Raw genomic sequence first — 72,089 nt, forward strand, 5'->3', positions numbered from 1 at the left:
AGTATGGACCCGTTTGTTGAGCTCCCTAAGGTCGGCGCAGAGTCTCCACTGGCCGTTTGGCTTCAATATTCCCAGCACCGTATTATTGAAGGTGCTGTAAACTGGACGGATTATCCCCCGGGACTCAAGGTTCTTAATTATTTCAGTAAGGGACTCCATGGATGAGAGAGGCAAGCAATATTGTTTCACAAACACTGGAGTCATATGAGGGTCCATGGGAATTGTTGTTGTATGGATGACGGTGAGACCACAGTCATATGAGTCTACCGCAAAGAGATCTTGAAAATCCAAGAAAACTTGTTTCAACTTTTGCTTCTGCTCCAGAGTCACACTCTAGGTTGACTCTCTCTTCCACCATCTGCCTGAAGCCTGGAAAGACTTCTGGTTTTGCTATCTCAGTGGCCTCCTCCAACTGGGTGGAGAAGTTCCTGGTCAGCGTGCTGATTTGGACTGGAGGCTTCAGGTGGGAAAGGCAGCCCTCATGGACCTGGAAAATCACCTCATCCCTTCTGAAGTAACATCTTCCTTACCATAAGGGCAGGAAGTGTACACAAGGAAGTTCCCCCCATGCAGGGTAAACATCCTGCCTGGTGTTGTATTGTCATCGCTATCACTGTCAAAACAGTCCTTGGGGATTGGTCCTAACAGTTCATTTCCTAAATCAATGGAAAAATGTCGGTCATTAACCGCCATTCCAATGATGGTGCCTGCGGCTAGAGTAATACTCTTTAAGTCGCTGTTATCCACCTCTATTGGAATGGTATCATGTTCTATGTTGACTAATGGTGTTCGGTTTACCCCCAACCCTTCCTGTTGGAGAGAAGCATTTAGATGAATGTGAGCATCAGGGTTTTTCAATTTTTGTCCTCTTTTAACTTTCACTTCCAGGGAGAATTGTCGGGCCTTTTCTGGGATGGTGACTTCCTCTTTAACCTGAATTTCAACTGCATAAGGTAGCAATTGAGCTGACCTAAATGCTTTTTCTGGATCATCAAAGCCCATGGGATTATCCGCTAATCGGGACCAAGCTTTGAAATGTATTAGGTCCAAAATAATAGCAAAGCGATTGAGAATGTCACTGCCTAAGTAAAAGGCGGCAGTGACGTCTCGCACGACCCAACAATTATGGACTATGCTCTTGTTGCCAATGGGGATTTTGAGCATACACCTGCTTGGCAGGAGATGTTTGGAATTGGGTGTTTCCAGATCAATTTCCCATTTGTCTATCAATTTGAATTTGGGAATGGCTGGATCTTTTGGGAGTTGGCGGAACATGGCTTCGCTGATGAAGCTCTTACCGTTGTTCACACACACTCGGACGAGAACAGAGTCCTTCCCATCATTTAACTGAACAGGGATGAGCAACTGCTCTCCAATTTGCTGAATATCAGCCAGGCTCTGAGCTGATTCCACATTTTTCTGGACTATTGGAGTGGGAATGTCTGATTGTGGATTAGTAAAGAATTTCAGAGTGTTTCCTTCCAGTGTGGAATAGCACCTTAAACTGGAAGGAAGTTTGATTTTCAGAAATAGAGAGGACCCCCCGTCACCAGTCTGTTGTCCTACTGCTATTACCTTCACGTCTGGAATTTGGTTGTTCTGGAAGTGAAATTCTACTTGGTCAGATTTTTGTTCAACCATGTGGCAGGTGCCGTTTAACCTAACATGGTTGACACTCTGTTTTAATTTTATTGGTTGGCTAGTCTGGGTCCAGAGGACCTTGTTTACGCAATCTATTAGGGGTGACAACTCAGGTGGTCATTCCCTAGGAAGCACGGGGTGCCCTCTGGAGTCACTACTATGACCGGGTGTTTCACCTTGTGTCGCCCAATCTGCAGTCCCCTCGATGGGAATTTCCTTCCCGTCAAAGTTCTGAAGTGGTCCAGGAAGAGAGGTGAGAGGAATATGGTAATTCTCCCCCCTTCCTGCATTTAGTTCATCAAAGGCCCTTTTGGACAGAAGGGTAGCTTGGGATCCAGTGTCCACCAGTGCCAAAATTGTGACCTGCCCCTGTACTTGTACTGGGGCATAGTATCTTCCCTCCTTCTCCTCAAGGGGGCACAGATAATGCACATTTTTGGACAACTGGTGGGCTAATTTTCTGGTTTTGGACATTGAGAGAGAAGAGATTTGGGCAGAGTTCAGCAGGGAGTTTTGGGAATCTGAAAGAAAAAGTTGGAAATTGGATATTGATGCGGTTTTGGGTTCCCCTGGTTCCAGTTCTGGGCCGCCCCTCCTTTTTGGAGGCAGTCACCAGGATGGGTTTGAACCAGGGGTTTTCGGTATTGTTGGTTCCGGGATAGAATGATGGGCAGCGACAGCTCAATACCCACATCTACCCAGTCTATCTTGGAATCCCTTGGGACCCATTTTTCCTTGGGAAGAGTTCCCCCATCTCTGAAGGAGAAGATCCTTTTCCCAGGATCCTCTGAGGATCCGTCTCCCTTAAATTGGAAGACCTGTACCTCCTCCAGAAAATGGGTCTGTTTGGGTCCTTTGTTTCTCCTACCTCCTCTCTGCTCCTTGGGTGGCAGACTTTCAGGGGTAGGAGGTTTTGTTTCCGGTTCCTGGGTTTCCAGGGGCTATTTACCAGTGGGGAAGGCAGCTTCCTCCAAGGCTTTACACCCCCCTTCCCCTTGTGCCTCTTCCCCGGGAACCGGTGGGTTATCAAGGTGCTGCACCCGTCATTGTTCTGGAGCACCAGGTCCAGAGTTTGGGGCATTTTGCGCTGGCATGCTCATCTGAGGGTTCTGTTGAGCATGTGACCCAGATCCTGTGCCATATTTTGGACCTGGCACTCTAACTGTGAAACCCGCTCAGGCTGATACGGGGTTCTATTTTCTCCCCTGGGCTGATCCCGGGAAGGGTAGCTATCCCTTCTCTGGTAGTAACCTGGGTTGGGAAGATTGGGTACCCCTCCACCCTTGGCCCCCCTCTCCCGGATTAGGTGGTCTTGGCTCAGGAAATTGGGGAAAGAAGGATGGATGATTTTGGGGCTGGAAATTGGGTGGATACCTGGGAAAAAAGTTCTGCCCTCCTGTGGGAAGTTAGGAGGGAAGTTCCCTGGGTTGGGTGCCTGGTTGGATCCCCCCCCTTGGGCTGGAGGAGTCCACACATACCCCAGGATGGGTCGGCTTCTCTTGCAGCGGGGACTTACATAGTCAGGGGAGCGAGGGACCCCATTTGTGCGACTACCTCCTTGATTCCCTGTATGTGACTGGCCCGAGGGCCTTCTGGGCTGAGAATTAGGGGTGCTGGTCGGTTTGGGACTTTTCTGGGCGTTGTTTTTATTTTCTATGGGCTTCTGCACCTCATAGATCCGGGTAGCCTGTAGTCTGTGCAAAGGCACGCTTCAATTCCTGCACAAATTCTTGTGGGGCCTGATCCCCCCCCACATTGCAAATTGTAGGCTGCCTTGCAAGCCTCTTGGGGATTTCTGTGAACCAAAAAATGTTTCAAGATGGCCGCCCTATATGTGGACCATCTTGAATGGTTTTGGTCCTCCAGCCCCGCAAAGAAACTGGAGTATTCTGGGGAGAATGTCCACTTGACATATTGAATGCAGCTTTATTCAAAAACACAGAGCACTCTTTTACAGCATGAGTCCTCTTTTTTTAGGGGCTTGTTGTAAAAGACTAAATACAGAGAAGAACAAAAGAGGTTACCAACAAACTACCTTTTCATCTCCTCACTGGAGGTTACACACCTGGGGCTCACACCAAAAACATGTATTCACAAGCCATCAATCTTTTAACAAATATAAAGAGATGGTAGGCTCAATTTTAACACAAATAGTTCATCAATATATTATATTTTCTGATAAAACAGACCATTTGGTCATATTTCCAAAACTCATTATACATAAAAACACAAATAAAAGAGACTTGTGTTGTGTTCACAAAATACTTGATAATCAACAGTAGTGGTGTTAGTAACACAATGGGTGACTTCAAAATAGCCTGATCTAGTTTTGCTAAAAAACGTCCCCACTATCTTTGTGTGGACGTGCACAATACGTTTCCAGCCTTAGTATTTTTTGATCCCACACCGACTTCTCCTTATTTTTTGTATTGGTTAGTCGTGTATGTAAGGCCTTCTTCAGGACACAATATTCACAAGTACAAGATGTTACACAATCAAATGTGCAATGTCTCGAAATATCTAAAAAAACACAGAACAATATACATTACTGTAAAGAAATCTAAAATAGCAAAAAAACAGCAAGAAAAGAGCCAAATTATTATTTTTGTACATGCATACATGGCAGAGAACCTATGTTTTACCTCTCTATCTCTTTTGGTGGGTATGATTACATCAGGGGCACACAAGAAGAGCCCTGTACTAACATTAGCTGCTTGGTGCCACACAATCTTATTATTTGGCTTGTAATATCACAACAAACTAATTTCATTTCTTCTAGCTCATATTACTAAGTGTATCATTTATTAAATATAAGGGAGAGCGAGAAACATACCTATTTTTACTTGCTTGTTTGTAACTTGTAACGCGGTTTTTCAAACATTTGACTAAAGACAGAAAAAAGGGAAAACCCTGGGGCGATCGTACTACAACACGTAATGATATTTACAACAAATAAATATCAGATACCAGAAGGACAAGTTCCAATTTAAGCAAAACATACCAGCACTGCTTCCAAAAGCCGGTTCTTTGCGTAGTCACAGCCATAGTAACTCATACGGACAATTGTTTCAGTTGCCACTTAAAAACACGGCTTCCAAAATGCTGTCAAAACTTTTGTCCTTTGAAAACAGAACCAGAACGAAATGGTCATTTACCTAAAGGAAAAGCTCAGGGAAATCTTAGCCCATACATATTAATACACAGACTATCAGGTAACTACACATCATATTGTGTCATCTAGCACTACAGTGATCGCACATACCAGTAGTGTTTGTAATGCCGGGCTCTGCGTTGCCGCAGTCTTGTTTCTCCCACACAGATACGGGCTGCAGATAATTGTTGTCGCCCGACCCTAATGTTCAGAGAAGTGGAGAAAAAAAATCGTGCGCGGACGCCCTTACTCATCGGTATCTAATCTGTCCTCAGATCTTAACTATCTGCTTTTATGTGATAGTTAGTTACCTTATGAATGCAAGTTGTATCTCGTTTCACTTCTACATCATTTTCCTTACGTCTCAACGGTTTCCACCGGCATCAGAGAAAAGCGTATTGTTACACTTTGTCGTCATCACGGCTTTAACGTGTTATTTGGCAAGTCACGTGACAATAATGGAACTGGAGGCTGAAACAGTCTGCTTTCATTTCGGACATGTTTGAAAGGGGCAATATAGACCAGGTTATGCTATAATATAATAAGTGGCAGATCTAATTTGCCAAGAAAGTACACCGCTGTATTTCCTCACTATAATTATTACAACAAACAATGGTCCTATTTTATAAGCATATCACTATGTGTCCACCCACACATTATTTGTGTTATTTTTGCAGAAAGAGACCCCATTCAATATATAAATTTAGACCGTGTTTGACCGAGTCCAAATTATATATCCATTTCTGTCCCAATTTATGCAGTTTCTTGTCACGATCCCCCCCACGTAGGTGATAGTCCATTTTTTGCAATACACACCAAAAGATGCCATTGCATGTGTGTTTCATTTTTTTCTAATGTCCTACCAATGGCTTATCCACTGTGTTGTTTTTAATGCAACCCCGGTGTTCTCCAATTCTTGTACGCACCGGACGTTTTGTTTTACAGATGTATATGAGTCCGCATGGGCATATAATACAATATATAACCCATTTGGTGGCACAATTACTAAAGGTATCTTATGTTTTTCAAATCAATTGTTTTGATGTTCTTTGTGAATTGGCACATATTACACTTCCCACACTTAAAATGTCCTATTACCGGAGGTAATTGCCACAGTGTAGATTGTGCATTTGGGCTAGATTTGGACACTGGGTAGGTGTGGACCAGTTTGTCTCTAATGTCGGTGAGGCGTTTGAATGCAAAACGAGGAGGAGGAATACTAAAATCATCTGTGTTGATCATTTTCCAATTAGCTAGAATGGTTTTCCTTAGATCATTGCTAATCGGTGTGAAAGAGGACACCCAGGTGATTTTGTCAAGAGTAGTCGTAGTTTGTTTTGATAGACAATCTGACCTTGATATATTTGCAGCCTTTTTATAGGCCCTTCTAATGATATGAGAAGGGTATCCTCTCTCTTTTAGGTTCTTTTTCAAAACCTGACTATGGTTTATGAAATCAACCTTATCAGAGCAATTCCGCCTGATCCGGAGGAACTGGCCAAACAGTAGGTTTTCCCTTAGTATGTATGTATGTATGTATTTTGGTTTTGTAAAGCGCCGGTAGCCCGCGGGCATCAGGGCGCTTTGAGACAAAAACACACAATGAACATAACACAAACGCAGCCTAGCCTATCCCATGTGTAAGATAAGCCCTTAGCATCCTTACACGCTGTAGTAGAGGAAGTCCGAGAATTCCTACTGGAAGATAAGTGTCTTAAGACGTTTCCTAAAAGCCAAGTGATTTTCCTCCATTCTCAAGGTCTCAGGAAGTCTGTTCCACATTTGAGGAGCCAGAACCACGAAGGCTCTGCCCAGCCCTGATTTTCGTCTGTGTTTGGGAATGACCAGCAGTCCTGTACCCATTGATCTCAGACTCCTTTGTGGCGCGTATGGAATTGTACAGTTCTTTAGATAACCCTGGTCCTTACCGTACATGCACTTATGAACGAGCGTAAGAGATTTAAAGCTTATCCTCTTGTGCATTTTTAGCCAATGCAGTGACCTTCTCTGGTCTGTAACATGGTCCCTTCTTTTCAAATTTTTGATCAGTCTGACCGCGTCATTCTGAATCACTTGGCATCTCGCCAGATCTTTCGCGGTAGCACCAATCATCAGAGCATTCCCGTAGTCCAGCCTGGACAGAATGATGGCTCTGGCTATGGTGGACAGGTTTGTTTTATTCAGGAATGGTTTAACTGCTCTTATTAACTTGAGGTAGTAGGCTGTGTTTTTTAAGAGGTAATTGGTCTGTGCTTCAGAATTAACCTCTGCATTGACCATCATTCCCAAAGTTTTGACCTGTGCCGAAACTTTTATAGTGGCGTCCTTTATCTTAAAAAAGCTTATATTCGCCTCCTAGATTGGATAGCTGGCGATTTGAGCCAAAAATCATCAATTCAGTTTTTGCGTTATTCAGGCACATCCAATTGGATTGCATCCATTCATCAATCATGCCATATATTTTCCCTATTGATGCACTATCTTCCTTATGGTTTCCACTCAACTCAACAATGAGCTGTGTGTCGTCTGCGTAGTTTATAAAAAACACCCTGGCTTTGACCAGAATGCTACACAGTGCCCGCATGTATATATTGAAGAGCATGGGGGACAAGCTTGCCCCCTGTGGAACCCCGAAGAGTATGGGGCTGGAGTCTGAGAACGTATTACCCCAGTGAATCCGCGCCTGGCAGTCTGAGAGAAAAGAAGTCAGCCACCTTATTGCTTCTTCTGAGCAACCAACGTTTTCTTTAAGGGCTTTGATGAGAAGCTGGTGATCCACTAGATCAAAAGCTGCGCTCAAGTCGAGCAGCATTAGCATCCCTATTTTGTTGCCGTCGACCAGACCCAGCATGTGGTTTTGGAGATCTAACATCGCCGTTTCGGTGCTGTGTGATGCTCTGAAACCCGATTGCTGTTGGTGAAGAGCATTTTGTTCTTCCACATACAATTGCAGTTGTTGTGTGGCTAATTTATCTAGAACTTTGAGTACAAAGTTTGAGTTAGTGATAGGGGGAAGATTGGCTGGATCTTTAGGGTCTAAGCCCACCTACTTTATTAATGGGGTGATTGTGACCTTTTTTAAATCCTTTGGAACAACGCCTTCACTGAAAGAGGCATTAACCAGTTCTAGTAGGATTGGGGCGAAGAGTTCTTTGTGTTGCAGGATAATACTAGAGGGCAGAATATTTTATGCACACGGGGTGGGATTCATTTGAGAGAGAGCTTCTAGCAATTTGGCTTCAGACACTTACTCAAAAGTGAAGAGAGCCCCACTCGGACTGGAGATATCCTCCATTGGCGTAGTTGGCCGTGGTCCCGCTTCTCTGGCTTTCATTATGTTGCACCTAGCTTTGTCAATTTTGTCTGCGAAAGCCTTTAGTACCTGGTTACAGTCCTCCTCAGTGGGTTGAAAAGGCGGTGTAAGGTTTTCTGGTTTTTCAATATTCTTCAGGATTTTAAAAAGTTTGTTTGTTTTGTTAGCGGCTTTTTCAATTTCTTCATTGAAGACATTTTTTTTGGCCATCCTTATCCTATATCTATTTATTTTATCCTTTTGTTTCCAGTTGTTTTTGTTTTCCTCACTTTTTTCCCCTTGGCACTTCCTTTCCAGGGTCCTTTTCTCTCTTTTCAGAGTTGCCAACTCAGCCGAGAACCATTTTTGGTTGTTATTATTTTTCCTCACAAGCCGAGTCTTCAGCAGAGCCTCGCGCTCTACCATATCTGCAATACACGTAGTGCATTTTTCTAGCAGTGTAGTGCAGTTATCTTGTTCCTGAAAGGATAGCCTGATTTTCTCAAGGCATCCCTGAATTTCTTCTTTACCCAAATTCTTAAAGTTCCTGCTGCTCAGTTGAACATGAGGATTCTGTTGTGGAGCTTGCGTGTGAAGTGTCACTGTTGATGACACCAAATGGTGGTCGCTCCAGACACACGGCGTGGTTTTACAATCCGTGGTCTGGGTATTAAAAGCACACAGCCAATCCAGCTGGTTCCCCCGTGGGGTGGTCGCCTCTTCATTGATGACTAGGAAATCAAGATTGTTGAGGTTTTTTTCTAGGGTAATGGCACCCTTATCATTTTTATTGCCCCGCCAGAAGTTGAAATCACTGACTACCATGGTCGATGCATTCTTTGTTCTCAGGGTGGCTAGCTGAGAGCATAGTTCACTCCCAAAGTCCGAGACCAAAGCAGGTGGTCTGTAGACTACCACTAGGTTGAAACAATAATTATGGGCAAATATTAGTTTCAGGTGAATGGATTCGCACCCACTACAACTGAAATTGGCTTTGAAAATGTTTTAATTGTCTTTGGCAATTACTGCAACCCCACCACCCCGTCCTTCCTGTCTGTTTTCATTATGAATTATGTATCCATCAGGGATTGCCTGCTCACAGGTAGGCCCAATAGGGTCTTTCATCCAGGTTTCAGTGATGCATAGAATATCGAAGTTGTTGTCCGTGATCAGGTCTCTAGTATTAGATGCATGTTTGGTCATATATCGGGAGTTCAGGAGACCCACTTTTAGGCTAATACCTTTGTCCTGAGGGCTTCCTTTCCGACTTATATTTATCTGGCTTGTTAGTGGGTGCGCCGGGTCTATTGGGCCCTCCATACCTTGTATCCCTAAAATAGTGCCAGTAAATGCAACTACATTGGAGGTTGTTGGCCTCTTACCTGTTGTCCCGAGATGCTCCTGACAGAGGGGTGGCCGAGCCGAGCCCCCCCGGAGCAAACCGGAGATAACCGGCCCCTACGCGCCGGCACTTACGCGCCTGCTGTGATATTAAATAGTTGCTAGGACTACAAAAATGCTAGGAAATGTAGTCCTTCCACACCCGGTCTCCACAGTGACAAAAAACAGCTGTCAAGCAGTTTGAACGTGTGCGTACAGCACGAAAGAGGAAGCAAACTTTAAAAATTTCGAATTTCGCCTAAGCTACAGGCAAAATCACGAAAATTAAGCCCTTAACTAACAAATTTCTTAAAATTGAAAACGGAAGATTTTCAAAGCTGACTGAAACGACAAGTCACTGAAATAACCTAAACAGCAACCTAAGTTGTTTAAAAGCAAAATAAAATACAATTTCAATTACAACACAGAGCTAAAATACAAAACTTTAACAACAAGGACACTGTTTGTTAAAGTTTTGTATTTTGTATCCACAGTGATTGTGGATGGTAACTGTTGAATTCTAGTAGGGTATTCTTTTGAGTAGGTTTCTTATACAGACTCGTGCCCACCTTATTATCAGCCATTCGCCGAATGGACAGATCTAGAAAAGGAATTTTGTCTTCATTTGAATCACATGTGAATTGTATAGATGCTTCTCTTGTGTTCAACCATATGGTGAACACCGCCAGTTCATCCTTAGTGCCTCCCCAAATCATAAAGATGTCGTCTATGTAACAATGCCAAGCCTTTATTTTCTCATAATATGGATTCTTCGTCACATAAATGTGTGTGATTTCAAAATTGTTCATGTACAAATAGGCCAAGTCAGGGGCGAAAGTCGCCCCCATACTTGTGCCGTGCATTTGTTGATAGAAAACTCCCTTACATATGAAAAAAATCCTAGTCAGTGCAAGATGAATGCACTCAGCAAGGAAAGCTGAAGGAGGACATTTGTCATCACGTTTTTCCAAAAAATTATTCATCACTTCTACGCATTTAATCTGGGGTATGTTGGTATATAGGGATGTCACACCTAGCGTGACCAATACATCTTGTGTTTCCATTTTTAACTCATCTAGAATTTTTATCATCGACGTGGAGTCCTGAACAAATGATTTCATTTTGTTCACAAAAGCCCTGAGGAAAATGTCAGCATAGACCGACAACGGTTCTAATAATGAACCAATGGCCGAGACTATTGGGCGACCAGGAGGAGAAGTTAAACATTTATGGACTTTGGGTAGGCAGTAGAATGCTGGAATAACTGATTGTTTGTTAATGAGGAACATCTTTTTGTCATCATTGATCCACCCTTGTAGTTGGGCATGTGTCATCAGGCTTATTATTTCCTCCAGAATCACAGGAGTTGGGTCACATGGTATCTTTTTATAAACTGATGTATCACCGAGTTGTTTTTCCACTTCTGAATTATATAGGTTACTGTCCCACAACACAAGTCTCTTTTATTTGTGTTTTTATGTATAATGAGTTTTGGAAATATGACCAAATGGTCTGTTTTATCAGAAAATATAATAAATTGATGAACTATTTGTGTTAAAATTGAGCCTACCATCTCTTTATATTTGTCAAAAGATTGATGGCTTGTGAATACATGTTTTTGGTGTGAGCCCCAGGTGTGTAACCTCCGGTGAGGATATGAAAAGGTAGTTTGTTGTTAACCTCTTTTGTTCTTCTCTGTATTTAGTCCTTTCCAACAAGCCCCTAAAAAAAGAGGACTCATGCTGTAAAAGCATGCTCAGTGTTTTTGTATAAATCTTTTTGGACAACCCTTTGGTTGGTTGAGCACTCTCCAAAAAAATGATTATGGAAAATGTGCATATATTATCGTTTACTAATAATATATATAAAAAATGCTTGGATCTGCCGCCGATTTTGGTGACCCCAGTCGCGGGCCCCACTCCTCCACAACCTGTGATCCCAAGTGACATTGATTTGTTGACACAAAAAACTAAGAAACTGATTTGAACTCAATCGCATGGCCAACTTATGATTGAATACTTGAAAGCAGGAGTGATCCCTGAAGGCCTTCAAGTAAAAAACATACCTAGAGTGTTTCTAGAGAATCCGAAATTCATGAAAGGATTTAGTGATGCTGGAAATAAATGTTCCCGCGACTGGGTGATCCTAATAATCGAGACAGCAGAAGAAGAAGGGAAGAAACAGAAAGAAGAACTAGATTCCCTTGAAGCGAAAATAAAAGAAGAATCAGTCATTCCTGATATCAAATCTAGTTTGGAAAAAACGAATGACAAAATGGCAAAATTTAAAACTCTAACGTTGGACAAAAAAGTGTGGAAACTAAAGAAAGACATCGCAAACTATAGAGAAGAAAACACATATCCGTATTTGGTCTTGGGATTTTTTCAACAGTACAATAATAGTCAAAACAATCGAAAAGGCCATAATAGATTCCAACGTAATAAAAAGTTAGTTACTTTTTCCAATTCGTCCAACAGCAGTGACTCTGATTTGACTCAGAGTGGCCAAAATACAAGTGGAGCACCCACACCACATAGGGGTCCACAGAACCAATTTTTTCAACAACGGGGGAACCGTGGAAGAAACAGACCATGGAACCACCATGCAATGCGAACCTGACAGTGGGTGCTACCTCCAACTTGGTAAATCCCATCTTCAACTTGAGCACACATATTCTTACATCTGCAGAACAATCTGTTTTAAGTAGGGGTCTATCTTTTGTTCCGGTCTGCAAGGCGAGCGCTTTTCAGACTGAAATTGAAATGAGGAATTTTTTCCGCATCATCAGGCTCAAATATTTTTTCCATGATAAAGTTTCTAACAGGGACACTGATGATAATCGTTCAGGCAAAAAGCCATCTTCTACTTTTATACCATTACAGTCCATGGTATCACCAGAAATTCTGGCGTTCGAAAATAAAATTCTCTGAGAAACAAAACTCCTTTGTTACCAAAAGAATCAGTATAAAGACAATTTATCAAAATCAGAACGGACTGCTCTCAAAAGTCTTGAAAATAGCCCTGCATTTGTCATAAAACCTGCAGACAAAGGGGGGGTATTGTCCTGTGGGACAGTAACCTATATAATTCAGAAGTGTAAAAACAACTCGGTGATACATCAGTTTATAAAAAGATACCATGTGATCCAACTTCTGTGATTCTGGAGGAAATAATAAGCCTGACACATGCCCAACTACAAGGGTGGATCAATGATGACGAAAAGATGTTCCTCATTAACAAACAATCAGTTATTCCTGCATTCTACTGCCTACCCAAAGTCCATAAACGTTTAACTTCTCCTCCTGGTCGCCCAATGGTCTTGGCGATTGGTTCATTATTAGAACCCTTGCCGGTCTATGCTGACGTTTTCCTCAGGCCTTTTGCGAACTAAATGAAATCATTTGTTCAGGACTCCACGTCGATGATACAAATTCTAGATGAGTTAAAAATGGAAACACGAGATTTATTGGTCACACTAGATGTGACGTCCCTATATACCAACATACCCCAGATTAAGTGCGTAGAGGTGATGAATAATTTGTTGGAAACACGTGATGACAAATGTCCTCCGTCAGCTTTCCTTGCTGAGTGCATTCATCTTGCACTGACTAGGAATTTTTTCATATGTAAGGGAGTTTTCTATCAACAACTGCACGGCACAAGTATGGGGGCGACTTTCGCCCCTGACTTGGCCTATTTGTACATGAACAATTTTGAAATCACACACATTTATGTGACGAAGAATCCATATTATGAGAAAATAAAGGCTTGGCATTGTTACATAGACGACATCTTTATGATTTGGCGAGGCACTAAGGATGAACTGGCGGTGTTCACCATATGGTTGAACACAAGAGAAGCATCTATACAATTCACATGTGATTCAAATGAAGACGAAATTCCTTTTCTAGATCTGTCCATTCGGCGAATGGCTGATAATAAGGTAGGCATGAGTCTTTATAGAAACCTACTCAAAAGAACACCCTACTAGAATTCAACAGTTACCATCCACAATCACTAAGGGAAAACTTACCGTTTGGCCAGTTCCTCCGTATCAGTCGGAATTGCTCTGATAAGGTTGATTTCATAAACCATAGTCCGGTTTTGAAAAAGAACCTAAAAGAGCGAGGATACCCTTCTCACATCATTAGAAGGGCGTATAAAAAGGCTGCGAATATATCAAGGTCAGATTGTCTATCAAAACAAACTACGACTACTCTTGACAAAATCACCTGGGTGTCCTCTTTCACACCGATTAGCAACGATCTAAGGAAAACCATTCTAGCTAATTGGAAAATGATCAATACAGAGGATTTTAGTATACCTCCTCCTCGTTTTGCATTCAAACGCCTCACCAACATTAGAGACAAACTGGTCCACACCTACCCAGTGTCCAAATCTAGCCCAAATGCACAATCTACACTGTGGCAATTACCTCCGGTAATAGGACATTTTAAGTGTGGGAAGTGTAATATGTGCCAATTCACAAAGAACATCAAAACAATCGATTTGAAAAACATAAGTTCGGAACTAGATTCCTTTAGTAATTGTGCCACCAAATGGGTTATATATTGTATTATATGCCCATGCGGACTCATATACATCGGTAAAAAAACAAAACATTCGGTGCATAAAAGAATTTGAGAACACCGGGGTTGCATTAAAAACAACCCAGTGGTTAAGCCATTGGTAGAACATTATAAAAAAATGAAACACACACATAATTACATCTTTTGGTGTGTATTGTAAAAAATGGACTATCACCCACGTGGGGGGGGATCGTGACAAGAAACTGCGTAAAATAGGACTGAAATGGATATATAATTTGGACTCGGTCAAACACGGACTAAATTTATATATTGAATGGGGTCTCTTTCTGCAAAAATAACACACATAATGTGTGGGTGGACATATGCATAAAAAATAGGACCATCATTTGTTGTAATAATTATAGTGAGGAAATACAGTGGTGTACTTTCTTGGCAAAATAAATCTGCCACTTATTATATTATAGCATAACCTGGTCTATATTGCCCCTTTCAAACATGTCCGAATTGAAAGCAGACTGTTTCAGCCTCCAGTTCCATTATTGTCACGTGACTCGCTTAATAACACGTTAAAGCCGTGATGACGACAAAGTGTAAAAATACGCTTTTCTCTGATGCCGGTGGAAACCGTTGAGGCATAAGGAAAATGATGTAGAAGTGAAAAGAGATACAACTTGTATTCATAAGGTAACTCGCTATCACATGAAAGCAGATAGTTAAGATCTGAGCTCAGATTAGATACTGATGAGTAATGGCGTCCGCGCACATTTTTTTCTCCACTTCTCTGAACATTAGGGTCGGGCGGCAACAAATATCTGCATTCCGTATCTGTGTGGGAGAAACGAGACTGCGGCAACGCAGAGCCCGGCATTTTGAAACACTACTGGTATGTGCGATCACTCGTATTTTTCGCTGTAGTGCTAGATGACCCGTATGATGTGTAGTTACCTGATAGTCTGTGTATAAATATGTATGGGCTAAGATTTCCCTGAGATTTTCCTTTGGTAAATGACCGTTTCGTTCTGGTTCTGTTTTCAAAGGACAAAAGTTTTGACGGCATTTTGGAAGACGTGTTTTAAAGTGGCAACTGAAACAATTGTCCGTATGAGTTACTACGGGTGTGACTACGCAAAGAACCGGCATTTTGAAGCAGTGCTGGTATGTTTTGCTTAAATTAGAATTTGTCCTTCTGGTATCTGATATTTATTTGTTGTAAAGATCATTACGTGTTGTAGTAAGATAGCCCCGGGTTTTTCCCTTTTTTCTGTGTTTAGTCAAATGTTTGAAAGACAGCTGTGTGAATAGCCCAGTAAAGGTGTGTTTGAAGTTACAAACAAGTGGGTAAAAATAGGTATGTTTCTTGCTCTCCCTTATATTTAATAAATGATACGCTTAGTAATATGAGCTAGAATAAATTAAATTAGTTTGTTGTGATATGACAAGCCAAATAATAAGATTGTGTGGCACCAAGCAGCTACTGTTAATACATGGCTGTTCATGTGTGCTCCTGATGTAATCATACCCGCCAAAAGAGATAGAGAGGTAAAATATAGGTTCTCTGCCATGTATGCATGTACAAAAATAATAATTTGGCTCTTTTTTTGCTGTTTTTTTGCTATTTAAGATTTCTTTACAGTAATGTATGTTGTTCTGTGTTTTGTTAGATATTTCGAGACATTCCACATTTGATTGTGTAACATCTTGTACTTGTGAATATTGTGTCCTGAAGAAAGCCTTACATACACGACTAACAAATACAAAAAATAAGGAGAAGTCGGTGTGGGATCAAAAAATACTAAGGCTGGAAACGTATTGTGCACTTCGACACAAAGATAGTGGGGATGTTTTTTATCAAAGCAAGATCAGGCTATTTTGAAGTCTTCCATTGTGTTACTAACACCACTACTGTTGATTTTCAAGTATTTTGTGAACACAACATAAGTCTCTTTTATTTGTGTTTTTATGTATAATGAGTTTTGGAAATATGACCAAATGGTCTTTTTTATCAGAAAATATAATAAATTGATGAACTATTTGTGTTAATATTGAGCCTACCATCTCTTTATATTTGTTAAAAGATTGATGGCTTGTGAATACATGTTTTTGGTGTGAGCCCCAGGTGTGTAACCTCCGGTGAGGATATGAAAAGGTAGTTTGTTGGTAACCTCTTTTATACTGAACGCAGCTACTGCTGTCCTTCAAATGGAAAGTCTCCATCATTTGCTCGTAAAGCTCCTAGTGTTCCCAAAGAGAATACTTGGTGTTCTCGGGATAAGGGGTGATGACACTCCTTATTGCCTTAATCTGTTTTAAGGGGTTCTTAAGCAAGGCCCTTTTTGCCTTATTGGCCTTTTTGGTTTGGGTAACCCTGGTTCATTCATCCTCTGACTCAGAGGCACTGCTCCCAGAGGTTCCCGTCTGATCTTCCAGGTTTTCCCGAATTCTGTGAGCCCGGGAATGGCCGGCAGAATGTGGGGACCTGGTCTCTTGTGTCTTGGGGCACGCGGAGGAGTCTTCAGATTCCTCCTTGCTGCCAGGATTTGATGAGTAACCCCCCCACTGACCTAACTGGGCAGAGGTTTTCAGGATACCCTTAGTGGGCCTACTCTCCTGGGGTTCCCCACTAAATTGCACTGTACTTAGGTGCCCACACCCGGATGCCCGCCCATCCATTCCTGGGTGGTACTGGCCTATGAGCCCCATACTTTTGGCTGGATGGTAATCTGCCATCCCCGTGGCCCTGGGCTCATGTGCGCCATGGGACATGGGGGTGGCAGAGTCCAAGGACTGGGAGAGATGAAGGCCTCTGGTACTAAGGCTCCTGAGGTTATGAGGTGTTTCCCTTTCCCAGCGAATCTCATCTCGATCAGCTACTGCTCCTTGTTGCCATGCAAGAGCCTGTGCTTTCAGTTCCTCAGTTAAGGCCTTACTAGACTCTATCAGTCTCTCCTGCATGGCTACCTGTTGCTGGAGTCTATCATTGTCCTGGCAGAGAGCCTCATCCTCTCTCTCTGCTTCCTGGTTAGTCTTGGAGTACTGGACCAGTTTTTGCTGCAGGAGGGTTACCTCCAGAGTCCCATCCCTACTGGCCTGTTCCTTTCTTGCCAGAGCCTCTTCCACCCTCCTGGTGTGCTCTAACAAGTTCTGATGCTCTTTTTGGAGGTCACCCAGTCCCTGGAGGGCCAGGTGATTTTCTTCATTTTTTTCTTTTAATTGGCAGACTTCCTGGCCTACGGTCTCCCTTTCCTGACTAAGAGCCTGCATCTGTGCCGCCAGGTCATCCCTCTGCCTTTAAGGGTCCCAGCTTTCTGTCGCTCTTCTTCAAATTCTGTCTGGGTATCCAGGTCTTTCAGAATCAGTTTGTTGCTCTCTGCCTTCTCCCTATCTAGGTAGCTTTGCAGGGTGACTACCTGCTCTGCACATGCCCTTTTTGAAGTCCAATTGTTGCTCCAGATTTTTCTATCTCTGCAGTAGGGCCTCCAAACCTTCTTGGTACGACTTCTGCAAGGCCAGAAATCTGGTATTCTGGTCAGACTTTTCCTGTTGCAGGATACCTATATCCTCTTTTATTTTAACAATATACTGCCTACTATCATTTTCTTATTCCTGGCTCCTCTGCAGCCTCTGCTCGGAAGAGACCAAGTCAGATTGGGCCTTCTCTAATGCCATCAGTTGCCTATTTGCCAGATCTTGGCCTTCAGCACATTTGTCCTCTATGGCTCCCATATATAAATATAAATATGCCACTACCCTGGCAATCTTGTTGTGCTCATCCTTGGCCTTAGGGGCCATATGTAGTTCACTCAGGGCCACATGTAAGGGACCCTGATCTCTCCATTTATCTGACCCAGTTACAGTGACCTGTTGCGCGATTGCCTGCAACCACACATTTTGGTCCTGTTCAGTCCACTCACGTCTCACAAATAGCTTATGTAAGAGGTGCTCTCTGGCTATTTTGATATCTACGAAGGTCGTCATTCTGGAAATTGATTTCCTTCCTGACTTACAGAAGTTAGTATTTTATTTTGTAAAACAGACAGTTTCCTTAGAGCGTTCCTTTGAGGAGTGTTTTTACAGTGTAATACAGTGTGGTGATCCAACAGGATTTATGTATCCTGTCAGTTAGCACACTGTATTACGCTGCACAAATGGTAGATCTAATCCAGACGTCCCGGCCCGAGCCCCCACTCTGTTAAGGGACTTCAATTCAGCACTCCAATTAAGTCAATGTCGAGTCTGGGATGCCCAAGGGAAGGCCTTATTTATATATTTTTATGACAAGTTCATGGATCTGGATGATAAACCGTTGTATAACACCCCTCTCTTTGAATCCCCCTGACCCCACTGAGCCATTAAGTAGGTTTGTTTTGCAATTTACAAATTTATTGGAAAATTAAACAAGATATATATATCACACTTTTAAGAATAAATTAATATTTGATAACACACTTATGAAGATAATGTTGATCAACAATGGATCCTAGCATACTTTTTTATCAGTTAGGAGTTGGTACAGAAAGGATAAAATAGCTGAGAATTCTTTATGGTTTCAAGGAAGAGTAATGGTGGAAAGGAATGCAGTACAGAAATAAACTGATATGGTTTCAATAAGAGATAATATAATCACTTTTCCCCTTTGTGGCAATTTGCTCCCCCCTATGCAATATAAAGAGATGGAAGGAAAGCACACAGTTTTCAGGAATGCAATCACAATACAATACGAATTTCACTTCATCCCTAGCAAGCTTAGAACACAGGGATGATTTTAAATCACAGGCAAAATACTTAAATGTGATTTGCAAAGAAGTGAAAATATGCTAAAAATTGTTTTTATTCCCTATAGGCGATTCAGGGTAGGTGGCAGCTACTTTGAATTAGTTCAGGTCAACACTATCAGTGATTCATGAGGGATTATTAGGTTGAAAACGGATTTCAGCAATGCAAAGCAAAAGACAGGTGGTGAAATGAGCTAGTTGCAATTCGCGGCACTTTTTCCAAGTGCGTCGAGCGCGATTACGGAAAAACTATAAGGAGTAGAAAGTCAGTTTAGGGCTTGTTGGAAAAAGCTTTAAAATGAAAGTTAAATCTCGTTCCTAGCACACGCGGTTCCAAAGATACAGACAATTTTGTGGAGGTAGATTTTCAGAAATAAAGTAGTGATTCAGAATGGCAAATAACACTTTCACAGGTTTAAAGTCAGAGAACTGACACAATTTCTATGATGCAGTTCTGGACAGGTTAAAATGGTTTGAATCAGATTATTTTAGACTAAAAGATTGGGTCTGGCACAGTTTTCAGGATACTCACTCCTAGTCTTGGAAGGAATGGGCCTCCATCACGGATCTGGTCAGCAGGTTTAGCTGTAGTTCTCTCGCCACGGACGGTCTCTGGTACCGGTTCTGCTCACAGCGATCTGGGTCAGCTCTGCTCTGCTGGTCTGGATCTCTGGTTCTGGCAAAAGTTCTTGGCACTACATACAGCTCTGCTTTCTGGGTGTTTCTGGCACAAGGTTCTAGGCCAGAATCATACAGCTCGCCCGGCTGTTGAATGGTTTGGTTAGGTTGCTGGATTCTGAGGGCTGCTAAGAAGAATTCAGCTTTTGGACTAGGCCTCTCTGCTGCAAGTTCTGAAATCTGGAGTCTGGTTTTCTAAGTTCTGGTTCTGGAGTCTTCTGGATATTGTCTGGTCCGGCAAAATGCTTTGCAAGAAATCAGTTTGAAGTGGAAAGTGAATGTCCCTTCCTTGGTCTTAGTGGCTGTTTTTATGTCTTTTGAAAGTGGGTGGGAAGGCTGACTTTCTATCCCAACCCTCTGAGGATCCTGATAGGTGAGAGAATCTACCGTCCTCTGATTGGGGAAGAAAATGAAGTGTCATCTTGATGAGGTAGGTTTATGGGTCAGAGGATCCTCCCCTTGTCAATTTGCACAAAAATCTATTTTTGATCCAAATACAGATTTATCTATGTACAATTTTTCTAATATTAAATGTCCAGTTTACATATTTTCTGTAGCACCAAACCATCCGATCTCTGTCTTTGTAAGATGTTGTGTCCACTTCTGACAGAATTCTGCCCTTTTCATCAAGAGCACAACCTCTAACCTTTTCCAGAATTTACACAAACATGTACAAGGAATATGGCCAACAGATGATAAGGTGTCAGGTTTGTAACATACAGACATTTGGAGTAATACCTTATTTTCCACTACTACCCCCCAGAACATACCGCAGAGTCCTAACACCTCTTAAAATGTGCACCGAAAAATCACAAGAATGAATGATATTATTATGTAATTTTGAAAATTTCGTACTATGAATTATCCATCTTTTTAAAATTATGTTCTGGCCCAGATGGGTGTGGTTTAGGTTCCAAAGCACATGGGGGGATTTCTGTCTGTCCCCGCCTCCAGCTCAGGTGGCTCCCAGAAGCACTGATCCTCCCAGTTTCGTCCAAGAGGAAGCCATTTATGACCCCCCTAATTTAACATTTGCCTGAGCCAAGGAAAGCTCATTGTTCTGTTTCCTGCAGCCCCAGGTACCCCACTCCTAATTCAATCAGAGAGGTGTAATCTCATTTTGGTGGGAACAGCAGAAGGCAGCCAGGCCTGTGAATGCAGTTGCTGGGCAAGTTTCAACTCCTGTCGGGGGTAGTTGCCAGGCAGAATTCAATCTCTTCAAGCCAGGCTTCAGCTAAGTGTCAGTTTTGTTCCAGTTTTCTTCATTCAAATCAAACTTACAATTTTTACACATGCAGCTAGAACACTGATTCTAAGTTCAAAACTATGACATTTAAACAGTTGCAACCTATGTGACACTCAAAAGTAGGTCACTCATTTATTTTATACATTTCGATTTTAGTGGTTTTAAGTCCAATTTCACTTAAGCTGCTGACATCCACCGCTCAGCCAGTTGTGTTATGAACATTATTTTAGGCTCTTCATCTTTGCAGATTTTGTATGCACACAAGGCTACATTCTGCCAAAGGTCTGCTGGTGTTCAGTGAGATTTTTGAATATCTTGCAATGTTTAAAATAGGCATCTGCAAACCAATGGCAAACATTGCCTGGTAGTACGAATCTTTCCTACTATATGTGCCATTAGATGCAGCCATGCTGCCCAGCAAAACCCTAGACTGCAAATGAGAATAGTGACCTCCATTCTACCTATCAACTGAAGGCCAACCCTAATGGGAGGGGGAGTGAAAACCAAACTGAGGAATGATGGATTAGGTATGCATAGTGTGAAAAGGACATGATGTCCAGCCTAGTGTGAAATGGAAATGATATGAAAAGTGAACATCATTTAAACTAGTAATTATCTGCTATTGTGGTATATTTGAAATAGGACATGGTGTGCCAACTAACATATGATGAACTGGTGAATATTAGCTAAATGGGCATGAGGTAATTGGATATCTGTTCATAATATAAACTAGTAATGATGTAATCTGTGGTTTTGCTGTAAAATACCAGTGACATGCTTGCTATCCATGATGTGAACTGGTAAGCGTCTGTACCAGCATACCCCCCCTCCTACTTTCCATCTATTCAGGCTGAGGCAATTTCCCTGGATGCCTACATCCCTCAAACCTGTGCCCAAAATAGGGACATCGACCTGCCCAGCCCACATCACTAGGTTTCTTAACATATGGATGCATACCCACAGCAGTGCATGCTCTCTCTGGGCTGTCTTCAGTACCTCTCAAGCAACACACATCAACACACACAAACTACTTCTCAGAATGAAGCAATTTGAATATATGACACCAGCATTACGTATTCTCCACTGACTACCCATCAAAACAAGTGTTAATTTCAAAACATTGTGTATCGCTCATCGTTCATATCACACAGGGGGCCATTTCTCCTGCAGAAGTACATCTCCACACTACGTTCCCTCCAGAACACTTATGTCCAGCAATGCTGCTTTGGTACTAAGCCCCAACATCAACATGAAATGGCGAAGAGGATATGTTTTTTTCAATGTTATCAACAAAACTGAGGATCACCCTATCCAAAACTCTCCATCTCGAAGTGAGCCAATTGATTTTCAGGAAACAGCTCAATACTTGGCTTTGCAACCAACCACTTTGAAAGAAATGAAAATGAATAGCAACTTCCTAAAGAAGAGTGCACTAGAAACTTGGGCTAATTTATAACAAGCAATTCTCAAAACTCTTAGCACTACCAGCTATGGGAAACGAATCTGATTCATGGAAGCTCTTCTGTGTGACACTGGTTGGCACCTACATCTCAGTGAAATCTACCACTAAAAGTGAGGAAGCGACAACGCCCTCACCATCCCCCATCAACCCCTCATCCCTCAACTAACTCCTCACTACTAAAATCTGGCACTCCTTCAGACGACCTCCAGGTCTAGTGTACTTAACAGATCCAGACCCTATCCATCTTCATTCAACAACCATGCTGTCAATTGTTAATGACTCCAATCAAGCATTCCCACTAGGTCAGTGCCTTGTCTGGGATTGCTCAAGTGAAGCCCTTATTTATATATTTTTATGACACGTTATACTCTGGATGATAAACCCTTATATAACGCCCCTCTCTTTGAATTCCCCCGACCTCACTGTGCCAAGAAGCAGCTTTGTTTTGCAATTTAAAAGATTTATTGAAAAATTAAACAATATATATATATATATCACACTTTTATAAATAAATTGATAATTGATAACACACTTGTGAATATGAGCAGTAATCAGCAATAGGTAATCCTACAGTGGCACAGTTCTTGGTTACTTATGAATAAGAACAAAGGACTACGGTAGCAGAGAATGCTTTATATGGTTCAAGGAAATGCAAGGTGGGACAGAATGCAACACAGAAATAATTTGATATGACTTCAGCGAAAGATAATATGATTACTTTTCTCTGACAATTTACTCCCCCCCTATACAATGTAAGGAGATGGAAGTAACACACACAGTCTTCAGCAATACAATCACAGTACAATATGAATTCAGTTCCCCCCTAGCAAGCTTAGAGAAACAGGATGATTTTAAACACAGGCAAAGTACTTTAAATCTGGTAGGCAAAGAAGGGAAAAATAGGCTAAAAATGATTTTAATTCCCTCTAGAGGTTCAGGGTGAGTCAGAGATACTTTAAATCAGTTCAGGCCAGCCCTATCAATGATTTAGGGATGGTTACCAGGTTGAAAACGGAATTCCGTAATGGAAGCAAAAGACAAATGTTTTTACACGTGGCTGCAATGAAGCAAAATGTCAAATCGCGGTAATTTAGTCGCCTGTGTCAAGCGCAATTACGGAGGAAGTATAAAGAGTAGCAAGTCGGTTTAGAGCTTGTTGGAAAGCTTAGAATCTCAGCTTTAAAAGAAAAAAATCTTGCTTCTATCACAAACGGTTCAAGAGATACGGACGAATTTGTGAAGGTAGATTCTCAAAATAAAAGTAAAGCTCAGAATGACAGATGACAATTTTGCAGCTTTGAATCAACAGGAGGAACACAATTTCTATGATGCAGTCCTCAATAGGTTAAAATAGTTTTAATTAGATTATTTTAAACTAAGAGATTGGTTTTGCACAGTTCTGGCTGAGTACTCACACTATATTTTGGACAGGAATGCGACTTCGTCACGGATCGGGTCAATAGATTTAGCTGCGGTTCTCTCTGCTCGGTGGGTCAATCAGGCACCGGTTCTGCTCACAGTGGTCTGGGTGCCGATAGCAGAACCCGCGGTTCTGCTATCGGCACTTCTTTCTGGGTCTGCTACCGGTTCTGGCAAAAGTTCTTGGCAAAGATTTCAACAGCTCGCCCGGCTGTAGAATAGTTTGGTTGGATTGCTGGATTCTGAAGGCCTGCTGAAATAGGATTTAGCTGGTCGTCCAGACCTCTCTACTTTAAGTTCTGGAGTTAAGTTCTGGTCTCTGGAGATTGATGGATTTGAAGTCTGGAGTCTCTCGGCAAAGCGTCCCGCAAGAAAGGGGAAAGTGAATGTCCCTGTCTGGCTTCCAGTGGCTCTTTTTATGTCTTTTGAAAATAGGCGTGGATGCTAACTTTCTTTGCCCAACCCACTCACGATTTGATAGGTCAAGGATTTCTCTTTGACCTGATTTAAGAAGGGAACAGTGAGTTAGAGTGATGAGGTGGGTTTATGGTCAGAGGATCCTCCCTTTGTCAAATTGCACACAAATCTATTTCTGATCCAAATACCCATTTATCTATGTACCATTTTTCTAATATTATATGTCCAGTTAACATATTTTCTGTAGCACCAAACCATCCGATCCCTGTCTTTGTAAGTTGTCGTGTCCACTTTTGACAGAATTCTGCCCTTTTCATCCAGATAACGACCTCTAAACTTTTCCAGATTTTACACAAATGTGCACAAGGGATATGGGTTTCAGATGATAAAGTGTCAGATTTTTAACATGCATACATTTGGAGTAACAACCTTATTTTCCGCTACTACTCCCCAGAACATACCAAACACCTGACACCTCTTAAAATGTGAGCAGAAAAATCACAAGAATTATATTATTTATATAATTTTCCATCTATGAAATTCTGCACTATGAATTATCCATCTTTTTAACATTATGCTCTAGCCCCAAAGGGGTGTGGTTTTCCAAAGCACATGGTGGAATTTCTGGTTGGTCCACTTCCCCCAAGCTCAGCTTCCTCACAGAGGCACTTCGCCTCCCACTTCTCCCAAGAGGAAGCTATTTTACGACCCCCCCAATATAACATTTGCCTGAGCCCAAGACAGTGCTTTGTTCAGTTTCCTGCAGTCCCCAGGTCCCACTCCCCTAATTCAATCAGAGAGGTGTCATCTCCTTTTGGTAGGGGCAGCAGAATGCAAGCAGGCCTGGGAACACAGCTGCTGATCAGGTTTCAACTCCTGTCGGGGGTAGTTGTCAGGCAGAATTCAATCTCTTTAAGCCAGGCTTCCGCTAAATGTCACTTTGGTTCCCAGTTTTCTATATTCAAACCAAACTTGCAATTTTTACACATGCAGCTAGAATGCTGATTCTAAGTTCAAAACTATGACATTTAACAGTTGTAAACTATGTGACACTCAACAGTAGGTCACTCATTTATTTTAAACATTTCGATTTTAGTGGATTTAAGTCCAATTTCACTTCAGCTGCTGACATCCACAGCTCAGCAAGTTTCATTATGAACATTATTTTGGGCTCTTTCTCTTTCCAGATTTTGTATGCACACAAGTCTACCTTCTTTCAAATGTCTGCTGGTGTTCATTGAGATTTTTGAATATCTTGCAATGTTTAAAATAGGCATTTTTAGCTTGCATTTCAGAGAAACAAAGGTGATTTCAAAGTGCTTTTTGAGCTAACCGGCACTGCTGTTTTTCCTTTGGCACCACGTTTCACTCATGATGCTTCTGGCCCATCACACTCGCACTGGTGGGTGGCAGGTCAGACGTCCATTTTGGTGTGTGCAAAACTGTGCGGTTTTCCTGGATTCTGGCGCAACATGGGCTTTCACCCTCTTGGATTTCCTAAGCCCACAGCACCAATTGTTGCAGCATAATAGTCCAAACGTGGGTCAGGACACCCAACAAGCCCCGCGCCTGACTGCGCTTTGATTTCGAGTCGAGGGGGAGTCGGGTGCAAAGGATGTTTTGATCCACGCTCTGGTATGTCCGCATCATCTTCTTCCAATTCCGCATGTTGGCAGTTCAGCATCTTTTCCTCCATCCAGTTGGATCGATCGGTTCTCCTCGCCTGTCCGGATGGGAATATTGGGTGGTACCCCGGGCCCCTCGGATCTTTGCTCCCGGTCCCCGGGTCGTTCTCCTTGGTCAGTCTCCATGGTTTCATCTCTCCTAGGATGATAAAGCAAAGCGGCAATACACATTCCTAGACATTTTTCCACCACTATTAATGGTGTGGCGAACATATACATTTTATACATCCGGATACATTTGCAGTCTTATTTTAAAAAACAAGATATAACAGGAAACATTTTCATACCAGAATCATGATATTTTAGAGAATATATGCGGGATATTTTAGGGTTGGAACTGAATTACTCTGGAGCGGCCCCCTCTGGGATTCCAGAGGATTCCGCCAGTTGCTGCAGAGTGTACCTGGGATGGCAACACTTTAGCTGATTTATATGTACCCACTTGTCTTCCCCTTCTGCCAGACTACCTTTGAGGATGCAGATCTTATAAGCTACTGGGGAGATCTTGTCTATAATTTCAAACGGTCCCTTCCATGCAGGCAAACATTTTCGCTGTTTGGCCTGGTTTCTTTGGAAATTGTATAGATAGATCCGGTCTCCCACATTATATTCCTTCCTGGTGGTTTTCAAATCATAGTGAATTTTCATGCTATCAGCTGATCTTTCTAGATTCCGCTGAGCATAGGCAAAAGCATGTTGGAGGTGTTTCCTCAAATTCTCCACATACTAATGAGTTGTGGAGGCATTGATCAACGTCTGCTCTTGGGTCCTGTAGAGCAAATGCTGGGGAAGCACCATGATGCGTCCAGTCATCAACTCAAATGGTGACATTTTGGTTGCAGATGAAGTGGTAGATCTGATGGCCATTAGGACCAGAGGTAATCGGATATCCCAACTTGGCCCAGAATCCGCCACAAACTTTTTTAAGATGCTCACAATGGTTCGGTTATAGCGTTCTACTGCCCCAGAAGAAGCTGGTTGGTAAGCAATATGTAGCTTCCTTTTGACCCCCAGTATCTCCCACATCTTTGTCAGTACCTCGCTGGTAAAATGGCTATCTCTGTCTGACTCAATCCTTTGAGGTGAACCAAAACGGGAAAAGATGTGGTTAATCATCAGGGCAGCTGCTGTTTCCGCCTTGCAGTTTGGTGCCTGGAGACATTCCACCCACTTGGTAAACAAGCATGTGAACGTCAACATGTACTTTTTTCCTCTAGATGAGCGAATCACAGGGCCTACGAAGTCGATTTGCAAATCTGACCATGGCAGTGTCATCCCCCTCTTTTGGAGAGGCGCACGGTGTGTGAGGGATGATGGCTGAAATTGTGCACACACCAGACACCCCTTCAAGTATTGGTCGAGGTCCTGCCCCATGTGTGGCCAGTATGCAACCTCTCTTAAGATCTCCAGTGTCGTATGAAACCCCCTATGACCGGCGGTGGCCGCATCATGGGCGTTATTTAACATCAGGCTTCAGAATGAGGTAGGGACCACCCAGTGATCATGGCCAGCTTGTGATTTCCTTACCAACAAACCGTCTTGGATTCGGAACCTCTTTGGACATTTCATCAACACTCTAAGGTCCTCTTTCCCAATGTAATCGGTATCCGTCAGGGGAAAGTTCTCAGGGTCCTCAATGTGTTGGTAAAACCTACCAATTATTGGATCCCCTTTTTGAGCCGTAATCAAATCAGCATCTGGAGTCTCCTTACTCCATTGTGCAGTTGAAAGTTCATTGTGAGCATTTGTCTGGGACCTAGTGATAGCCGTGAGCTGGATTTCCCCCAACAGGGACTCTATTTCTATTAGATCCCCTTGGATGGCCCCGCTTTTGGCCAGCTGATCAGCTAAGTCATTTCCAGTTTTGTCTGGTCCCTCTACATTGGAATGACCCTTGATCTTTTTCCAGTAGATGTTCATCCCATTCGATGTGACCAGATCATCAATGTTTTGGATCAACTTCCCATGTTTCAAGGGTTTGTTGTTAGCACATAGCATGACTATGGTTTTCCAATTAACCAGGTGCTCCACGAACCCGTTCCTTACATAATCTGAATTTGTGATTATGACCAGTTCGTGGAGTCGGTGTTGGACAGCAGTTTGGATGGCTTGATGCACAGCCATCAACTCTGCTACTTGACTACTTCGGGGGCCAATTTTGTACCCAGCGGAGGGTTCTGGGGACTCATTCACCCATGCATTCCCTACGCCGGCCACCAGTTCTTTTTCCCCGTTGTTGTCAACATGGTAAGAGTATCCATCCACATAGACAGTGGGCATTCCCTCACACTTGTCCTCTTCAAAGACTTTGTGTGGGGAATTAAGGTATGCCTCCATGTTGTCCTTGATTTTAAGACTTTCGTCCTCGAGACAGTTTTCTCTGGCACAATCATGCAAGTCAGCCAGACCTTGCGCGAGGGGACTCTTCTTGTTTTGGCCATATCTGACCTCCACAGGAAAGCCTTGCATTGACAGAATCCAGGAAGTAATTCGGGAATTACTCACATTTACGGCCCAGATTATGTCACTTTGGAGATATTGCAGAGGCTGGTGTGTAGTCTGCACTATGATGTGTTCCCCCTGGATGAACAGGCGGTAATTCTTCAATGCAAACACCGTTGCCAGGAGTGCCTTCTCACAATCGTTGAATTTTTCCTCCACAGAGGATAAAGTTTTTCTCGCATAGGAGATTACTTTATTAAACATGTCATGCTTTTGGTATAATACTGCCGTCAAGCACGTATTAGAGAACACTGTCTCCAGGAAGAACTCCTTGTTTCTGACAGAGTAAGCTAGGCAAGGCGCTTGTGAGAGGCTTCTTTTGAGTTATCTTACTGCCTTGGATTGTTCTGGACCCCATTCCCACTTGACCCCCCCTTCAAGAGATGAATCAGGGGTCTGGTGATCTCTGCGTAGCCCTCAATGAACTTTCTGCTGTAATGAATCAGTCCAAGGAGGCTCCTTAGTTCCCGCAGAGTTGTGGGATCTTTCAGTTTCTGAAGTGCTTCCACTTTCTTTTCCTGGGGACAGAGACCCTGAGGAGTAATCTCATGCCCCAAGAAATTAACACGGGTTCTACACCACTGTGCTTTCTGAAAGGAAAGTTTTGCTCCGGCGGCCTTCAACTGTGTCAGAACATAACAGATCTTCGCTATGTGTTCTTCCACAGATGAACTTTTGATGAGGACATCATCTACATAAGCCAGGTTACCCCTCGCACCCAGGTCAGGCATGGTCTTATGTAGGAAAATGTTGAACTCATTGCCGGAGTTGAGGTATCCGAAGGGAGTCCGGGTCCATGTGTACTGCTGGCTCCCAAAGGTAAAAGCCAGTTTGTATTGGTCCTCCCTACTGACATGCACGGTCCAGTATCCATTGGTCAGGTCTATTGCAGTGAATGCCTGTAACCCCTGAATCTGGGCCAGCCCTTGGTCAATGTAGGGCAGAGGCCATTGGGAAGTATGGACCCGTTTGTTGAGCTCCCTAAGGTCGGGGCAGAGTCTTCACTGGCCGTTTGGCTTCAATATTCCCAGCCCCGGATTATTGAAGGTACTGTGTACTGGATGGATTATTCCCCGGGACTCAAGGTTCTTAATTATTTCAGTAAGGGACTCCATTGATGCGAGAGGCAAGCGATATTGCTTCACAAACACTGGAGTCATGCCAGGGTCCGTGGGATTTGTTGTTGTGTGGATGTCGGTGCGACCACAGTCACGTGAGTCTACCGCAAAGAGATCTTGGAAATCCAAGAAAACTTGTTTCAACTTTTGCTTCTGTTCCAGAGTCACACGGGCATCAGCTAGGTTGACTCTCTCTTCCACCATCTGCCTGAAGCCTGGAAAGACTTCTGGTTTTGCTATCTCAGCGGCCTCCTCCAGCTGGCTGGAGAAGTCCATGGTCAGAGTGCTGATTTGTAACGGAGGCTTCAGGTGGGAAAGGCAGCCCTCATGGACCTGGAAAATCACCTCATCCCCTCTGAAGTCACAAGTCACATCTTCCTTACCATAAGGGCAAGAAGTGTACACCAGGAAGTTCCCCCCATGCCGGGTAAAGATCCTGTCTATTGTCATCACTGTCACTGTCAAAACAGTCCTTGGGGATTGGTCCTAACAGTTCATTTCCTAAATCAATGGAGAAATGTCGGTCATCAACCGCCATTCCAATAATGGTGCCTGCGGCTAGAGTAATACTCTTTAAGTCGCTGTTATCCACCTCTATTGGAATGGTGTCATGTTCTATGTTGACTAATGGTGGTGGGTTTACCCCTAACCCTTACTGTTGGAGGAAAGCATTTAGATGAATATAAGCATCAGGGTTTTTCAATTTTTGTCCTCTTTTAACTTTCACTTCCAGGGAGAATTGTCGTGTCCTTTCTGGGATGGTGACTTTCTCTTTTATCTGAATTTCAACTGCATAAGGTAGCAATTGAGCTGACCTAAATGCCTTTTCTGGATCATCAAAGCCCATGGGATTATCCGCTAATCGGGACCAAGCTTTGAAGTTTATTAGGTCCAAAATTATGGCAAAGCGATTGAGAATGTCACTGCCTAAGTAAAAGGCGGCAGTGATGTCTCGCACAACCCAAGAATTATGGACTATGCTCTTGTTGACAGTGGAGATTTTGAGCATACACCTGCTTGGCAGGAGATGTTTCGAAAATTGCGTGTTTACAGGTCCATTTCCCATTTGTCTATCAGTTTGAATGTGGGAATGGCTGGATCTTTTGGGAGTTGGCTGAACATGGCTTCGCTGATGAAGCTCTTACTGTTGTTCACACACACTTGAGCGAGAACATAGTCCTTCCCATCATTTAACTGAACAGGGATGAACAACTGCTCTCCAATTTGCTGAATATGAGCCAGGCTCTGAGCTGATTTCACATCTTTCTGGACTATAGGAATGGGAATGTCTGATTGTGGATTGGTAAAGAATTTCAGAGTGTTTCCTTCCAGTGTGGGATATGACCTTAAACTGGAACGAAGGTTGATTTTCAGAAATAGAGAGGACCCCCCATCACCAGTCTGTTGTCCTACTGCTATTACTGTCACCTCTGGAATTTGGTTGTTCTGGAAGTGAAATTCTACTTGGTCAGATTTTTGTTCAAGCATGTGGCATGTGCCGTTTAAACTAACATGGTTGACACTCTGCTTTAATTTTATGGTTCGGCTATTCTGAGTCCAGAGGACCTTGTTTACGCAATCTATTAGGGGTGACAACCTTCTAAGGAGGTCATTCCCTAGTAAACAAGGGGTGCCCTCTGGAGTCACTACTATGACCGGGTGTTTCACCTTGTGTCGCCCAATTTTGATGTCCAAATCTGTAGTCCCCTCGACGGGAATTTCCTTCCCGTCAAAGTTCTGGAGTTGTCCAGGAAGAGAGGTGAGAGGAATACGGTAATTCTCCCCCCTTCCTGCATTTAGTTCATCAATGGCCCTTTTGGACAGAAGGGTAGCTTGGTATCCAGTGTCCACCAGTGGCAAAATTGTACCCTGCCCCTGTACTTGGCATGGTATCTTCCCTCCTTCTCCTCAAGGGGGCACAGATAATGCACATTTTTGGACAACTGGTGGGCTAACTTCCTGGTTTTGGACATTGAGAGAGAAGAAATTTGGGCAGAATTCTGTGGAGAGCCTTGGGAATTTGAAAGAAAAAGTTGGCAACTGGAAATGGTTTCGGGTTCCCCTGGTTCCGGTTCTGGGCCGCCCCCCCCTTTTTGGAGGCAGTCATCAGGGTGGGTTTGAACCAGGGGTTTTTGGTATTGTTGGTTCTGGTATAGGAATGGGCGGTGACAGCTCGATCCCCACATCTACCCACTCTGGATTGGAATCCCTTGGGACCCATTTTTCCTTGGGAGGAGTTCCCCGTCTCTGAAGGAGAAGATCCTTTTCCCAGGATCCTCTGAGGATCCCTCTCCCTCAAATTGGAAGACCTTTACCTCCTCCACAAAATGGGTCTGTTTGGGTCCTTTGTTTTTCCTACCTTCTCTCTGCTCCTTGGGTGGCAGACTTCCAGGGGTAGGAGATTTTGTTTCCGGTTCCTGGTTTTCCAGGAGCTGTTTACAAGTTGGGAAGGAAGCTTCCTCCAAGGCTTTACACCCTCCCTTCCCCTTGTGCCTCCTCCCTGGGAACCGGTGGGTTATCGGGGTGCTGCCCCCGTAATTGTTCTGGAGCACTAGTCCCAGAGTTTGGGGCATTCTGCGGTGGCATGCTCAGCTGAGGGTTCTGTTGAGCCCTCAGTATGTGACCCAGATCCCGTGCCATATTTTGGACCTGGCGCTCTATCTGTGAAACCTGCTCAGGCTGATACGGGGTCTATTTTCTCCCCTGGGCTGATCCCGGGAAGGGTAGCTATCCCTTCTCTGGTAGTACCCTGGGTTGGGAAGATTTGGGTACCCCTACACCCTTGGCCTCCCCTCTCCCGGATTAGGTTGTCTGGGCTCAGGGAAGTGGGGAAAGAAGGATGGATGATTTTGAGGCTGGAAGTTGGGTGGATACATGGGGAACAAGTTCTGCCCAGGATTTGGTGAATTTCTGCCCTCCTGGGGGAAGTGTGGAGCGAAGTTCCCTGGGTTGGGTGCTTGGTTGGATCCCCCCTTTGGGCCGGAGGAGTCCACACATAACCCAGGATTGGACTGTTTCCCTTATAGCAGGGACTTACATAGTCAGGGGAGCGGGGGACCCCATTTGTGGGACTACCTCCTTGACTCCCTGTCTGTGACTGGCCCGAGGGCCTTCTGGGCTGTGAATTATTTGGTGCAGGCAGGTTTTTAGGTCCCCCCATCTCCAAATTTAAAACGGGGGCAACCTTTACCTCTGTCACCTTGGCAGCAGCAGGGGTGCTGTTGGTTTTGGGGTTTTTGGGCTGATTCTTTTTGTCCACCGGTTTCTGCACCTCATAGATGCGGGTGGTTTGCTCGATGACCCAGTCTAAAAATCTTTTCTCGTTAAAATCTCTCACGAGCTGGGTCATTATGTATTTGGGGAGAACATGGAAAAATGTGTTGATGAATTCTGTGCTGTCCATGCGCACCCTTCTGGTGGTCTGCGCAAAGGCACGCTTCAATTCTTGCACGAATTCTTATGGGGCCTGATCCTCCCCACATTGCAAATTGTAGGCTGCCTTGCGAGCCTCTTGGGGATTCCGGTGAACAGAAAAATGTTTCAAGATGGCCGCCCTATATGTGGACCATCTTGAATGGTTTTGGTCTTCCAGCCCCGTAAAGAAACTGGAGTATTCCGGGGAGAATGTCCATTTGACATACTGACTGCAGCTACTGCTGTCCTTCAAACAGAAAGCCTCCATCATTTGCTCATAGAGCTCCAAGTGTTCCCAAACAGAATACTTGGCGTTCTTGTGATAAGGCGTGATGACACTCCTTATTGCCTTGATCTGCTTTAAGGGGTCCTTAAGCAAGGCCCTTTTTGCCTTATTGGCCTTTTTGGTTCGGGTAACCCTGGTCCACTCATCCTCTGACTCAGAGGCACTGCTCCCAGAGGTACCCATCTGATCTTCCAGGTTTTCCGGATTCTGCGAGCCCGGGAATGGCTGGCCGAATTTGGGGACCTGGTCTCCTGTGTTCTGGGCCGCTCAGAGGATTCTTCAGATTCCTCCTTGCTGCCAGGATTTGATGGGTACCCCCTCACTGACCTAACTGGGCGGAGGTTTTCAGGATGCCCTTAGTGGGCCTACTCTCCTGGGTTTCCCCACTAAATTGCACTGTGCTTAGGTGCCCATACCCGGATGCCTGCCCATCCATTCCTGGGAGGTACTGGCCTATGAACCCCATACTTTTGGCCGGATAGTAATCTGCCCTCCCTGTGGCCCTGTGCTCATGTGCACCAGGGGACATGGGGTGGCAGAGCCCAAGGACTGGGAGAGATAAAGGCCTCTGGTACTAGGGCTCCTGAGGTTATGCTCAGGTGTTTCCCTTTCCCAGCGAACTTCATCTATGTCAGCCCCTGCTCCCTGTTGCAATGCAAGAGCCTGCGCTTTCAGTTCCTCAGTTAAGGCCTTAATAGACTCTATGAGTCTCTCCTGCATGGCTACCTGTTGCTGGAGCCTATCATTGTGCTGACAGAGAGCCTAATTCTCTCTCTGTGCCTCCTCATTGGTCCTGGAATACTGGGCCAGTCTTTGCTGCAGGAGGGTTACCTCCTGAGTCCCATCCCTACTGGCCTGCTCCTTTCTTGCCAGAGCATCTTCCACCATCCTGGTGTGCTCTAACAAGTTCTGATGCTCTTTTCAGAGGTCACCCAGCCCCTGGAAGGCCAGGTGATTTCCTTCAATTATTTCTTTTAATTGGCAGACTTCCTGGCCTAAGGTGTCCCTTTCCTGACTAAGAGCCTGCATCTGTGCTGCCAGGTCGTCCCTCTGCCTTTGAAAGGCACCAGCTTTCTGGCGTTCTTGATCAAACTCTGTCTGGGTATCCAGGTCTTTCAAAATCAATTTATTGCTTTCCTCTTTCTCTCTATCTATGTGGTTTTGCAGGATGACTACCTGCTCTGCACATGCCCTATTGAAGTCCAGTTGTTGCTCCAGCTTTTTCTGGCTCTGCAGTAGGGCGTCCAAACCTTCTTGGTACTCCTTCTGCAAGGCCAGAAATCTGTTATCCTGGTCAGACTTTTCCTGTTGCAGGATATCCATTTCCTCCTTTATTTTAATAATATACTGCCTACTATCATTTTCTGACTCCTGGCTCCTCTGCAGCCTCTGCTCCGAAGAGACCAGGTCAGATTGGGCCTTCTCTAATGCCATCAGTTGCCTATTTGCCAGATCTTGGCCTTCAGCACATTTGTCCTGTATGGCTCCCATATGTAAATATAAATATGCCGCTATCCTGGCAATCTTGTTGTGCTCATCATTGGCCTTAGGGGCCATATATAGTTCACTCAGGGCCACATGTAAGGGACCCTCCATATATCTCTCCATATATCTGACCCTGTTTCAGTGATCTGGGGTGCGATTGCCTGCAACCAGACCGCCTGGTCCTGATGAGCCCACTCACCTCTCACAAATAGCTTATGTAAGAGGTGTTCTCTGGCTATTTTGCTATCTACCAAGGTCGTCATTCTGGAACTTGATTTCCTTCCTGATTTACAGAAGTTTGTGTTTTATTTTGCAAAACAGACCGTTTCCTTAGAGCGTTCCTTTGAGGGGTGTTTTTACAGTGTAACACGGCGTGGTGATCCAACAGAATTTATATATTCTGTCAGTTAGCACACTGTATTAATCTGCACAAGTGATAGTTTTAATCCAGAATCCCCGGCTACGAGCCCCCACTCTGTTAATGTCTCCAATCAAGCATTCCCACTAGGTCAGTGACTTGTCTGGGTTGCTCAAGGGAAGCCCTTATTTATATATTTTTATGACGCGTTATACTCTGGATGATACACCCTTATATAACGCCCCTCTCTTTGAATTCCCCTGTCTCACTGAGCCAAGAAGTAGGTTTGTTTTGCAATTTAAAAGATTTATTGAACAATTAAACAATATATATATATCACATTTTTATAAATAAATTGATAATTGATAACACACTTGTGAATATGAGCAGTAATCAGCAATAGGTAATCCTACAGTGGCACAGTTCTTGGTTACTTATGAATAGGAACAGAGGACTACGGTAGCAGAGAATGCTTTATATGGTTCAAGGAAATGCAAGGTGGGACAGAATGCAACACAGAAATAATTTGATATGACTTCAGCGAAAGATAATATGATTACTTTTCTCTGACAATTCACTCCCCCCCTATGCAATGTAAGGAGACGGAAGTAACACACACAGTCTTCAGGAATACAATCACAGTACAATACGAATTCAGTTCCCCCCTAGCAAGCTTAGAGAAACAGGATGATTTTAAACACAGGCAAAGTACTTTAAATCTGGTATGCAAAGAAGGGAAAAATAGGCTAAAAATGATTTTAATTCCCTCTAGAGGTTCAGGGTGAGTGAGAGATACTTTAAATCAGTTTAGGCCAGCCCTATCAATGATTCAGGGATCGTTAACAGGTTGAAAACGGAATTCCGTAATGGAAGCAAAAGACAAATGTTTTTACACGTGGCTGGAATGAAGCAAAATGTCAAATCGCAGTAATTTAGTCACCTGCGTCGAGCGCAATTATGGAGGAAGTATAAGGAGTAGCAAGTCGGTTTAGAGCTTGTTGGAAAGCTTAGAACCTCAGCTTTAAAATAAAAAAATCTCGCTTCTATCACAAACGGTTCAAGAGATACGGACGAATTTGTGAAGGTAGATTCTCAAAATAAAAGTAAAGCTCAGAATGACAGATGACAATTTTGCAGCTTTGAATCAACAGGAGGGACACAATTTCTATGATGCAGTTCTCAATAGGTTAAAATAGTTTGAATTAGATTATTTTAAAATAAGAGATTAGTTTTGCACAGTTCTGGCTGAGTACTCACAGTATATTTTGGACAGGAATGCAACTTCGTCACGGATCGGGTGAATAGGTTTAGCTGCGGTTCTCTCTGCTTGGCGAGTCAATCAGACACCGGTTCTGCTCACAGCGGTCTGGGTCTGGTCTGCGGTTCTGCTATCGGCACTTCTTTCTGGGTCTGCTACCGGTTCTGGCAAAAGTTCTTGGCAAAGAATTCAACAGCTCGCCCGGCTGTAGAATAGTTTGCTTGGATTGCTGGATTCTGAAGGCCTGCTGAAAAAGGATTTAGCTGGTGGTCCAGGCCTCTCTGCTTTAAGTTCTGGAGTTAAGTTCGGGTCTCTGGAGATTGATGGATTTGAAGTCTAGAGTCTCCCGGCAAAGCGTCCCGCAAGAAAGTGGAAAGTTAATGTCCCTGTCTGGCTTCCAGTGGCTCTTTTTATGTCTTTTGAAAATGGGCGTGGATGCTAACTTTCTTTGCCCAACCCACTCACGATTTGATAGGTCAAGGATTTCTCTTTGTCCTGATTTAAGAAGTGAGCAGTGAGTCAGAGTGATGAGGTGGGTTTATGGTCAGAGGATCCTCCCCTCAAATTGCACACAAATCTATTTCTGATCCAAATACCCATTTATCTATGTACCATTTTTCTAATATTATATGTCCAGTTAGCATATTTTCTGTAGCACCAAACCATCCGATCCCTGTCTTTGTATGATGTCGTGTCCACTTTTGACAGAATTCTGCCCTTTTTATCCAGATAACGACCTCTAAACTTTTCCTGATTGTACACACATGTGCACAAGGGATATGGGTTTTAGATGATAAAGTGTCAGATTTTTAACATGCATACATTTGGAGTAACAACCTTTTTTTCCGCTACTACTCCCCAGAACATACCACAGAGTCCTGACACCTCTTAAAATGTGTGCAGAAAAATCACAAGAATGATGATATTATTTATATAATTTTTACAAGTCCGCACTATGAATTATCCATCTTTTTAACATTATGCTCTGGCCCCAAAGGGGTGTGGTTTTCCAAAGCACATGGTGGAATTTCTGGTTTGTTCACTTCCCCCAAGCTCTGCTTGCTCACAGAGGCACTTCTCCTCCACTTCTCCCAAGAGGAAGCTATTTTACGACCCACCGCAATATAACATTTGCCTGAACCCAAGACAGTGCTTTGTTCAGTTTCCTGCAGTCCCCAGGTGCCACTCCCCTAATTCAATCAGAGAGGTGTCATCTCCTTTTGGCAGGGGCAGCAGAATGCAACCAGGCCTGGGAACACAGCTGCTGATCAAGTTTCAACTCTTGTTGGGCTTAGTTGTCAGGCAGAATTCAATCTCTTTAAGCCAGGCTTCCGCTAAATGTCACTTTGGTTCCCAGTTTTCTATATTCAAACCAAACTTGCAATGTTTACACATGCAGCTAGAATGCTGATTCTAAGTTCAAAACTATGACATTTAACAGTTGTAAACTATGTGACACTCAACAGTAGGTCAGTCATTTATTTTAAACACTTTGATTTTAGTGGCTTTAAGTGCCATTTTACTTCAGCTGCTGACATCCACAGCTCAGCCAGTTTCATTATGAACATTATTTTGGGCTCTTTCTCTTACCAGATTTTGTATGCAAACAAGTCTACCTTCTGCCAAATGTCTGCTGGTGTTCATTGAGATTTTTTAATATCTTGCGATGTTTAAAATAGGCATTTTTAGCATGCATTTCAGAGAAACAAAGGTGATTTTAAAGTGCTTTCTGAGCTAACCGGCACTGCTGTTTTTCCTTTGGCACACATTTCAACCATGGCACTCCTGGCCCATCACGCTCGCACTGGTGGGTGGTAGGTCAGGGGAATATTTTGGTGTGCGCCAAAACTGCGCGGTTTTCCTGGATTCTGGCGCAACGTGGGCTCTTCGCCCTCTTGGATTTCCTAAGCCCACAGCACCAATTGTTGCAGCATAATAGTCCAAACGTGGGTCAGGACACCCAACACAATATTTGCACTGCGCAAACCGGGGGCTGCCCACACAGCTAACCCGTCTGATCTGTGCGAACCCTAAATAACATAGAGATTTGCAAATCGGCACACGTGATATGTATTTCTGACCTGCATTCATCAAACCAAAGGTTTCTGCATCTTCCTTCCCATTATCCAAGTAACAAACCCTGCCCTCCTTTCTTACAGAGCCATGCACAGCGAGGCCAACATTGTAGGCAGAAGGATGCCATATTCGACCATTTTACATTACATTACACATCACCACACATTCAAAAGCATGCATTTGTTTACCACAGTAGAGCAGGTTTTCTCCGCTCAGCATTGCATCACCACTGAAGGAAAAGAAACCCAGTTCTCTTCTGTTATCCCCCTTTCTACCTCGCCTCCACAATTTTTACAAGACAACGTGGCAAGAAGTCAGTAAATCATGTGTGGCACTATATACGTTCAGGTAACATATTTTTGTAGCTAACGTCAAATGCATATTTACTAATAAAACAAAAGAATAATAATAGATCATGAAGATGCTTGTCCGCTGATGGTGGCACTGCCGCTGTGATTAGTGAAAGTTTAACAGTGAAATGAAGTTAAACGGTAGAATTATGTAATCTATAGTGTCGTTTTCTTCGCTATAGAATGTGTTTTGCTAGATGTTTCTCTTTCCGAAAGAAGCCCTCTGCATGCATTTGATGGTAGCCATAATAGTCACAGCAAGAATCTATGTATGGCCCTTCCTTTCCCGCCCACATTTCTTGTTTAATTCCTCGATTGAAATGGCTGGGGGCAGAATGCGCATGACTCCGCGGCCAGAGAAGCAGTGTTATTGTTGAATGTTATTTCCATCAGGCCTCTGGGGCTTTTGTCCTGTGTGTCCTTTTCTATAGATACAGATTACATCACTCATCATGCTTTATAGTGGATACAAAAGGATGGAGTTGTACTTGGTATCCCTGGTGACCCTCGAGAATGTAATGACCCCTGGGCTATTAGCAAGGCGTTGACCCCACATTTCCATCAAACGACCAGTGGCACTGCCTCCACTATAAATAAGCAGCTGGAGTAAGCTTGATGTAACACGCAGTCTTGCTCGTGTGTTTTTTAAACAAATAAAACACATTTTGGTAAATACTAAGCAGGTACAATTTTAAAAAAAAAATCAATGGAGGCCATTTTAGAGTGGAGGTTGCCGGCCTGTGGAGAGCACTAGTTTTTTTAATTACACAGACACACTTATCAGTAATAGCTCCTCAGTGATCCGCGTGCGTGTTCTGGGCGAAAGCTTTGATCCCTGCTGTGTCAGGTGAAGCAACAGGGTTCCATGGGGTGATGCAGCAAGCCTGTCGCCGAATCAGAGGCGCGGAATCTCCAAGCAGCAGGAGCAGGCGTTATGAAATCGGAACTCGAAATATATCAATAAGCACCATTTAGATGTTTGTTCTTGGTGTACCTGTTCATTTTTAATTGAAACTATAAGCATGATGTATTAAAATATATATTAGTGCAGACTTACTTAGGCATCACACAGGCTATGTTGATTTTCGTTCCATGTGTTTTAATGCCCAGTTCTTCTGCGCAGATTTTAGCCTATTTGACCAATTATTAGCTGGAAGATGCACGAGGAAATACCTTGCAGTACATCGACTAAACAACACCCCACCCTCTCCTCCACCCATATTAGCTCACCCAAACATCCCTCCTGCATTTTGCAGCAAAATTCGGTAAAACATGTCTGGTTAAAAAAAACAAAAAACTGCCGAGCTTTGATTGGTTAAAAATCTGGATATAGTGGATTATGTTTCATTCACTGTTCAAGTGTTATGCCATGAATTTCTACGATGAGGTTAAGTTTCTGAAGTAAAATTGTCAAATCAGTGAATGAATGCCACAAAATTCCTAGAGCCTGATTTACAAACATGTTTTTACATGGGAAAGTCCGATTGAGAAAATGTTTGTAAATCAGGCCCCTAGTGTGTGTTTTGAAGTTCCTGGTTACATTCAAAGGACCCAAACATACACTTCTGATTTCCGAAATGTGTGTTGATGTTGTTTATGATGTTCTATCCTATCACAACGTCACATGCCTACGCCCCTTGCCTTGCTTTAGACTATCCTCTGCTCACAGTTCACAACTTCATTAGCTTTCATCCCACCATTTCCACTCTGCCCAGTTCAGACCCTCCAGTTTATAGCGATTTTGCAATCCCACAAAATGCTGCAAAAATAGCAGTTTTTTTAAAAAAAAGTGTAAAAACTGCCTTTTTTGCAAAAACACCAGCAAAAACTGCCATTTTTGTAAAAACAACTGTAAAAAAAAAATCAAGGGCCCAGTTTCTCGAAACTTTTTGGGGACATAAGAAATGAAACGCGCAAACGTATCTCATCACTTGCGCAAAAGAAAGAGCAGCAGAATCCAAAAAGGACATCTGATTGGGCGCATCTTATATGCGCCCATTAAGATGGCCTTTTTCACTCCTTTGCGCAAATCCGGGGACATTTCTGTGTATTTAAAAGCACACCCCAAATTGACAAGATGAGCTTTTAATGTGCAGAAATTGTAGGCAACCCTATGCGCCAGCTTTAAATCGGTGCACGGGGGTGACGGGGTCTTTACTAACTACTGCAAGACTTTTGTGTGTGACAGCTGCTGTCTCACTTAAATTTCTGTTCCTCAAACGGGGTAAAAATGTTGGATTTGTTGGGTCGCACTTTTCGGTGGCGGGCCGTAAGGGCACGTCACAGTGAAATGCGCGGGGAGCCTGTAGAACATTGTCGGGAGAGCACTTCCAACACAAACGTATTCCAGGTGGCTGCCCAGCACATCATTTGTGCTACAGCTCAGGCCCGTGGAAATGCACAGTTAACCTTTGAGAATAAGGTGATCTGCTAATTTCCAAAAATGGGTTACCTAAAAATAGCATACCCCCTGCTCTATTTTTAGATGATCTTGGCCAAAATCTACAGTTTTCAAAAAATGTAAATGGTCCCAATATGAAAGGGAAATTAATGAAAGGGTGTGTGATGGGTGAGCTGTGGAGTGCTAGGCAAGAAAGCAGAGGGAGTGCAGTGGGTCAGAGGGGGAAACGGTGGGCAAGAGAGCAGAGAGGAAGCAGTGGGGTGGTGGGCCAGAAATCAGAGTAAGGGCAGAGGTACAGAAAGTAGAGGAAGCTTGGGTAGGAAGTCAAAAACAGAGAGGGGTTGGCTGGAAAGAGACAGTGAGCTGCAGATTGGGAAAATGATGAGGGAAGAGTGCAATACAATGGGAGAATTGATGCAAGATGAAGAGGTAGCACACAGTGACGTAACACAAAATGTGGGGGCCCCCCTGCGAGACTTCCCAATGGGGGCCCCTAAGCTCCGCCCCAACATCGGTATACCCCACCCACCAAGTTAGACCACGCCTACCACCATATGCCCTGGCCATAGGTACAGAGTACATGGAGGCAGAGGGTGTAGGTTCACCAGTTCTCCTTGCCATGCTCATCTAAATCACTGGTTGTGGTAGGGTTTCTTTCTCCTCTCCTGTAGAAACTTTTCTCTATGGAGGATCACAGACTATTCATCCCAAAAGCTCTGTCAGACCAGAGGTGATAAGACTTTTATTCTTGGGACAAAGGGTTCGGAGTAAATTACCAAATTCTGTTAATGAAAATGCAAGCTTTTTCTATTTATATGGCCCTGTTGAAGTGGCATCTGTTCAGATAGATGTTAGGTAAAGGTTCTCATGGAGATACTTTCAGCGCGTCTAGGCAATATATAAATGATTCCACTCAATGTGACCGATGAAGAAAAGAAAAAGAAAAACAATATAATACCGGGGACCCACCTTCTTTCGCCTGTTCCACCCACTTGGCCATCCAGCTGCCTGATCGCAATACTTCTACCACTGATTAAAACCAGGACTTTTTCCCCAGCTTCAGTCTTTCCTTGCATGTTTTTCACAGGTGCTGGCCTTTTCATTTGAGACCAAATCAAATCTGGGGAATGCAGCATCATGCAGTGAAATCACTGTTCAAAAGCAGAGCAGACATAGTGGAACTGCCATTTCTCATGGTGCTGTAATGTGTCTAATCTGGGACTAAGCAGTCTGCGTATCTGTGGCTATCTAAGAAATCTCCTTCAGACATGGCGCCAGACCTGCCTACATTTCAAAATCAAAAACCCAGAGATTCTGTCTGTTTGCATTCATTGGTGTAACAAAAAATGTGAGGATCCCCCTGCCGGGGTGGCCACGCCCCACTAAACCTCTCAAGGAAGCACAGGCTGTGCCACAGACTCCTCAGGAAGACCTGGGACACAAGGCATGGGCAAAGCACTGATGACCATGCTACCAACTGGAGGACCTGCGCAGTGCACAAGATGAAAGATGTACGTTTTCTATATTAAATCTTTCACCTAGTGTAACAACAAGTAGGTGGCAGTGTCCGTCCCCTGGTCCCCAAATGTACCAGCCTGCACTGTGTGCAAACCAGTAAAATTATTATGCACATGCTAACGGTTGAGGCAGCTTTTTGGTGCCAAGAGGGTGGGTGTTTCCGGAGCGGTAACTGGCTTCGTAAACAATTTTAGGTCAGTGGTAGCAGCTGAATAATTTTAAGCGGAGGAGCATTACCATCTCCCATGAATTAGTGTGAGAGATTGAGCGTAGTGAGGGAGCACTAGGAATGTAAGAAATACAGGTGCAGCTCTCTCCTGAGAAAAGGTTAAAAATAATGTTTTTAAATGGACCATTTTACAACAAAATTTGAGAACAATAGGGTAAAATGCCATGCAATTTTAAAATGGGTTATCTGGGATAACAATAAAAAAACTAAATCTGTTCCCTATATTTATTACACAAATTAAAATGCTACACAGACAAACTGAGTAAATAAATTTGTGGCACCAGTATTACAGATGCACTTTCCTTTTGCGTTATTATTTAGAGCATGCATCAGCTGCCGGCCCTGCAGGCACACAAGTATGCAGTTAAGGGCCTTCAACCCTTCCAGTTGAAATGGGTGCCAAGCAGCTGCCCGTATGTTGGCAGGCAACAGTTCTATGAAACTACAAGATATTTCTTTAATTGGGCACATTAAATGTGCACCTTGAGCGTACATGTTACAAGTTGCATTTGCTGTAGCCCTTCAGCTACGTCACCCCCACTGACCTCTGTGGTATCCAGCAACACTCTTATCACGTTGGTGCCTTTTTACTTTGGTTTCTTCTACATTAGCCCCTTGATGGCAAAGACTGGTTAATAGCTTTGAGTGGACATTTGGTGTTTCAGCTCTCCGCTGGCTGCCCGTGCTGTGATAATCTGCAGCTATCAACCACTGGCCCCTGGATGTATCTATTACAATGTATGCATGCCAATGGTGCCTTAGACTGCTTTTACCCAATCTAGGCAAATGCTCACGTACCCCGAAACATCATGTTGAAATGGGGCCCACACAAGGGCTTAAAGTGGGCCGGGTCTAGGCAGGACACAGCACGGCAGTCTCCAAAAGCCACCAATTAGCCGGGGCTCCACCAGCCCCTAGCACTACTGTGAAAAAGCACCCAGCACCTGAGCATGGGCACAGGTGATTCGAGTTATGAGTTGACAAACAGGTTGTAACAGAAATCCATGCCTAGAAGCAAGAACTTGACTCCGAATAGGTCGTGTGTCCAAATAGTTTTATATCACTCCAGATTTGCAGCCATTTTACTATTAGGGATGTTGCTAAAGATAAAATAAGCAGAAAGGTCAGTGTGTGTTATAAGCTGATAAGAGGGTTGCAGGTTTGAATAAATGTCATGGTTATGTGATATTTAATGTGCCGTGCTTGTTCTTGTGTTCCCAAAATGCCTTTTGATTTTGTGCAACACCCATTTATGATTCAATAGCCAGTTGAAGATGCATGTGGGCTCCTTGTGGCCATGCCAAGTTCCCTCTCCCCTAATGTACCACGCTGAGCACAATTTTGTCACACCCCCTTTCCAGAGCCTTGCTCGATTTCATATGTCACTGAAAGCACTGGCCTCAATGATCCATGACACATCTTCAGCCGGCCCACTGCACGCTTGCTCACAAACTCCCATACCGGGGTGGGCGACTAACACATCAAATGAAGTCTATGCCTCACTGTATTTGCAAACTTACTTAAATCAAGTCTGCACAGTGCTTCAAGGCAGTCGGGCAGTGATTGAGTGCACTGGGAGGTGGAAAAAGCCTCAGTAGAGGCTACCCTCATTCCGCCCCTCAGATCCCCCCTGCCCCCCCTGCCCTCCGGATTATGCCTGACCAAAAACATACTTTAAAATACCAGTTACACCATGTGGCCAAAATCTCACAAGGGGACATTTTGATTGTGCCCTGAAATTTCATATAGAGGACCACTTACACGTAAGCAGCCCCCTCTGTACCATGTTCAGAATATACACAAAACTGACCATAAATGCTGCCTGCACTGCAGTGTTGAAAGGCAGACCAGAATGATGTTCATAGTCTGCATTGTGTCCTACTCATGACAGCTGTGAGGGCCTGAGGCCATTTTAGCAATGTCCGAGAATTTCTGGAGGGATGGGGTGGGGGTGTTGTGACCGTGCCACCGCACATTTCAAATATTACATACGCACACACACTACCTGAAACATGACATTCAAACACAGACACAATACAAGTATGCAGTGGTCGAAGTGTACGAAACGAAGTAGTGGAACTATGTTCCCTAATGGCCTTCACCTGCTCCCCACAAATGCCATTGCCTCGCCACCTCCCACGCACAATAGAAACTCCCCAAACAAATGCACTCTTTATCGGAACGTTCAGTGCATTGCACTGAAAGTGCATGTTCAACTTCTTCCTATGCTTTTATTTTAAAACGAAACCATTGCGGAACGGTTTCTTTTTAAAATAAAACTATAGTAGGAGTAGTAAAATGTAATTTAAAAAGTTAGCGGAGCACTGCTCCCAACTGCTAACGCCCACTTGGAGCACTGCAAACATATTTTTAAACGTACCAGTCCTGCAGAAACGTTGCCTCCTGGCTGCTATCTTAGTCCAGGGCATGGAATAACACTGTCAGCATCCGGCATACTCTGTCCAGTCGACCAGCGCATGGGCGGGCTCAAGGTTGCCTCACAACAAAAAGAACATGTTTTCCGACACTGGTAAGCAAATGAAAGGCGCGAGCTCCATGCATGAAAAAAAAATGAAGAACCTTTCACAATTTTTTTAAGACACCGCAGATCTTGCGCTTTCGGTTTTCTTGAAGTGCAGCACCTGGGCTTGGGAGACGTGTCCCCCCCCCCCCACACAGCGAGGGCTGCGGGGCCCCTGTTACGCCAGTGGTAGCACACAAGAATGAAGGACTGTATACTGCAGGAGCAATTGGGGAGCGTAAGGTGTGAGTGGGATTATGGTTTGGAGTTTGGCGGGCACCGGAGAGTGCAAATTGAGACTTGGCAGTGTGACAGAGCATGTGAGTGTGTATGACTGAGAGGTTTGGGAATACAAGTAGTGATGGGGAATTGGTGAGACATGTGAGGTCTGTTGGTGATAGATGTGTGGGTGTTTGGGGAATGGAGAACATATAAGGGGAATATTTTCAGCATCGCAACATACAATGATCAATACCATTAATAATAAATAGGCATGCACATTAAACCAAAAAACGTAGCCAAAACAAAAACTTTTTGCCCAAGCCAGGGACATCTGGGACTTGTCATATTTAATTGATACAAAAGGTACAAATAATGACACCCTGGCTCTTTTGTAGCCTTGCACTCTGCCTCTTTCCTGCAATGTGCCAATCTTGCACCCTTCAGTCAATACAAAATGTGATGCAAAAATGCTGTGATAAATAAAGGTTTGTGACGCAAAAAGGGTCTGGCTAGAGAGGGCATTGGGGGACTATAGCCCTGGTTCATTTGGTTGTAGCCCCGGATAGAAGCTCCAGAGCTACAACCAAAAAGGCTAGCTAGCCCCCGGTCCCGACAGTCCCAACATTAGCGTAGCTCCAGATCTTTTCCAGACCTACAACACCCTGACTCTGCCCCATTTTGCAACCGTGACAAGGCGGAGGAGGGACACAGAGTAGAGATGAGCTCTCCACCGTCTTGTCAGTGCACTTAGATTTGCTCGTTCTCCTTCAGAGGCTGTGTCCAGTCAATCCAGAGATTCCATTGGAGCATAAGAGTTAACGATCCTAAACTTCCAGGAGATTAGTGTCTTCGCTGTGAGAGTAAACCATAGACATTACTAAGCCGGGCACCCAGTGCCACTTTTTCCAACGTAGCAGAAAAATGTAGGCATGCAGTGCAGAAAAAAGTGGTGCAAGTAAGAGGATGGACAGAGATCTTGAACCAGCATCAACTATTGGCCATCGAGATCCCTTGGGGAAGTGTATAGAGCCCGTACAAGCTGGACTAAGACACAAAGCAATGCTCACAACAGGATGAAGATGCAGCATGAGGTACAAGTGGACACAATGAAAAATCCCCTGGTGGAGAGATGGGTGCTGCCAGATTCGGAAAGAAACATTGCAGTGATCACAGCACTCAGGGGTGGGAGACAATTGCAGTACAGAGAAATCCATGGCACTAGTCTGGGAAACTTTGCATCATTGTTGGAATGCTCAACAGTTGAGGCAAAATGGTCAAAAGCATGCCAGTGACTTCCCTTTCTTCCTCCATCCAAAGACCACAGGTAGGGCAAAGGTAGGCCTTACAGGTGCTACTTGGTTTAGAAAATGCTCAATTAATTAATTAATGATTTGTGGGCTTTCACAGGCCAGGAGGCACTCTTCTTCATTGCAAGGAAGCAGGGGCTTGGGCAGGACCTTCATTTGTATTTGAAAACCTTTCTTTGTTGGGGTACACCCACACCAGATCTTCTCCAGCTTGTGGTAGACTCAATGGGTGTAAATACAGTGGAGTTTAACCATACATGGCTCTTTGAGTCAAGCAGAGTGTCTTCAAATGAGTCAGACAGTGGAAGGACTACAGTACACGCATAATAAAGAAATTCTGTTTAGGTCAAATATAAATCGAGTGATGTAGCACAGTACTCTTTGCGATTTAATTCATTCAAGTGTTAGGCATTTCAGTTTTAGATCCTATGCAGATCAGACGCTCTTCTTTTAATATTACTATCAGTCTCATTTTAAATGGTTAAGAGTGGGAAATATAAGCATAAAAGAGAGGTACAATGCCTGTATCCCTCCATGAGATCTGCGTCATGCGTTCCACCCCTTCACTCCGTCTCATTAGTGCGCCTCGTTGTATATCCACATGAGATTTTCATTTGGCATAAACATATTGGGCCTCAGTACGAGGCTGGCGGTGAGGGGTTAACGGCACTGGTAAGGATGCCAGAGCTGTTAACCCCTTACCGCCGCATTCCGAGGTCCCTTAGCAGGTCCCACTAAGGACGGCTGGTAAAACCAGCTGTCCTTAGCGGGTGCCGCTGAGGGAGCAGGGAACTAAAAACGGGCCCGTAATTTACAGGCCAATTATTAGCTCCCTCCACATTCCCATTGAGCCCTATGGGGGCTCGAATTGGAATGGGGAAGGGTTTTTTGAATGGGGACTTACCGGGTCCTCCAAGGTTGGAATGACCCTGTAAATCCCCATTCAAAGAACTCGGACACGACTTTGGAGGCAGCCAGGGTGCTAATAGCACCAAACACGTAATGACCCCCATTGATTGCTATGGAATCCGCCTTGGTCCTGCACCTGGAAAAGACCTGACGGAATCCATTAGCAAACACTGCCTGCAAAGCGTTTTTGCATGCAACGTTTATTTTTCCACAAGACGGAGTGGAAAATGGAAACAGTAAAAGTGCATTTTCCCCAATGTTGCTCTTTCCTTGTCAACTCTGCCAAGTGGACATGAGACATTGGGCCTCATTACAAGTCCGGTGGTAGCCGTGCCGGTAAATCCTGCAGGCTCCCACCGGACTTGTAAATTTTTCTAGTGCCTGGCTTCGCGGACACATCAGGGGATTATGACCCCGGTGTAGTTGGAAGTCAGGCCCCGGAAAATCATTAATCCACCATTTCCATTTGGAATGGATATGACGGTAGCACCGGCACCGTTATAAAGAGTGCTGGTGCTCCAGTGAAAGTCTGAGGGCAGGTTCTGTCCTGCCCACCAGTCAAACCTGGCAGGCGTGGTGGCAGCCGCCTGCGGACTCGGAGTGTGCCGGTAGGCTAGCTGGCACTGTTGTTACCTGACCGGCACACTCGTAATGAGGCCCATTGTATGCCGGAGCTACAGCTTGTAAGTGCTAAAGTTGGTGGTCCCCTGCATGCAATTTATATTTGTTGTAAAATGACCCCTTCTGTGTTCTTTCTTCCCCATAGATATAGAGATCATGCAGCAAGAGACTGAAATCGCATTTTTTGAAAAGTCATATTTTGACAGTATACGAAAAACTAACTGTGAAACACGTCCGCAAAAAGCAACACCAAAGATGAAAAGAAAGACACAGGCAATTGTTACATTTTAAAAGCAGCATTAGGCAGCAGGCCCCTGTTAAATGAAACTTGAAACCTTTCACATTCTGCTTTTTTGAGTTGACCAGGTGGTGAGTACAATGCGTAAGCTGGTGGGGTGTGAAGCGAAGAAACCTGCGTCTGCAAAAGAAGTAAAACTGTTTGCAGAGCTCAGCACCTGCAATGAATACGTCAGAAATACACGAGTTGAAGCTGCACAGTATTGGCATTTACTCATTGGCTGAAGAGAATAATTCTATGGTAAATGTTTGATACTCCAAATGGTTAATCTTTTGAGGAATTGGGGTGCGCGCAAGAGTACATTATACCGGGGAAAATAAGAGAGGACGGTTTGTTCGTTACAGCTAAAGCTCCAGGGAATTGTATTTTCTGTTCACACAGGGCTGGCAACCTTCCGAGCCTCTAATGGTTAATTTGATAGCCCACCCTGCTGGCACAAATCTTTTGTTAAGGAGCCAGGTACCACCAGGCGATGCTCCCAACAAACAACACTGCCGGCTTTGTTGACCTGGTCATACAGATGTCCTTCCCTGAACCCTCACCTCTGATATATTAACCTTTAACCCCGGAAAATGAAGTCAGCCAGAGTCGCAGTGACAGCTTTAGCATTTCCTTTCAGCGTCTGCCAATCTATCAAAATTCGGCTACCGCTGAGAAGCCATCAGCTCCATGCGAAAAAAAGAGCACGGCCCGCCATGGACCCCTCAATGCGCCATCACTCATGCCTCGCTGAACTTCACATGACCTTTCTAAGCGTGCTAGGAGTTTCTGCAGCAACACTGCAATATCTCTGGATTTGCATCCCAGTTACTTACTACACAAATACAATATAGGACACAGATATTTAACTGAAATACGAACTGTGTATGTCCGCCCTTTACTTAATTTAGTGGAAAAGAAGACAGGTAGACTTCACTTCTTCGGTTGCCGGAGAGTTCTTTCTTTTAAAAACTACACACGAAACGACATCTAGAAACTTGTGTTAGGGGTAGACATCCCTCTGTTTTCAGTTGTTTTTTTTTTTTTACAATTTCTAAGCATAACTTCACCCTGTGCGTTATGTAAAAGCAGAGGACTCTATGTACATGCATGGGCAACACAATATATAGGTACGTACTACAGACTTCATTTCAGTAAGGTGGATTGCTCACTTTTTGCAGCACGCGCTTAAACCAGGTAGACTACATCCTCTCCTCCATAAAGCTACACAGGTACAGCACAGAGATTTACAAGAGCTTTTTTGAACTACCAGCGCCAAGATGACATCTCCACCGAAAGAACAATGCAGGCCCATCTTTATATAACAGGTAGACCGTGGAAATGTCATTGTCTAATTGCAGAATGCCATTTCCAAATTGCCTGACAAAGGAGCATGTCATGTAATCTGGCCACTTACCTTTACATGTCGTGCAGACTTGTGCTACAGGTCACACCCCTAATCATGGCTATATGTCTAGAGACGTTATTTCCATCAAACAATAAACTCTCTTTTTCACCCAAGAAGCCAACACTAAGCAACTAATTCATAGCAGGTTTTGCACACCGCAAAGGCACTTTATGTGTAAAAAGTGCACTTTTCCGAGCACACAAGTTAAGTTTACGATACTTTGCACAGGTTTTTCCCCCGCTTAGCGCTGTGCTGAGCGCTGTGAGCAATACAGAGTGCAAAGTGCGAGAAGGGCAGAACATTTCTTGTGCAAAATGAGAAAGAACGAAGAATAACTTGGGCGTGTTGAGGGACGAACCATGCAAACAAGAAACACGCCCAGTCAATCGCAAACATGGCCCAATTCATGGATTTCAATGCGCAATTATCCAGAGTCCAAAGGCAAAAGCAAACCCTGTGAACTTCCAGCCACATGACCGCGACACAAGTACTACATATAAAAGCGTGCAATGGACACTATTACAAAATTGTATTTCCAGGATGAATCCAGCTTTGGTGGCTTTGCTCCTTGCAGGACGGAGGAGGAGGAGGATGGTGAGGGCCAGGATATTCCTTCCCGCACTACCCTATTTGGGATGCCAGATGACCAGGTGTATGCAAGGTATAGATTACCTCCCCATGTCATACTAGACCTAGTAAGAGAGAGGGAGGAGACTTTGCATCACCCACCATCTGCTCTCATGCACTGACTCCCGTTCAGAAGGTGCTGACAGCTGTCCATTTTTTGGCTACATGCTCATTCCGGCACACCTCTGCCATTGTTGGGTGCATATCGCAGCCCACGCAATCCCAGTGCCTAAACCAGGTATTACGCTGCATAACATCACAAGTGCGTAGGCACATATACATGCCAAACACACTGCAGACAAGGCAAAGAGTGTGCCAGGAATTGTCTTCCATTGCACACTTCCCACGGGTACTGGGAGCCATGGATTGTACGCAAGCACAAGCATTGGCATTCAACCAATGCACAGGCCAGCTGCATGGCAAATGGAGTTATCATGAATGCGAATGCCAATTTCCCTGAAAGCATGCATGATAGTTCATCTACCGCCGCTCCCCACTATATCAGGCCCTGGCATCGGGAACCTATGGAAACACCTTGCTCATTGGTGCGTATCAACTATCACGCACATGCAAGCAGGCAGCTCCCCGCTAGTTTGGCCTACCCCCACGACCTCCACTCACCTCTACCCCTAGCTGCCCCCTCAAGTTCTCCCACCTCCCACCACCCCCACTCACCTTCGCCCACTACCCCAGACTGCCCCTCAAGTCCTCACACCTCCCACTACTCCCACTCTCCTTGGTCCAACACCCCAGGATGCCACCTCAAGTCCTCCCACATCCTGCTACCCCCACTCACAGCAGCCACCAGCCCAAGGCTGCCCCCTCAATTCCACACATCTCCCACAGCCCCCACTCATCTCTGCCACCAGTCCTCACACCTCCCAATACTCCCACTCTCCTTGGTCAAACACCCGAGGCTGCCCCTTCAAGTCCTCAAAACTCCTACTACCCCCATTCACCTCTGCCCATTCCCCCAGGCTGCCCCTCAAGTCGCCACACATCCCAGTACCCCCACTCACCTCTGCCCATTTATTTTTATTTATTTTATTTTATTTGTTTATTGGGCGCCGAAAGCCTGCAGGCCACGGGGGCGCCATAATGAGACGAAAACAACCAAAAAGACGATGCACTGAAGGACAGGACACTTAGTGGTACAGGTACAGAGAAATTCAGTCACCTGACTAGTTAACTAAACCTCACGTTAACTGTCTTATTTGAACAGTAGGGTTTTTAATTTCTTTCTGAATGTGGAGTGGTTGGATTCCAGTCTCATGTGTAGTGGGAGTTTGTTCCAGCATACAGCTGCGCAGTTGGGGAACGCTCTTCCTAACCCGTTGGCTTTCTTATGTGTGGTTACTGCTATAAGTCCCTGAACCTCGTATCTTAGTGATCAAGCAGAATTGTAGCTGTCAATTTTAGATTTTAAGTATACCGGGACTTTGCCGTGGAAGCATTTATTTGTCAGTGTTATTGATTTGAAGAGTATGCGGTCTTCGACCTTCAGCCAGTGTAAGTCACGCCTAGCATCACTTGAATGCTCTGATCTTGTTTTTTGTTTAATTGTTCTGACCGTGTTATTTTAGATCAGTTGATATCTCGACACACTTTGTTTACTAGCTCCTAGTAGGAGTGCTGTGCCTTAGTCCAGGCGGGATAGGATGGTTGCTCTGGCAATTGTTGTGCAATTTACTTCACATTAACCCAGGCAGGTAGCCGCCTCAAGTCTTCATACCTCCCACTACCACCACTCAGCTCTGACACTAGCGCCAGGCTACCCCCTGAAGTCCTCACACCTCCCACTAGACACCTCACCTTGGCCCACTACCCCAAGCTGCCCCTCAAGTCCTCACACCTCCCATTGCCCTCACTTACCATCGCCACCAACCCCAGGCTGCCTCCTCAACTCCTCACACCTCCCACTACCCCCACTCACTTTGACCCACTGCCCCAGGCTGCCCCCTTAAATTGTGTACGTGCACACAGTTGTATAACACACAGAACAACTGCCCATGAAAATTCTTAAAAACATGTCCAACTTTGCAGGGGACAGTGCCTACCCGCTCTCACCACTCCTTCTGCCACTGCAGGTGAAGTAAGGTATAATGCATCACACATAGCCACTAGGGGCCTATTAGAGTGCACGTTTGGGGGGCTCAACTCACACTTCCGCTCCCTTGACCACTTTGGTGGCGTATTACTATATTTATTTGTATTTTATTTATTCTGCATTTGTTGGGCACCTATACAACTCAATGGCGTTTCCAGGCGCCACAAGGCAAAAATGGGGAGGGAACAAAGGACTAATAAAATAATAGTAAAACAGTAAGTAATCAAACAGTAACGGTCTTACTAGGCCCTGTGGCATTCGGATGAGCAAGTGCAAGGGGTGAGGGGGGAGGTGGGTAGAGGAAGAACATCTGTCAAGTACTAGAGTGGGCTCCGGAGTGAAAATGCCAAGGGGTGTCAGCGGGGGACTACTGGCTAAGTGCAGGAGCAGGGTGTCCCAAGAGGGTACACCTCTGACCGGGAGGGGTCAAGAGAGAAGTGCTGAGGGTGCTGGTGTCGACTTGGCAGAGGACCTGGTAACCTGTGAGACTCATGAAGACCAGGCTGCCAGTCTCAGCAGTGGTGGCGTGATTAGCAGGAGAGGGAGAGAGAGAAGGAGGTAGAAAAAAAGAAGAGTTTTGAGCATTTTCCAGAACTTACGGAGGTCCATCCAGCTCAAGTCTGAGATGTGCACAGAGACTGTTCCTAAAAGAGAGGTGCCAGCCGAGGAGAGTGACCTGCCCCCCTCCATTCTCTGCTTGGAGAAGCATTTGATAAGCAGAGAGTTAGAGCTAGAAGAACGGAGGGCTCAAGCAGGGAGGTATTTGGGGAGAGAGAGTTGGAGATAGCGAGGTCCCAGGCCCCAGAAAGCCTTGTGGATTAACAGACGGTCTTGAATTAGATTCTCACGGCTACCAGGAGCCAGTGGGGAGATTTTAGGGCTGGAGAGATGCGCTCCCTGGGCTCAAGGCCAAGGATAAGTCCTATTGTGGATTAGTTGAAGGGGCCAGAGGGAGGAACGAGGCAGATTGAGGAAGAGGCTTTTGCAGTAGTCCAGCCGGGAAAGGACCAGAGCTCTGGAGACATTGAAATTCTGGGGAAAGGTGAGGAAAGGACGAATGCCTCTAAGAAGATGAAGCTGAAGGTGGGCCTTCTTGGCAAGGTCCATGATGTGAGGTGTAAAGGAGAGAGAGGAGTCGAAGATGACTCCAAGATGTTTGGCCTCACTGGATGAGAGGGTAGAGGGCCCAAGGATAGCGGGCAGAGGTCAGGGGGGGAAACAGGACGCAAATGTCCCAATAGGAAGGATCTCAGTCTTACTAGCATTGAGACAGGGGTCGTTAGCAGCATACCATGGATAGATAGCAGTCAGACAATCAGGTATGAGAGAGGGGGAGGAGGAGTAGGTAGTAGAGGGAAGTCTGAAGGAAAGCTGAGTGTCATCAGCATAGCACTTTAAGTGATGAGAGAAGGAGGAGATAAGGTGGGCAAGAGGGGCGGGGTAGATATTGAAAAGTCAAGGTGACAGGATAGAGCCCTGTGGGATGCCACAGGTGGAGAGCGAGGTGGTTGAGGAGATAGGGCCCATTTGTACCTGTTAAGGACTGTTAGTTAGGAAGGAGGTCAACCAGTCCAGTGCCCAGTCCGTGATGTCGAGGGCATCACAGAGCCTTGAAATAAGGAACGAATGATTGACTGTGTTAAAGGCAGAGGAGACATCGAGGAGAATAAGAACAGAAGGAGTGTTGGAGTGAAGATTAGCAAGCAGATCTTTATGGGTGTTCAGGAGAGCATTTTCTGTGCCTTTGGATGCCTGGAATCCAGATTGATGGTCATGGAGGCAAACAGCTAGTCCAGTATGACGGATAAGTTGTGGGGAAGACCAGTTTTTCCAAGAGTTTGCCCTGGAAGGGGCTGGCAGAGATGAGGCGCTAGTTAGCCGGGAAGGAATGGTACGCAGATGGCTTTTTTTTAGGAGAGGGTGCAAAAGGGAGTGATTGATGGATAGAGGTGAAGGAGTGGTTGCAGACATCAGAAAGAGCCAGGGCGAGTGATGAGTTGTTGTCCGTGATAGTTCTGGAAGAGCAGGGGAGCACCTGTTTGAATCAGATCATCGTAAAGCATATGACTTTAGAGACCTCATCAGGTGCTATGGGTAAGAAGAAGGAGAGTGCAGGGGGGTGGGTGCCAAGGGAGGAAAGAGAGCGGGAGAAGGGGTAGGGGGAGGAATGGTGCAGAGAGTGGAAAGGATGTCCAGAGTTTTGGACGTGAAATGGGAGGGTAGGGCAGTGCAGAGGGCCTGGGAGGGAGGGAGAGTGGTTGAGACTGCATTAGGGTTGGAGAGTTCCTTGCAGATTTTGAAAAGTTCAGCCATATTATTAGTAGCTCCAGAGATGCGGTTTTGAATGTGGGCCTTCTTCTTGGAGTGGACAGAGAAGCAAATTTGCCTTTGGAGTAGGCGACAGGCAACTTTGACATGGGATGAACCCGAGGTCTGCCAATTCTGTTCAGCAACTCTGCAATTATGTTTCAGTGAATCTAGATCAGAGTCATACCAGCCATTACGCTTCTTGGCTGGATGTAGGTGAATCCTCATACCAGGGGCAAGGATCTCAAGGTTGTTAGAGATGGAGAGATGAAGGTTGGAAAGGACGGTATCAGAGGAAGTCAGGAATAGGGTTGGGAGGTTGAAAGTGGAAGCAACAGCTATGACTGACACTTGTATCATCTGTCGAATGACAGAGATGGAGGTCATCACTGTGGGAGGTCGCTCGTTTAAAGGGCTGGGGTGACCCAGGTGTGAGGAGAGGAGAGAGTGGTCAGCCCAGGAGAGGGGATTGGTAAGTGGGTTGGAGATGGGAATGTCTGAAGAGGAGCATCCAGAGTATACCCTGCCAGTAGTTTGCCAGATCATTGTTGCATTATGTGTCCTCCACAATGTTGCCACATGGAATGGCATACCAGTAGAGCTGCAGGAGGGACATCAACCCTAGACACCAGCCATCCCCTTGGCAGGGCAAAGGGTGCAGGGAAAGGAGGCATGCAATCAGGTAATGCAAACATACTTTACCTGAAAAGCAGCCCCTGTGGAGCACACACAGTGAACCCACATCCCTGTTGCCCTTCAATGATGAATTAGGGATAATCTACCTTGCCCATAATAATAACAATTATTTATCGTTTATATAGCACTACAACCCCTCAGGCATCTGAGCGCTGCTTATTATTACCGACGGTGTGTGGTGCTCATGTATTGGCCTCAGAAGGATGAAAGGCTGAGGTTTGCCCTGCCGGGATTCGAACCTGCATCAGTAGGCTCTGGACAGATGTCAAAGTGAGCACTCTACTCGCTGTGCTATCGGACATCCTGAGAATGTGCACCTAGAAGGTGCAAACTGTGTGTGTCCATATACATCAAATCAAGTGCACAAACCATTGACACATTCATGGCAAGTCGAAACAACAGTTTCCTTGTCGCTTATACAAAAGCACACACCACAATCATTACATCATGTTACTAGTTCATCCTGTCCCACACCAAACACTGTACCCTCAGCTATCCAATAATACACAGTAGAACAGAAGTAGAAAGACACAGCATATAATATAAGCAGGAACCAACGGCTGAGAGGACTGCTCTGCCCACCCTAGGCGTGTCTCACCCTAATAAACAGATAGAGGGACTACTCCGCTCACTGCTAATAATACAGCTCACAAAACACACCTCCATACAAATAGTCATATAGGCAGAGAAAAGTGAAAGTTGTGTTAATTAAAAATGTCCTTGTCAAGTTGCAGGTTTTCCCCTTGAGAGTCTGCTCCAGCGATCCACAGTTATGGAGCAATGTACTTCTCTGTAGGTGCAAAACCAGCCTAAACTTCTTGGGGAGTGGCATGCAAGTATTCCACAGCAGTGTCCTTGCATAGTAGCAACCATCTCACGTTGCAGAATGCCTCAGAAGAAAGGAAAACACAAGGTCAGAGCAGGTAACACATCCCTGCACCCAATTATACCATACCCTGTGCTTCGTGAGTGCCATGAAACAACATGCATAAATGACTCAGCTGCCGCCCATCTCTATCATGCCTCCCTCGGCACCCATGCTGCTGTACCTGTCACTCCATGCCAACATACTGAAAAACACCCAACACAGTGAACACATCCCTGCCACCAATGACACCGTACCCTGTGGCCCCCTGTGTGTCATGCAACAACTGCAAGCAATTACTTTCCTGCCTCCCATCTCCATCATGTCTCCATCTGCTATGCTGCTGCACCTGCTCAACCCAGGTTTTGCACATGAATACACTCAACACAGTGCACACATCCCTGACACCAATGACACCAATGACACCAGACCCTGTTCTACCTTGAGTGCCATGAACCAATCTGGACAAGGCCCTTGTCTACATCATGTCTTCCTAAATCACCTTCTCAGCTTGCATAGACATGCAAGTGTGAAATAAAAACAGATGAACAGCCTTGAGGTGTCCCATATGGAACACAAAAACTTGACAGCTATAGGCTAGAAAGCGGCAACAAAGGGTAGGGTTACATGCCTGCTGATCCTGGACCCTGCCCTCAATGCCTTTGAGCTGTACCCTCCAGAACAGTCTGGGTCTCCTGTGAGTAACATTGCTGACTAATATGGCTGGCACACTGATTCAGAGGCGGTGCACAAAGGCTGGTTTAGCACCCCTGGACGGCCGGGTCACTGAATGACACACCTCAGAGCCATGCCCTCTGTTGAGGGCTGTGCAGGACTTGTTATTCTTTCCTGCTTGCATAGGCATGCAGTGATGAATAAAACAAGTACTGCCCCAATGAATCCTGCATGTAACTGTGAAACTTGACAACTATGGTCTACCGAGCAGTGCCCTCTGCGTGCCTGAGATGGGCCCCTCATCCTTCAAAGCTACAATGCATTTAGCGGTTGCCCACTCTACCAAGGTTCCCATAGCCTCCACCCCTGCCCCACAAAACTACTTGGGAGTTGCCTCCTGGAGGCCAGGTGCTCTGCCTGCCTTGCAGGCCCATTGGAAGAGCTTTCCTGTGCCGTGGCCTGAGCTCCATGATGGTCGGAGGTGCAGCACTCTCCCTTGGGCACCAGCCTCGAACATGGTTTGACCTTCCGCCTGCCCAGAAGTGGACCTGGGGCAACCTGCCATGGTCCCCTTCCCTCCCTGTAGGGAAAAGCTCAAATGTACGCTGGCCAGGGTGCCAGTGCTGGCCCTCCTCACCCTCACCCTTGAGTGCCTGGTTTGCACACAGGTCTGCTGTTCCCCCAGCCCAGCGTGGCCTGTTGGCTCTTTGCCAGGGGGCCCAAGGACATTCCTGGACAGGCCCATTGGAATGTGTTGCACTACCAAACAGACAGCCTCCTCTGGAAGTAAGGATGGGCATCAAGGTCCAAATTAATCACCAGTTGAGTTGACAAGGAGGCTGGTGGCTTTTGCCCAGACCTCCTCCTCAGTCACCATGGGCACACAGAATACAAGACAGCTCAGTCGCCTACCTCTGGATTACTGTAGACAGTGTGCATGGGTCCTGTCTGTGCTCTGTGGTGAAACCACTAGACCCCCCCTAGCCGGCCAAGGGCTGTGCCCCATGCAGTGTTTCATCAGATCATGGGCTGCTGGGGGTGTCCTGCCGGCTCACGGTGGAGGGAAAAAGAAGCACTTGGTGCTTCTGAAAGAGGCCAATTTTTCCTGGCGAGCAGGGTGCCTGACTCACAAAATAACCTCGTCTCACTTGCATGTGGATGTCACGGTGGCCTGCCTGTGTGCCTTCTGGCAATCCATGGGACTGATTTGGCCCAATTTGTTCCTCTACGGTTGGACTGCTTGGCTGGCTTCAGCTGTTGTTTCACGCAATGACCTTCCAGCTACCTTGGGACCGTGTCAATGGCATGCTCCCTCAGAGAGGGCCTCTCAACGTGGGTGACTCTCCCCTGCAAGCACAATGACTGGCCGAGCAGCCTCTGGGAAAAAACAACTCTTTGGGTACCGTGGGGGAACATGGTTGCATAGCAGAAACTGAAAGGAATAGACGGAAGGGCATCACCAGGAGTGGAACCTACAGTTCAATTTGGCCATACATTGAAAACCCCACCTGGCCTGTACACAGAAAGGACTGATAGATTGATAGCCCTTAATCAATAATGTGTAAGGGGCTCATTGTCTTTTCCAAGTTGATGGAGACATTTGTGTGGGTAATTCTGATAATGAATGAGACTCCTCCATACCAACTGCATACGTTACCTCCAGTGATTGGTGTTCAACTTCTAGGAGGGACAAGTGTCATTCAGCCACACAAGATTGAACAATAACATGTCTGTGATGCTGTCCGATGGCCGGGGCTGCATGTGTGCTAGAATGAATGGATCAGTGTGTGTCTACCCTTTGCCGACACGTGCGCGGAACCCGCTGACCCCTGTTTGTGATATGGATTGGAGATAGAAATCATATCACATGAACTAGGAAAGCCCAGTAAGTACAGGTCATAAGCTTGTGTTGATTAATTCCCATACTTGCCAACCCTACAGAATTAAGCAGTAGGCTACTGCTTTTTAAGCAGTCCTACCGCCTACAGATTTCAGTGACAGATCCTACTGCTTTTCACATTGGCAAGTAATTATATGACTCTAAGGCAGGCTACAGAACAAAGCATTCAACACATTAATTAGTCTGTCTATACAGTGGACTGGTAGGTTATTACTTTGTTTAGGCTCACACCAATCCACTGACCTGGCAGCTACTTGACTCTGTGTTTCACTCTTGCAGAGACAACCCTTAGATGAACCACCAGTGAAGGCAAGTGGCAGAGTGTAACACCCATCATACAGCATCTGCACATCACACTGAGGGGGGTATCAGTCACCATGTCATTCAGTGTTCAACTTGCAATAAATATGTACTGCCTGGACTGCCGCTACAGAGCAGTGGCAAACGTTGCCTACCAGCTCTGTGTGCTTACCTTCTGTGAAGTTAGGTAATTGAATTTGGTGTTCAGTTACCATTTAGAATTATACATTTTTAAAATGTTATCTTTCCATGTTGTCCTGGTTCATGGGTTGTGTACTTTAGAAAGCTTCACTGGTGTCAACAATGTATGATTTGTATTGTCCTGTGATGTCATTGTTATGGGAATTATTATTTTTGAAACTTAAAAAATACTACATCTTTTTGGTCACAGAATGTTGGCAAGTATGAATTCCCTGCCCTTTGCACACACTGCCCAATACCACAACTGATTGGATGGTTGAGTGAGCCCCAGATTGGTCCTGGTGGGGATGGCGACGGCCTTTGTGGAGTGCTGAGAAGAGGATCAAACTTGATTATCCAGAGAAAGTAAAAGTCACAACACGGTATCTATAGGTGAAGCTGTGGAAGGATCATCAATGGTGGAGCAGCTGTTGTGTCCCAGACATGCACACCCACAGCCTGGGGTATCCGTCATGCCATAATCTGGACAGTTGTGTTGTCTGAGGCTGGGTCTTGCGGGGGATCAGGTGCCGGGAAGTGGGATCCCTTCCACTGGAGTGGTCCCCTACCCAGCAGATTGCTGGTGGTGTATGGCAGGGTTAGGTGAACCTGCCGGGAGAATTCCAACCAGGCACTGGCAATTGACCCCTGAGTGGACACCCTCCTCTATGAGCTGGCACTGAAGCTTCTGAGCTGGCTGGGTGCACTCCTCACTCTTACCTGTTAGCAGTCGGATGTTGGTGGAGGCACCAAGGTCAGAAGGGAATTCCTGAGTGGGTGCATCTGGGAGCAGAGGGAAATCTGGCTGTTCTCAAAGGATGCCTCCCCAGGTGGATGGGGGCCTGCTACACTGGCCAAGCTCTGAGCCATGGTGCAGCCAGGCCTACTCCATGGGTTGACATTGATGTTCTGGCAGCCCACCCCTGTGGGTGAAGGATGGCCATGCTCGCCGGTGCAGTGGGAGACATACCCTTGTGAGCAGGTAACTGGAGCTTGGTCATATGCAGCTGGGCTGGTATTTGAAGACCCTAGTGGTCCCAACCTACCACCACCCTGTCTGCCTCTGGGCCTCCTCTATTACTCCCCAAAAGGGGGAAAATGAGGACATAATTGTGGAAAGATGAGCAGATGTGGTCTGGTGGGCTTGTGGCAGAGCAGTCTGCCCCCATCACTGTGGGATGTTCCTGTTGCACTGCTGCAAAAGATGGTGGGTGGGCTTCCCGGGCTGAGTGCCTGGAACATGTTTCTTTGAAAACAGCAGTGGTCTTGGCTGACTTACAAGTGGGGCAACTAGACGGGGAGCCAGGCTGCCTCGCTGTGCATGTGGGCAGGACTGTAACGCTCACCTGATTCCCACGGAGGCGCAGGTCTGGCTTCGAGTGCTGATGCTTCTTCAATGGTGAAGCGCAGGACTCTGAAGATGGACAGGAAGGGCCCCTCTACTCTGGCTTCTCTGGCTCGCAGGAATATTCCCCTGTGCGTGAAAAGGGAGTATTACCTACTGACTGAGTTATGCTCAAGCCTCCCACTCTCTTCCAACCCTCCACGATACCCTTCCACGATTCCCCGTGAAGTCTCACTTTAGGGTCAGGAAGGATGAGCTCTCCATCCTGCTTCTGATGCAGGGGCTCGTTGAAACCCAGTTACTTCACTGGATTGAGGATTGATGGGAGTTCAGGTAAGCTTGACTATTCAGGTAAGGCTCTGTAAAAGTTCTGTTGCAAGTTCAAAAGTCCAAGCTTAATAATAATGTTCATTGTCTTTTTCCCCTTAGGGGCCGGGGTTCGGAATGCCGGAGATATGGCGCCGACCCGAAGTGAAACGTGCAGTTCCAGTAAATGACAGGTAAGTTCTGGATGAGCGCTCGGGTAATGTCTTTGCATTCGCTCATTCAATGTCTTTGTCTTTTTTCCCCATAGGGGCCGGGGTCCGGAAAATGCCTGGAAGCGGCAAGACCCGAAATGAAATGGGAATGACCCAACAGGTAATTCTTAGAAGGAAACTGAGCTTTTCCTATTCCCTTCCTTCTGTCACCCTGTTCTTGTCTTTTTCTCTCTAGGCTCTGGGAAGTGGCTATGGATCCGGATGATCGCTGCTGAAGATGGTGGCGTCCAGGATAGGTGAGTGAAATGCAGCGCTGCAGCGATCGTAGCGAAATGCTTTTAAAAATGATGTCTTCCTTTTCAGGATCGTCGGTGTGATGTCTCTGTGGTGCTGATTTAGCAGGTAAGGTCTTTTGTCTCCCTTTGCAGGTGACCCAGGATACTGACAGGCGTGGCTGAGGTCCAGATGCAGGAGCCGACACGGTGAGCGTCCAGCTGCGAGGAGCAGAACAACGCGAAGCGTGAGTTGCTGATCGGGTGTGGTTTAAATAGCTTTGGAAGAAGTTCCAAGTGTGTATCCTTCCACCGATCAGGTATGTATCCTTCCCCGACCACACCCGGGTGGAAAGTAGTCCACAGGTAAAGTAGTTCCATTCAGGCCTCAAGAGGGCCTGGATGTGGCAGCATGGTCTGCATCAGGTAAGTGCACATTAAAACACTTGAACACATGTCTAGCTTTATGAGCCTGGCGCCTAAGGCGCCAGGACAGAGGTCCAACATGAGCCTGGTGCCCTAGGCGCCAGGACTGCGTCCAAAGGGCCCCAGCTTGGGCCCGCTGGCACTCCCCTGGGGGAAATGATGCCTGTCTCTGGGGTTGCTGGGTCGGACTTGGCTCCTTGGAGATAGGCATCATGACAGTACCCCCCTCAAGGCCCCTCCCAAGGTTCTTTCCTCCGGGGGTTTTGGCTTGTTCGGAAATCTCCGGTGAAACCTTTGTACTAATCGAGGCGCGTGGACATGGTTACTAGGCTCCCACGATCTCTCCTGAGGTCCATATCCCTTCCAGTCAACAAGATAGAAGAGTTTCGACTTTACCACCTTGGAGTCTAAAATGTCTTTAACTTAGAATTCTAATTCCCCTTCTATTTGAACTGGATCTGGAGGCTTGGACAATCGGGTTCCTGGTTGTACTGGCTTCAAAAGTGATGCATGAAAAACTGGATGAATACGCATGTTGGATGGTAGATCCAGTTTAAAGGCCACTGGGTTGATTATAGCCTTGATGGGATACGGTCCTATGAATCTGGGATTGAAGGTTTGCTGGCCCTTGAGGGGTAAATGTTTAGTTGCTAGCCATACCTGGTCTCCTACTTGGTAAGGAGGAGTTTTACTTCGGTGCAAATCAGCGTTTTCTTTATACTTTTTCTTGGCTTGCTGTAAATGAGTTGCAGCTTCTTTGAAGGCTCGGGTTATTGTGGAATGCAGATGATTTACTGCGGGCATTTCCAGGGTCAGAGGTGGATCTAGGTCAGAGGTCCGAGGATGGTGACCATACAAAGTATAAAAAGGGGTTTGTCCGGTTCCAGAATGCACTGAATTGTTGTATGCATATTCTGCGATCCAAAGGATGTCTTTCCAATTTAACTCGGATTGGTGTAACATGCACCGAAGATATTGCTCGAGAGTCTGATTGGTTCTCTCGGTTTGTCCGTCGGTCTGGGGGTGGTGGCTGGTGGATAACCGCACATCAATCTGTGCTAGTTGGCAACACTTCTTCCAAAAATGGGAGATAAATTGACTTCCACGATCCGAGACTAATATGGAAGGGAAACCATGTATGCGAACTATATTCTCCAGGAATTCCTTGGCCAAGGTGGAAGCTGAAGGCAAACCCTTTAAAGGGATAAAGTGGGCCATTTTGGAGAATAGGTCCACAATTACAAGGATTGTGTTGTAACCAGCACAAGGAGGCAGGTCGGTTATAAAGTCCATTGACAGGGTGTGCCATGGTGCAGGTGGAATATCCAAGGGTTGAAGTAGGCCAGCTGGCCTTTTCTTTTGAGCCTTGTTTTGGGCGCAAATCCCGCAAGACAGAACAAAAGACTTTATGTCTTTTCTCCAAGAAGGCCACCAGAAGTGGCGTTTGATTTTTTCCTCCGTTTTAGCGATACCAGGGTGTCCTTCCATTAAAGATTCATGATGATGGGCGATAACAAGTTCTTGCAATTCTTTACTTGGCAGAAACAACCGCTCCTGGAAGTAGGGTAAGTCATCCTTAACGGTGTAATGAGGACCCTTTTGACTCCATTCCAGTAAGGTTGAAGAGTCTAGAAGTTGTTTTACTTGCGTTTGGATGTCCTCAATAGTTTGCAATGAAGTTAAGCCTAAGATTCTTTGCTCAGGTATGATGGGCACAGGTTCTAAGCTCGAATTAGGTTCTTCAATGCCAATCCGGGATAAGGCGTCTGCTTTTCCATTCTTGCAGCCAGGGCGATAGGTAATTACAAAATCAAATTCTGCAAAGAATAGAGCCCATCGGAGTTGTCGTGAAGATTGAGCTTTGGCCGTCTTTAAATACTGTAAGTTTCTGTGGTCCGTAATTACGGTGATGGTGTGTCTTGCCCCGAGACGGTAGTGACGCCAAGCCTTAAAAGCAGATTTAATAGCCAGTAACTCTTTGTCGGTAATTGCGTAGTTGATTTCAGGAGGAGAACATTTCCTGGACCAAAAGGCCACAGGGTGTAGTTGGTTAGTTTCTGGGTCTCTTTGCGACAGGACAGCTCCCATGGCCGAACTGGATCCGTCGGTTTCCACAATGTAAGGGAGGTCTGCTTCAATACAGGTGCAGAGGTGAATTTGGTTTTCAGGTCCTGAAAGGCTTGTTCGGCCTCAAGAGTCCATTCAAAGCGTTTGTTTTTCTTTAGGAGAGCTGTGATGGGTTGGACTGTTCGGGAAAATTCTGGGATGAATCTTCGATAGAATTTGGCGAAGCCGAGCATGCTCTGAACTCCCTTCACCGAGCTAGGAGATGGACATTTGAGGATGGCGTCCACCTTTCGCGAGTCCATTCGCACTCCTTGAGGTGTTAGGATCAATCGGAGAAACTCAACTTCTGTGGTATGAAAAACGCATTTTTCGAGCTTTGCAAATAGTCTGTGCTGGCGCAATTTCTCAAGAACTGCCCTAACATGTTTTCTGTGATCGGATTCTGAAGAAGAGTACACCAGGATGTCATCAATATAAACAATGACACAGACATCGATAAGTTCCCGAAGAACATCATTCATAAAGTACTGAAAGGTGGAAGGTGCATTGCACAACCCGAAGGGCATCACCTGATATTAGAAAAGCCCAAATTTGGTGCGGAATGCAGTCTTCCATACGTCGCCTTCTTTTATACGCGCCAGGTGATAAGCTCCTCGGAGATCTAACTTGGTGTACACACAAGCGTCTTTCACCTGGTCGATAAGCTCAGGGATCAGGAGCAGAGGATAACGATTCTTAATAGTTATTTGATTTAGGGCGCGATAGTCTATACATGTTCTAAGGTCGCCCTCTTTTTTCGGCACGAAGAACAGAGCTGAGGAGACAGGAGACTTGGACGGGCGAATTAAACCATTGGCTAGGTACTGATCTAAATACTGACGCAAATGCAGGTTCTCAGGTTCCGTAAGAGCATAAATCCTACTACAAGGTAGTTGAGCATTGGGTACCAGATCGATTTGGCAATCATAAGACCGATGGGGAGGTAACGTGTTAGCCTGTTCTTTCTGAAAAACGTCTTGGAATTCTTGGTATTCTGACGGTAGCTGTACAGGGGTGGAAGTTGCTGAGGCTAGACTCATAGCTGGATTTCTTGGATAACAAGTTGGTTCACAATCAGGAAAACCTATCTTCTTTGCTCGCCAGTCAATTCTGGGATTATGTGTTTCTAACCAAGGAATTCCAAGAATTACTTGAAATTGTGGGGCCTTGATCACATCAAACACGATTGCTTCCCGATGTCCATCCTGACCCACCAGTGTCACTTCAACCGTGGAATGCTTTACAGGCCCTGAGGCTATTTCGGTTCCATCTACTGTAGTAATGACATCTTGGGTTACTTTCGGGCGGAGAGGAAGTTTAATCCTGGAAGCCAATTCACGGTCTATGTAATTTCCAATAGCTCCACTGTCGATGTATGCTTTTATAGCGTGCAACTGCTGAGGCTGTTTTGGGTCCACGAGCACCATTGGCATGACAAAATGCGAGGTCAAAGAGTTAGTTTTCAAGCTCGGCAAGCGGACCCCTACGCTTGTCGGGCTAGGTCGTTTCCCGAATCAGGTGTCAATAATTCGTTATCAGTAGCTCCAACCACCTTCTTAGGTGGTTTAACTGGACAATTTCGAAGAAAGTGACCGGAAGTTCCGCAATACAGACAAAGTTGCATTTGCCGCCTTCTCTCTCGTTCTTTCTGCGTTAATGGTCCTTTAACACCACCGATTTGCATAGGTTCGGATACGTCGGTACTCTTGGAGTTAGCGTGGGTTTTGATCGGTACTCGGGTTTCATACTTGAACCGATCTGCTTCTTTATTTTGAAGTCTGTGATCAAGTTGAACCACCAAGTCTATGTAGTCTGCGCAGACCTGGGGTGGGTTTACTATCTGAGCTAGAACATCCTTAAGCTCTCCGCGCAGGCCTCGATGAAACAATGTGATCCTTTTGTTTTCAGGCCATCCAGTTTCCAAAACCAGTCTGTTAAAGGTGGCAATGTAGGGCAGAAGATCCTGATTACCTTGTCGTAAGGATAGCAGTTCGTTATCAAGGGCCTGTCCTTGAGAGTGTCGAGCGAACAATTTTTCCATGCTGGCCTGGAAGCCCTGAAAATTCTGGAGAATGGGATCATCCTGATTTACCAATGGAATAGACCAATCGGCAGCACTGCCACTGAGGTAAGAAAGTATAAAGGCTACCTTGGTCTGGTCGTTAGGGAAGGCTCTGGGTCTGCATAGAAAGTGTAAACGACATTGGTTCATAAAGACGGCATGTTTCTTTGGATCCCCCGCAAAACGTTCAGGCGGGGCCAAAGGCATGTGTCCAGGTAGATTAATTTGTACCGGGTTATTCAAACCCATTGATGTGGAAATGTCTCCGGAATTAGGTAAAGGAGTGTGCCCTGCCTGGGCCTGTAATAACCTTTTGGCTAGGTCATCTGTTCTTTCCTTGGATAGGATCAGTTCTCTTTTGAGAGCGTTAGTCTCCTGGCGGGCTGAGTGCACCTCTGCCCATAATTCCCCCAAAAGCTGGGCCAGCTGGTCAGTCTCGGAAGTCTCCATAGCGCCCGGGTGGGAAATTGTGGGTAGGCTTCGCGTTCTGTAACGCTCACCTGATTCCCACAGAGGCGCAGGTCTGGCTTCGAGTGCTGATGCTTCTTCAATGGTGAAGCGCAGGACTCTGAAGATGGACAGGAAGGGCCCCTCTACTCTGGCCTCTCTGGCTCGCAGGAATATTCCCCTGTGCGTGAAAAGGGAGTATTACCTACTGATTGAGTTGTGCTCTAGCCTCCCACTCTCTTCCAACCCTCCACGATACCCTTCCACGATTCCCCGTGAAGTCTCACCTTAGGGTCAGGAAGGATGAGCTCTCCATCCTGCTTCTGATGCAGGGGCATGTTGAAACCCAGTTACTTCACTGGATTGAGGATTGATGGGAGTTCAGGTAAGCGTGACTATTCAGGTAAGGCTCTGTAAAAGTTCTGTTGCAAGTTCAAAAGTCCAAGCTTAATAATAATGTTCATTGGCCCTCATTACGACCCTGGCGGAGGTCCATGGTGCAATTTGCACCATGGACCATGGCGCAGAGCTGCCAACTCCGCCATGGGGGTTGGCGGATTTACCGCCCCATTCTGACCTTGGCGGGGCGGTAAGTCCCCAATCCCCATTTACCCTTCCCCATTCCCATTTTTGCCCCATAGGGTATAATGGGAGTGGGGAAGGCGTTAATTACGCCACCGTAGAATACGGTGGCGTAATTAACGAGGGGACCCGTAGCGCCATGGATTTTTCCGCCCGGAAAATCCGGACGTAAAAATCGCCATGGCGCTACGGAAAGTCCTAATCTGGCGGAGAGGTACGCCATGCATTACGCTGGCGTAAACCCCTCTCCGCCAGGGTCGTAATGAGGGCCATTGTCTTTTTCCCCTTAGGCGCCGGGGTTCGGAATGCCGGAGATATGGCTCCGACCCGAAGTGAAACGTGCAGTTCCAGTAAATGACAGGTAAGTTCTGGATGAGCGCTCGGGTAATGTCTTTGCATTCGCTCATTCAATGTCTTTGTCTTTTTTCCCCATAGGGGCCGTGGTCCGGAAAATGCCTGGAAGCGGCAAGACCCGAAATTAAATGGGAATGACCCAACAGGTAAGTCTTAGAAGGAAACTGAGCTTTTCCTATTCCCTTCCTTCTCTCACCCTGTTCTTGTCTTTTTCTCTCTAGGCTCTGGGAAGTGGATGTGGTTCCGGATGATCGCTGCTGAAGATGGTGGCGTCCAGGATAGGTGAGTGAAATGCAGCGCTGCAAGCGATCGTAGCGAAATGCTTTTAAAAATGATGTCTTCCTTTTCAGGATCGTCGGTGTGATGTCTCTGTGGTGCTGACTTAGCAGGTAAGGTCTTTTGTCTCCCTTTGCAGGTGACCCAGGATACTGACAGGCGTGGCTGAGGTCCAGATGCAGGAGCCGACACGGTGAGCGTCCAGCTGCGAGGAGCAGAACAACGCGAAGCGTGAGTTGCTGATCGGGTGTGGTTTAAATAACTTTGGAAGAAGTTCCAAGTGTGTATCCTTCCACCGATCAGGTATGTATCCTTCCCCGACCACACCCGGGTGGAAAGTAGTCCACAGGTAAAGTAGTTCCATTCAGGCCTCAAGAGGGCCTGGATGTGGCAGCATGGTCTGCTTCAGGTAAGTGCACATTAAAACACTTGAACACATGTCTAGCTTTATGAGCCTGGCGCCTAAGGCGCCAGGACAGAGGTCCAACATGAGCCTGGCGCCTAAGGCACCAGGACTGCGTCCAAAGGGCCCCAGCTTGGGCCCGCTGGCACTCCCCTGGGGGAAATGATGCCTGCCTCTGGGGTTGCTGGGTCGGACCTGGCTCCTTGGAGGTAGGCATCATGACAAGGACTGGCGGCGATGTCTCTCCCAAGCCCTCTGGCACCTGCAGGTTTGGACTGATGTCTGGACCAAATCTGTGGCTGTGACTCCTGATGGTGGAGCACTGGTCTTGCACATCAATGAACAAAGCAGCTATCTGCTAGAATCAGTGTGAATGCCCCTTGTAGCCCTGGTTTCCTCTTGTCTGTCTGAGGGTCGCTTGAATTTCGAAAGCCCTGGGGACACTCCCTGGGTGAGTGGCTCAGGCTGTTCCAGGGACCCCCTTCCCTTCGTCCCCCCAAGGTCAGACCCTGATCAGCACCATCGCAGGATCCCTGTACCTGACGTGGAGGCTTGTTGCTGGTGTGTCCTGGCCTCCCCTTTTCCACTCACTGGGGGGTTGGGAGGTCCAGGTGCCCATTGTGCCACTGTGCTGGTTATGGTGGTGGCAGCCAAAAAAACACATATGATGGCCAACCCCTCCCCAGGCATGTTTTGGCAAAAATTGGGACGGCATACACACAGCTGTGCCTGAGGTGCGGGGCTGGGGAAAACAACCCTGAAACTGCTGCATCCATGAAGCCACCTGCCTGAACGTTGGCTCCCCAACCATGACCTCAGATCAGATACAGTGACCAGCTGAACTGAAGCATATTACTAAGCAGAGGAAAAGTCACTAACAAGGATTCCCTCCGAAATGGTAAGTGAAGAGGGAAGAACCAAGCGCTGAAATCCTGTCCCGTGGCAGGGTGAGGCTGGTAATGACCCCTGGCTTGCTGGTATGGGTTCATCATGGAGTTGGGTGGCTTGGGAATTCATGCCAAAGTGGATTGTAAATTCCATGTAAGGATAAATATGGACACAAGGCTGACAGCCAACAAGTACCATAATGGAAAGTTGTGAATTACTCTGAAGCAAGAATACAAGAGGCCGTAAAATTGTCAAGAGGTAAACGGGTGTGGTCTGTGCAGTCCGATTGGAACATTCAACACAGCCGGCAGGTTGTCACCCAGAATGGTGGATCCACTCATGTGACCACTTTCCAGGCTCACACAGATCCTGCAGATTGCATGTCCTCCATGGTGGTGCACAGTGACCGGATCTGGGTCATCTGGAAGGCCTCAGTGGGTTGGCAGGGTGGATCTCTGATCCTGTGGAGAGTGTCACCATTTTGTCATGTCCATGGGGCCAAGGGAGATTAACTGGCAGTGTGCCCTCCTCCATCAACCATCCTGGAACTTCTCGGGGGTTCACTGGGTTCACTGGGTCAGTGATGGTGGAAAGGGCCCCCAGATCCAAGTGTGACTGACGACTGGGGTGGACTGATCTCAGTGTGCCATGACTGCGTTATGGTTTTGGGTGGAGAGGGTCTTGAATGGTTCCAGGGGCCTGCAGTGATGTCAGCTACATTCCTGACCCATCTTCAAACACAGACCAAGGAGTCAAACATGTGAATGAGTCAGTGGCCTGTAGCAAACCTTTGGCACAATAGAGGTGAGCGCTGCTCACCACTAGCTGAGGTGGGATCCCATTGTGACAGGTACACCACCAGCCCCTCTACCCCACTCTGTGGGGAAAGTGGAGTATGAGCATGTGTGACAGGCTCTGAAAGATGGTGAACAATGTCTGGGCAGGGCTAAGTGAGAGGAAACACTGGTGGAGGTCCATAGCATTACTTGCGTAAAAATCGGTCGTCCGACTTGCATATTGCGAAAACGACTAATCAAATCCTCTAGTAGCTGCTTCCTTCTCAAATAACCCTCGGGTGAACTGGTGCTCGTAAACTCCACTTTTATTTTGGAAAAGCAAATGATCAGAGGTCTTCGAGGCAATAGCTTTTCAATCTATTCTCAAACTTAAAATGGCTAAGAAGCCCGGGTCACTGGTGTGGAGCCAGGCTTTGAATGCAAGTGCCCAGTGGCCCACGTTTGGGAAGCAGAACTAGCACTATGGGAAGAACCAATGGCTGGGTGAAGGCAACCTATGGCAATGCTGAACAGAACCCAGAAAAGGTGTAGTTGCAAACAGACAGCAGGACGGTGGCCATGGAAGACAAGGGGCCTCATTCCGAGTACGGCGCTAACCAATGGCGCTATTAACGCCTTGGTTGACGCCGTACCCGGACCGGCAGCGCCTTGGTGGTTGGCGGAATTACCGCCCCATTCCAAGGTTGGCGGGGCGGTAATTCCCCAATCCCCATTTACCCTTCCCCATTCCCATTCTTGCCCCATAGGGCATAATGGGAGTGGGGAAGGCGTCAATTACGCCACCGTAAATTACGGTGGCGTAATTAACATCAAGGTCCCTTAGCGCCATGGTATTTAACGCCTGCTAAAAGCAGGTGTTAAAAGCACCATGGCGCTAAGGGAACTCGGAGTATGGCGGTAAGGGATTACCGCCACCGCTCTCGTTAGCGGTGGCCGCTATCCCTTACCGCCATACTCGGAATGAGGCCCAAGATCTGCTAAGGAGTGTGCAACAACTCACCTGCTTCATCAGCTGGCCCTGAAATGATTGGAGCTGGAGCATCGGGCCCGTAGTAGGCCATTGTGGGTGCTGAGAGCCACCGATGCAAAGGCCTGATGAGTAGGAGGGCTGCTGCGGTGCACATGGATGCTTGGGACAAAGGCTGGCAAAGGGTTCTATGTGAACAGAAGTTGAGGTAAGCCTGTCCCAATAGATGGGCGAGCGCCATTCAGAAGGGACGGGCTATGGCCTCAGTTGCCCTCAGCAGATTGAAAGGGAGTTGGGCTTGGATCCACAAATCAGGAGTGGCAGAGATGTGTGCCCTCATGTCATACAATGTGGTGATACAAATGGTCCCTGAGAAACTGGTGGGAGCCTGACCCTCTCGGAAGGGGCAAGCTCCAACTTGTTGTGGGCAGAACTCCGGACAGCTCGCATTGGCACTGGGTAGACCATAGCTGTCAAGTCACCCTGTCCCATGCAGGACCTCTTGACCCAGTCCTGTTCCTTTTCATTTCCCACACTACATGTTTATGTGTGCAGATGAGGAGAAAATGTGAGCCCTACTGTGGACCCTCACCACCTGGCCCAGTCTCAGTTGCACTTCCTTGGGACACCTACTGTATCATGACTCTCACCTGGCCCTTCAGCTGCTAGGCTTGCTTAAACATTCCCCCTGTGGTCAGGCCTTTTGGACCCACCTGCTCTGGTGAATCTGTCAGAACATGGAAGAGCCAGTCCAACTCCCATGACACACTTCTGTCCCATGGGGAGACGCCTCACACATACTATCATGTGGCTGCAGACCAATTTAGGAGACAGCTGTGCTGCCAGGTGTAACCTTGGCTATCTGGTCTGACCACTGAGGCCATATGGCATGTTTGGCCCAGTCGATTGACAAGATACTTTGGGACTGTCACGCACTACCACATGGCCATGTGGCCATCGGCTTGTGCCCGCCTAAGGTCACCATCCAGGGTATGGGGCTTGTGTGACACCTCCCTAACAGAGTGGATGAGAGGTGGTGTGACTGGTGCAATGGGATCCCACCTCAACTCGTGTA

This window comes from Ambystoma mexicanum, chromosome 1p (genome assembly GCF_040938575.1).
Source record: "Ambystoma mexicanum isolate Mex_15411 chromosome 1p, UKY_AmexF1_1, whole genome shotgun sequence".
Lineage (NCBI taxonomy): Eukaryota > Metazoa > Chordata > Amphibia > Caudata > Ambystomatidae > Ambystoma > Ambystoma mexicanum.